The following is a 72,089-nucleotide window of genomic DNA, read 5'->3' on the forward strand; positions in this document are numbered from 1 at the left end:
TAAGCTTCTCATGCCAATGGCAGGATGGCTCATGACGTTCCGTGAGCCATTATGGATTTCAATTTTGTGAGTGGGGTTGGCACTTGTGTATCAGAGACCCGTGTGTCAGTTTGTTGATCGTGTGGCATTGGCGGGTGTTTGAGCAGTATAGTGTTGTCATTGGGGGCTCAATGACTGACAAGTTGATTCAGGCAATTATAATATGTTGACTTGTTGGAAAGTCATGGTTGTATATTATCCGTTCATTTTTGGGATTATTTTTAGCGGAATCGTGTTTGTTTTATTGTGAGGTTTCGCGTGAGTTCTTTCCCTAGTATTACCTATGTCATAGTGGTGTGTATGCTAGACTAGCTGAGTCTTAGTAGCTGATGGCTATTATGAGTATTCTTAGAGATGTCGATAACTCCCGTCCTCAAGATTGTTGATAGTCCCAAGGTCACTAATGATCCATAGCTGTTTTGACCGACATAGGGATAGTGGTATACTGGTTAACATACCAGAAGACCGGTGATGTAGATGGTTATAAGTCTCGTATGTGTCTCAGATGGTTATTGTGTACTTGAACTGTTTTGGAAGCTTAGGGGTCACACAAGTTTGGTCTTGACCGTGGTGTCGCTTGTGAGAGTAGTTGTCTATTTGTAACATTTGAATCTTGTAAAATTCCCTTTTTACCCTTGCTAAACAAAGTTCTTGCATTTTTGTCCTCTAGCTAGTCCGCGGGGTGTACTCTCTGAGTACGCTTGGCGTACTAGCTAGACTCTGATCACAAGTATCGACCACGTATGCTGGGCGTACGCTAGCTTGGGACAAACCTTAATTTTTAGGGTTCATGCCTATTTAAGCTTCTATAACCCACCTCTTGGACATTTTAGACCAGCCTCCATATCTTCAAAACCCTAATTTCGTCCCTTAACCTTTGTTTGGTGCTTTTGAGCTCTTGTAAAGAGCTTTGGTGTGTTTTGTGCATCTTGAAGTGGTAGAAGAAGGTTGAAGACTCATTCTTTAGAGAGGAGCTTAGAGATCCAGATTAGCTACTTCATTTCATGAATTTTGAGGTATAAAGTCCATAACTTGTCAACTCCTTGTATAGATATTCTTTTGGGCTTATTTATGGCCATCTTGGTTGGTCCTTGTGAGCTAAGGTTGTTTCAGAAGCTTAACATACTAGATCTAGACATTTTAGGGGTCCCTTAAGGATAAAAATGAAAACTTTATGGTGTATATGGACTCATGCATGTGTTAAGACACTTGGTTAAGCTATTTTGAGCTTTAGAGCCCATTAAGCTATGCATACACGTAGTGTTGCCAACTTTAAGTGATAAATGATGTTTTGGGACAAGATATGAGAGTACGGAGTAGGGGCTGAATGGATTAAGTTCTTTTTGATATGGGGTGGCCAATTGGGGAGTATGCTGGGCGTACTAGCCCCTTAAGCATGTACGCTAAGCGTACGAGTTAAGTACGTCCAACATACTCAACAGGTGGGCTTCAGTTTTGGGCTTCTTAGTTTTGGGCCATGTATGGACCTTATGAGTTTAGGGCTTTGTTAGGCTATCAGATTTCTAGTGTGGAATCTTTTGGATGAAGGCCCACAAAGGGGTTTGGGCCTAATGTGGAGGATTGGCCATAATTGGGCCTTGGATGACTATTTTTGGAATTGGGCCTTTTTGAGTAATTGGTTTGGGCTTTGGCCTTGGCCAAGTTAGAAAAAGGGTAAAATGGTCTTTTACCCTAGTTTGGACTCTTAGTAGGAGTCGAGATCCAATTATTAAGTGGATATTATTTTATAATGATAGCGCGGGGCTTTTTGGACCAACAACTAGGGATTTATCTATATGATTCAGCAGTCTGAGGTGAGTCTTCCTCACCGTGTTTAGCAGGTAGAAGGTACCAATTTTGACCCATGGTTTACTATGCTAGGGTGCTAGATGTCTGCGTGACTCTTGCATGTGTATGTGTTCGTGTGATTTGTGGGTGGGACCCGATGGATAATATGTATGTTATCACTTGTTATACTTGTATGCTAGTATGCTGGGCGAGGCCCATTATGCGAATTAGCGCGAGGCTTGTTATACTCAGTGGGTGGGGCCCGTTATGCGAGTTAGGGCGAGGCCCTTTATAGTCAGTGGGCGCGACCCGTTATGCGAGTTAGGGCGGGGCCATTACACTCATCGAGTGGGGCCAATTATATGTATGATATGTTTGGTATGTGGTATTTGGGGGAAACTCACTAAGCTTCATGCTTACGGTTTACAGTTTATGTTTCAGGTACTTCTGGTTCAAAGTGAAAGAACTCGGGGTGATTGTAGTGCACACACGATATTGTTTCGCATTTTCACAATAAATCTGATAATTTATGATGTTTGGATGCATTGATCCTTTTAAGATTTATGATGATGTTGTGGAATATTGTTTTTATTAATTGAAAATTGAAAATTTTGGGTCTTATTTTTGGGACGTTACAAGTTGGTATCAGAGCCTTATTTGGAGGGATTCAGACATACTCTCGGGTGTGTCTAAACTCAAACTAATGATTTGGTAAAAAAATTCAAAAATAATTGTTTAAAAAAAGGGGTTTTCTAATACAAGAAAGGGTGTGGTGCATGCAATCGACCGAGCTCAAGTAAGTTTTCCAAAAATACCCATACATGTTATCTGATATGATTTGATTTGTGAATCCATGAACCACATGTTAGTTAGGGCTAAGGATATGCTCAGTATTTGCATGATAGAATGCTTGGAGAAATGCTTTTATATGCCTATTGTATGAGCTTGTATACTTGCATGCTATTACTGATCAGTTAGAGATAGGATGACATGATTAGGTTATGCTTGGTTTTGATTACTTGATGCTCGAATGTTGCTTTCTTTGTGTTTTTTAGGAGTTCTCGCTAGTTTTAGCTAACTAGTAAGTGAATATGTTAAGTTACATATTACTGAGACTATATAATTTTATAAGATTAGGTTTTAAATCTATTACACAACTCTTGTTTGAGTCCAACCATTATAGTGTGAGACCTCAAATTCGAAGAATTATCCGGTTTAGGTGATATGTAATTGTATTCGTAAGCTAGTTAGAGGAAGTTAGCGGGAGTTCCTTCTGCAGCTTATGGCGGAGAGTGGTGAGGAGTCGCCCTAGGAAAACCTAAGAAGAGTGTTGGGAGCCTTATCTTGATGATGGTTAATTATGTGGATATAAAGTGACTTGGCAGCTTCAAGGCAATTATTGAGGAAAGTACAAATAGATGTGGAAGGTACTATGGGCCAATACTATTGGAAGCAGAGGATCCGTACTCGAGTCATGGAGAGCTGCAATGAAACCAGGAAGCCTTTAGAGTTTGTGATCCCTCAATAGATTTTTGATGTTTATTATGATGATTTATATGGTCTATTTTCAGTATGGTGACTCTTTGAGGAAGAGCGATTGGTAGTTCTGATGTTGGTGAGGGTTTGGGCTCCGGATTTGGAGTCGGACAGTTGGATGATCATACGAGGTAGTTCATTTTGTCTGAGATTACACATTGCATTCTGATGTTGGTGAGGGTTTGGTGATGATGTTGTGGATTCGATGACATTGGATGATTTTATGACTAGATTCAGGGTTGAGTTTGCACCAGTGATCGAGATGCAATAGTTGGCGCGAGAGTTTCAGGATCTCCACCGGACTACTGAGACGGTGGCTGAGATCACTGCGATGTTTTGTGAGAGGGTGTTGTTGGTTCTGCAGTATGTGGCGGATGAGGAGATGAAGAAATCAAGGTACCATGAGATGCTGAGGATTGATATTTGGCAGTTTATGAGCCAATCCAGTTGCAAGATGCTAGGGGATATGATAGCAAGGGCTATTGTCACACCCCAAAACGGAAACGGCGGAAACGTTCGGGGTCGGAGGACATCATGTGTAGTATCACAACAATTGAATAATAGTAATCAAAGCAACAAAAACCATTGTATTAACAGTATAATGGTTACACTGTATTTGAATCGCACACGATTGACTCCAAAAGTAAATAAAAAGTAAAGACTTGAAGCTACTATGCTCAATCTTCTTGAACCCGGTGCGTGTACATGTCTACTAATGTCCTGAAAATACAAGTAGGTTTTGAAAGAGTATCAGCATAAAGCTGGTGAGTTCATCAGCATTTTGTTTTGGAAAACTGTTTCGTGTTCTTTCGAAAAGTGCATTATGTTTCTCCGGAAAACCTTAAATTTTCTAATGTAATAAATGTTAAGTAAAAATGATTCTTACTAGTTCTTCCTACGAGTACTTAGTGTATACAAATCATATACAATCCAGATCGAACAAACAATCGATTGTGAGTTTCTGCCCCAAGCCCAAAACCAAACAAGGAACAAGGAATGAGGCGGAGGCCACACATTCCACTGGTTGTCGGATCCACATGTACATAATCTTGAAGTATTCACTAGATACTTACAAAGTTAACTGTATTGGTCCTTCGATATCTGTTGAAAGTGTTCCTCAAGAAAATCCAATATTCTCTTATGTAAAGTATGATTAACCCATTCCTTCTATGACTTCTTAGCCCATACTAGTTACGTATAAACCAATATCGGATAGACAGTTAATTGTGTGGATCCGCCCTAAACCCACAACCAAACAAGGAACAGGGAATGAGGCGGAACCCACACATTCCACAGTCAATCAAATATTCTTCATACGTAACCCTGATGCATAAACTAAGGAGTCATGGAATTAATAATAAATATTCGTTAGTTGAATAATGAACCATTCGTTTGTAGAGTACTAATGTTTATCCTGGAAAATCCTATATTTTCCCTAAGTTTATATTATTGAATTATATGTTCCAAATCGTAGAGTACAAGTAGCTACCATACTCATGTTGTTTAAGTATTGTTCTGTTTGAAAACCCTTGTATGAAAACCTTTGTACGAAAACCCTGGCTACTACTAGTAATGTATAGTAGTCTTATTAATAAAATAAAACTAGTTTAAAACGTAGTGTCTTGTATCCTGAAAGTGTTGTTAATACCCTCCTGCGATCACTCAGTACATACGAGTTATAGAAATCTAGATCAAACAAACAGTCGATTGGGTGATTTTGCCCTAAGCCCACAACCAAACAAGGAATAGGAAATGAGGCAGAGATCACACATCCAACTGCAATTTGAATGTTAATTTCATATTACCCTAATGTACATACTAAGTCATCACATAGTTACTAACCCTGTTGAATGTTTCTTAAGTACATTATTACGTGGACGAGTCGTTTCACCTGCGAATTCTTATAACCATACTGATGGACGAATACCAAAACGACGTACTTCGGACGTCGAAAACTGAACATACGTTTGTTACCCCCGGTTGAATGTAACTAATAGTCAGAGTGTGAGATTGTCAGTCCCGTATAGATCTATAGACAAACTCATGCTCTCCCTCCAGGAGACTCTGGTTACAAGGCGGCTCACACTATAGTTCTCTTAACGAATCCACGAATAATACTAAGAAAACCCTTTTTGTTATTAACATGAAATCTTATAAAATTATATCTTTTATTTTATAATTCATAAGTTTGTTTCCTTTATTCTGAAAAATGTATTTGCAATGTTTATATCTTAGCATGTTTATAAAGTTGACCGCAAATCTAGTAGTAACTATGCTCATCATGTTTAGTAAGTTCTATTTTTAATGTATGTTAGGAATAAAACCTAGATGGCGAATGCGGAATATCAAGAACAATCAAGAATTAATCACCAACATATGCAAGTAATCTGATAAAGATTTTTCTTGTATTGATTATGAGATGAACGTCCAGAGAAAACCCTAATCTGGTAAAAAGTTTTCACCAAAAGTAAAACTAATGATTATTTATAGGGAACAATAAATATCTACCATAAATAAAAAAATCTATGCCTAATATAAAATCAATGCCTTAGAAGAGCTCGATTAAGAACTTCTACTGTAAAGGCATCGTAGGGAATCGTAAAATGATTAACCCTAAAATGGCTTCCCTATATAACCAAACATGACATATCAGTTTCAATATCTCAAATACTCAACAATCTCCCCCTAGATGTTGAAACTGATGAAGATCACGATTTCCGATCTTCTTGGCATTCATAAATGTAACCTTTGCTCAATAACTTTCCTTTCTATGCCATGCTTTATCATTTTTCTAAGAAGATGATTAAAGAGATCAAAGGCTTGAATTAGCTTCTATTCAGGTTTCTGCTTGAAGTCTCCAAACTCTGAAAGTAATAGATTCTGGATCGAATGATCTAGATCCTCATTAGTGGAATACAGCTCTTTCAATTTGTCCTAAACCTCTTTCGCTGTCATGCATGAGCTAACCAACTGAAAGGTGTCAGACTGAAGGGCAAATCTAATCATTCTAAGTGCTTTTATATTGCATACAAACTTATCATTTTCACCTTGAGGAACATCTTTAACATCAACCATAAGTTGGTTGTACTCCTTTTGAGTTTTTATGACTCGGTTTGTGCCAGAGTGAGCGAACGGACCTATAGTGATCGCTTCCCAGATCAAATAGCCATTGTCTTTAGAATTGGTCACATAGTCTACAAAGTGATGCGTCCATACTTCCTAATCCTGAGTATATAGAATAGGAATTCTAGTTGTGGATCCAATGTTGTTGGAGATATTGATAGTGTCACACCCCCAAACCTGAACGACGGAAACGTTCGGGGGCGGATGACTTCATGTGGTAACGGAACAAATGAATACATAGTAAAGAAAGCAATACAACCATCATATATATAATTGAAAGTTTACATTTGTCAAAAGTTACATGTTCAAAACCAATTATAATATGATGTCAAAATATGAAATTAAACTGGCGCCGCAGCGTCCCTTCTTCAAAAGCATACTGTTACCTGTAATTACTGAATCCCTGGGACATACAAGTAATTTTGAAAGAGTAGATCATCATTTAAGCTGGTGAGTTTCATAAGTATTAAATGACAATGTTTGTATGAAATGAAATGTTTTGTCCTTGTTTGTTTGTTTCTAGAAAATCCTATATTTTCTACTAGTATAAAAGTAGCCTTCTCTCAAGACCAATGTTTGTTTCTAAAAATGTATGTAAGTATAAATTTTCCAATACTTCTGAAAAACCCCGTAAATCAATATGTTTTCAATACTCCATGTGAGCTTTATAACCATGCTATTGACTAGAAATGCCTATACACAATGTTCTTCAGGCGTTGGAATGTTCTGACGTTTGTCACCCCAAATGGTGGACTATAGCTAACAGTCAGGGCGCGGGTTGTCAAGCCCGTATAGATCTATACACAAACACCATGCTCCCCTCCAAGGGATTCTGGTATATAATACAGGACTTGAAATGCGTACTCGAACGTACGTGAAGTTAATGTCTCACAAAATTTAGTATAAAACTGATTTACGTATGAAAATGTTCATTTGTTCATGTATGTGAAAGTAAACTTCTTGAAATAGTGTTTCTAGTATGTAAGAGTTCGAAATGTTCTCGTAAAACTATACCTATTATAGTTTTCTAAAAGTGTGTCTCGTTTGTATAGAAATCCCTAGTAAGAATGCTCACTTGCTATGAAAAAGTTATAATTTATATAGTACCAATATGAACATATATACATATAAAACCACATTTTTCATCTCCAAAAATATGATGTTATCGTGATATATTTTGCATATGAAAGTTTCCCTATAATATTTATAAATCACATATGATTCCGTTGATAAAATGTATAGTGAAACATTATATATATATATATATATATATATATATATATATATATATATATATATATATATATATATATATAACACGATAATAATCGTGTGTTTTACTTGTATTCCCCCTTAAAAAGCATATAAAAGTATTTATAAAACATTTAAAAGTGTGGATTATAAGGGAATGAACTCACTTGAAAGTTTGCAGAAAGCGAGATGGAAACCGGGCAGAATTTCTTCCCAGGAAACGGATTTTTTCTCGGGATTCTCAGGAATCTCGGGAGTAAAAACGACCTTCGGGACTTGAGCAAAATGACCGGGGCTACGGGTTAGCACGGGCACGGAAAACGAGGCAAGAACGTAAGAGAAATGAGAGAATTGGAGCCCTTTCTTCGGAACCCTCGCATCCCTTTTATAGGGGCTGGGAACCGCCTCGGTACGCGGGGCGTACGAGGGTACGCAGGGCGTACGCGTACGTCACGCATGACCGAATCCTCGACTGCCTCGGACTTCGGATGGGATAGGGGCTAGCTTCGCATAGGCCGAGACGTGGACGATCTGAGGCCTCGGCCTTGAGTACGTTGGGCGTACGAGCTTACGCAGGGCGTAACTCGGCCCTATCTGCTGACTCGCCTTCGGATAATACCAAGGCTTTAATAATTAAATTTATATTTTATTTAATTAATAAACTTCTAAAATTCACATCTTCTTCATACGAATTCCGTTTTCGATGTTTTTTTTATATCCACGCGTAGGTGAGACTACGCTCTACAACTTTCGTTTAGATTCCGTCGGCAAATTTCGAAATTATTTTTATTATTTATTTTTTTAAAATGTCGTGTTTAAGAGAATTTCGTTAGAAATTCATAACTTCTTTATCTGACGTCAGTTTTTGCCAGACTTTTTACCACTGAAATACCATTGTTGAGACCTTCGATTCTCGTTTAGGTCATTCCGGCCAAAAGTCGCTCGATCCCCGATTCGAGTTTTTAGTTGTCTGCTGCTAAGCCGAACTTGGAAAAATCATAACTTCAATATACGAAGCCGTATTTGGGCGTTCTTTTTACGTACGATCACGGTTTAATGACATTAAACATAGTAGGTAATTAAATAGAAACTTTTTGGACATTTTATTATCAAAGTTAATTTCATTAACTCAAAAGTGGTTACAATACTTGACTTTTTAGGTCATTACAAAGAGTTGAAATATCGGGTTGTCACATCATCCCACCGTTAGAGGGAATTTCGTCCCAAAATTTAAAGTAGTAAAGATACTAGTGGATCAGAGAAAAAGATGAGGGTACTTTCGTTTCATCTGATCTTCGCGTTCCCATGTGAATTCAGGTCCCCGCATGGCGTTCCAGCGAACCTTCACGATGGGTATGCGACTCTGTTTCATTTGTTTGACCTCTCGGTCCATGATTTCTACCGGTTCTTCCACAAAGTTGAGGCTCTCGTTGATCTCGATCTCGTCGAGTGGAATAACAAGAGTCTCATCGGACAGACACTTTTTCAAGTTCGAGACATGGAAGGTTGGATGTATGTTACAAAGTTCACGCGGTAGGTTAAGTTTGTAAGCCACAGGTCCGATTCTGGCAAGAATCTCGAAAGGCCCAACATATCTTGGATTTAGTTTCCCACGCTTTCCAAAGCGTATTAAACCCTTCCACAGTGAGACCTTCAATAAAACGTGGTCTCCTACCTGGAATTCCAAAGGTTTCCTCCTTTGGTCAGCGTAGCTTTTCTGTCGGTCTCTAGAGGCTTTCAATCGTTCACGAATCTGAACGATCTTCTCTGTCGTTTCACGTATGATTTCCGGACCGGTGAGAGTGCTTTCAGGAACTCGTCCCTTAGCTAACTGGGTGTCACCAACTTCAGTCCAGCACAGAGGGGAGCTGCACTTTCGACCATAGAGGGCTTCAAACGGAGCAGCCTTTATGCTTGTATGATAACTATTGTTGTATGAAAATTCGACAAGGGGTAAATGGATATCCCATGCCTTTCCAAAGTCAATCACACATGCTCTCAGCATATCTTCTAAAGTTTGTATCGTTCTCTCACTTTGTCCGTCTGTTTGTGGGTGGTAGGCTGTACTCATGTCTAGCCTAGTCCCTAGGGAACTTTGTAGTGACTGTCAGAATCTTGAAGTGAATCTACTATCTCTATTGGAGATAATGGATATCAAAACACCATGCTATCGCACTACTTCCCTTATGTAAGTTCTTGTAAGCTTTTCCATTTTGTCAGTCTCCTTGATGGGTAGGAAATGCGCGGATTTGGTCAATCTGTCGACGATGACCCATATGTTATCGAGTCCACCCGTCGTCTTGGGTAACTTGCACTACTAGAAAAATAGCCTTTTACGACGCGCAATTAATGACACACACTGATAGAGAACGCGCATTTGTGCGTGCCCTAAAAAATAATGTCAGTTTTCCAAAATTTGAAGGATAGAGGCCACATATTTTTGCGTGCCCTAAAGTTAGTGTTAGAAACAAAAAAAAAATACGGAGGGCACCTATCAAAAAATGTGCGTCGTGTAACTATGTCACTTTATATTTTTTTTAGGAACACGCGTTTTTAGGGGGAAAAATGAAATGCAAAAAATTAAACCCCGCCTATTCATCCCAAAAATTCCCGGCCTCTTCGAATTAGGGCCTTCGTCTTCATCCACAGCTTCCTCAATTCCTTGATCCATCACCTCCACCAAAAACCTAATTCTCGGTTCCAACAAGTTCTTACACTCTTAATTCGACCCTAATGAGCTGAGGATTTAGGGTTCTTACCTCCCAGTTATCAATTTGAGCCGATGATTTAGGGTTCCTAAATCCGACCCTAATTTTTTCTATCTCACTCTCGTATTTCCATCTCATCCCTCTCGCCTGGTTCAAAACACGTAAGGGGTGACGAACACACTATTTCTTTGCATATATTGGTCTTAACCATGATCTGGTTTCCATGTAAGCTTTACGTTTAGAGCCCAAACCATCCTCACGCGATGTCATCGGCTTCTCTTACTTACGCATCAGCACTCAGTGGTTCTTTGTCTAGAAGCACCACTCCCAAACCTCAAATCGTGGCTATGCTCCACCATCACCACATGCTGCTCGGTTCTGGATTTGTTAGGGCTTGTTTCATCCATTCATTGCCTCCCTACCAAAAGCGATCTTATAACTCTTCCCAATCAACCCCCTTCAATCATCTTTGCTATCAAGATAATATGCCTCCACCGTTTTCTTAAAGGTTATTTCATTTTCGAGATTTGATTATGTGAGCGCTAATTTGAATTCAGATGCATTTTGTTTTCTTGTTCATATATGTTCCACTTGAATAGTTACTATTTAATTGGAAGATCTTAAGTGTGTTATGTTCCACTTGAATAGTTCCAACCTTGAGGTATATCTAGAAATCCCTTTATAATAATAATTTTAAGAACCCTCTTTCTAATCGGAAGATCTTAAGGGAAGAGAGAGATCAAGAGAAAGAGAAAGAACATGAAAGACCACATCGAAGTGGAAGCAGATCAGAAAGACATGGGAGTGAAAGGGACAGGGAAAAGAGCCGTGATAGAGATTTTAAAGAAAAAGATAAAGAAGAAGAAAAAGAAAAAGAAAAAGAAAAAGAAAAAGAAAGGGAAATTAGAGAACCTGATCGTCATCCTGAAAGCAGTTATTTTTCTATATTCTTGTGGTCTCTTTACTTTCCGCTTGTATTGATAGCATGTGCTTTATGCTTTGTGGTATCTCTACTTTCACTATTTACCTGTTTACCCTTGCTTCTCTGCTAACCTTCTTAAGACATAATAATTAGTTCAATATTAGCAATAGTCCTCCCTATTTTAATTACAGCTTCTTTTGTTGTTTGGGAAGGGAATCTTTATTTCCTTGTATGTGCATTCGTGGGTTGCTTAATGGTGTGTTTCTGCTAGTGGAAACATAGATTATGAAGGTGTTATTTTATGCTTAAAAAAATTTATCTGTCTCCAATTGGGTGTCAAATCATGATATACTTCATACCAGTTGTTCTTTCATTGTTGATGTATGGAGATTAGGATAACCTTTGTTGCTTTAGTTTTATATTATGCATATTAATGTGTGATGCAAGTCTCATGCTGCCCTTTGGAGACTGCTCCACCAAATGCGTTCATAAAAAACGCTACTTGTTCACAAATCAATTAGGGATATGATAGCTAATCGATCCTAGTATTCCAAAATTGAGTCATGGATAATTAGGAGTCAAACCTCATGATGCCATGATACACCGATCTGATGCCAAATCCATACATGTAGAAGAAATTGTATCAATTTAGGGCAAAAACTAGTATGATTGAATATTCAAGGAACTGAATGATTACAAATTACTATCCCAAGTGATTTCAAGGTATATTTTGGTGTTCTTCAATTTCTTAACTGAAAGCTACCAATTTGGAGTGATCTTTGATAGTTTTCCCTTACCTGCTAAAACTTTTATAGGTTCATGAGTGCCAAAGAAGCTAAAGTTTTCAGATATTATGTTCTTTTTTGGAAACCAAAGTTTTGAAGTTTTGTTAAACAATGCAACTAATATTTTTTTATTTTATTTTTGTATTTGTAATTGATCAGGTTCGTAATAAAGAAGTAAGTTCCACACAAGGAATTCAAGTTAATTTCATCTTCTTGTTGTTAATTTGTATATACTCTGTTCTCTTTTCTCTATTCACAGCTTGCCAAATTCGGTGGGAAATATTTTGAAGGGATGAGTGAGATTCACAAAGTCTCAAAAGCCACAATTGGGATATTAGCTGATGTTGAATCCAATCTTCATAGTCATTCATATCCTGAAGGTTTGATCCATTGTTATTGTTTTCTTCTGTTCTGTGAAAAGATGTTCATGTGAACTATTTTCCTAAATTCAAAAAGTTTTTTGTTTCGCATATATATATATATATATATATATATATATATATATATATATATATATATATATATAGATATATATATATATATATATATATATATATATATATATATATATATATATATACTTACACTTGCCTGGTTTATTAATTCATTGTAGACATATAGTACCCTCGCTTATCCAGTAATTCTGATGCCACCAACCATTTATGGGGACTACATCATCATTCCTGTCAACAAGGGGATAAATTAATTTAAACTTTTGAAACGAGTAAAATCTGTTAAAAAAATCGAAATACGAACGAGGGTATTTTAGCCTTTTAACAAGTGAAATTGAATTCTTTCCTACTCCACTTATGGTTCGTATCTAAAACAAATATGACGGAATTGAATTCCATCCATTCGTCAACCACACATCCCATGTAATGGAATCTTGAATTCCGATTACATTGGATCTCACAAACCAAACACGCCCTTAATCGGACTAAAAGTCTAAAACCCGGAATTGGGGCAGGGGTATTTTGGTCTTTTAGTATTCTGAATCATTGTTTATATATATATATATATATATATATATATATATATATATATATATATATATATATATATATAGGATTGTTCAGAGTTTGGGCCTTCATTATTCTTGACAGAATACAATACATGTTTTACTTTATACAAATGAGCAATTTTGAACATATTATAGAAATATTGCAATAGTAATGTTTTCCTTGTGTTTTGGCACACTATAGATTGTTTCCAACAAATGAAAAAAAAAACGTCAAAAGAAAAGTCAAGTGCCCAACCTGTGGACTATAACAAAACGCATTATAATTCCCTTCTCCTCCTCTAACTTCTTTCTTTTATCACCTATAAATTCCAAAAATTATTAAGTGCACAAAGAATAAATGAAACAAAGGGTCCCACACACAATTTTACACTAGACATGGACAAATCCATGGTGGTTACTTTTTGTGACAATGAAAAAAAAATATTTACGTGTTTTTTTGAATGTATTTACACAGACAAGAGATTCGTAGTAACTCTTCTTCCAATGTATTTTTGAATGTAAGAAAAATTAAAATTTTTGTTTCACTGACATCAGGTTGAAACCAAAGATTTTAAATTTGTGTTCTGCATTAAGAGAGCTACCTCCGTATTTCATTTCTAGAGTAGGTTTGTTATTATTATTATTATTTTTCCTTTTCATGTATTCCTATCACATGACAAAAAAATCATTTCAGTCTTCTTTTAAAAATGACAAAAAAAAAATACAACTTTTTGCAGCAAGTATCTCGGGTGACAAAATGGATGTCACAGAAGAACTGGATGGTTCCTCATCAGAGAATAATGGAGTTGCTTCAAACTTAAATCACATGAAGCGTTGGTTGCTATCACATGCACAGTATTTGAGCTTTTTTACAATTCTTGTGCTTGCTTCCATTAGTTTTCATGCTTTCATCCTCTTCCATATTCATTACATTGGTTGAAGTAATTAGCTGAGGCAACTTGTAGGTGTCAAATCCTCTGTTTGACCTTGCTGGAATTATGTGTGGGCAATTTGGGATTTCATTTTGGAAGTTTTTTCTTGCAACACTAATCAGAAAGGCAACTGTAAAAACTCACATCCAGGTCATCTTCTCTTTTTTCTTCAAAAGTAACTTTTAAGATTATTTCTTATCACATATAACATGTGATGGACTAATCACTTACTAACTCCTTATTTGGTAATTAGGCATGAGCAAACGGACCGAACCGGCCCGACCCGGGAACCGACTTTAGCCAATGGAAGGGTTGATGTATTTAGAAAAGTCAAAGATGAGAGATACATCAACAAAAGCTTGAAAACTTGGGCTATGATTGCTTGAGGCCATGACAGCTCTTGCAGCAGGTGGATCTATATGTGCTAATTTCTGTTTCTATTATTTTCCAAAAGTTTTAAAATTTCTAAATTTTAAGTTTATATTATTGAAGATGTGTAAGATAAATGGTATGTGTCTCCTTGTTTCAGGCCATTTGGTTACATGTTGGTTCCATTCAACAGACTTTTGCACTTGATATACTTGAGTAAGGATTCTTCGTTCATTATTTGGTATCAAAATAAAACGGGTTATCTGTAATTTGCCTTAATGTTGGCTATAGTAAATTAGACATGCAAAATAAGGTTCTTTTAACTATTACACTGTTCGATTCATCTTTATTGAAGATCCAACATTCCAACTGACCAAATATATTTGTGTTTTTCTCTTTACAAGAACCTCAAAAATAAGGACCAAAATTGAAACACAACTTTTTATTACAAGGATAAAATGTCATTTTCTAATCCTACTTTTTTCCTTTATCTAAATGTAATAATATATCCTTGCTATTCCAGAAAGGTAATTTTGTCTATTCCAATTTTATCCTTGCTAAACTGCCATGTGTACATGTGCACATTCTGATTACTTCATTTTCTCTGATATTGGTTCAGACTTGGTGTTGTTTGTATTAACTTTTACATTTGATGCTTACATTATAATAAAAGAGTGGCATGTTGTTGTTCGTGTTGACTAGATTCCTTCTCATGTTGACTTACCTGCTTTAGGCCATGGGAAATATGTTGAACTTGTTAATCCATTTTAATGGAAGGTAACTTTCTTCATTTATTGACTTGTTTGCTGCCAATTTGTATGCATAGTCATAGTTTGACTTAATTAGTTGCTTATTTTGTTTATTAGTTGCTTGTTTTCTAGCTTATTATAGTCACTGATTGGTTTCTTGTTATGCTTAAATCTTAACAGCTATCATGGCAACCTTCAACAGTAGTTTTGGACTGACACCTTCTTGCAGAAGATATCATGTATGTGTTCTTGTGCTGCTATTGTGGGTTCAGGAACATCCTTGCTTACTGGTCCAACTGTATGTGTCTCACTTGAATCTTCTGTTAGAACTATTGATCTTAGGTATATCAAGTTTTTCATATTTCTTGTATCTAATTAGTTTGTAAATTTCCATTACAACTTTTATTGATTTGTTTTATCTTTCCATGGAACGATTATTTGTATGACATTAAATTTTATACAATGGATTGTATTTATGTATATGATATTTTATTTTCTATTATGATGCATTAAATGCAAATTTAATTTGAAAATTAGTAAAGCTATAAAAAATATATTTTTTTAAACATTTAAAATTATGATACGCAAAAATGTGTGTCATCTTCATTTATGACATGACCTTTCTTAATACGCATTGCGTGTCATTAACATGCACGTCGTAAGGTTACGACACGCGAATGCGTGTTGTCTTCCTTTATGACAAGGCCTTCCTTGATACGCATTGCATGTTGTAAAGGCGCGTCGTAACTGCGCGTTGTAAATGCGCGTCGTCTCTCTTTATGAAAGGGCCTTCCTTGACGCGCATTTGCGCGTCGTCTGAGCCATTTACGACGCACAATGAGCGTCGTAAAAGGCTGTTTTTCTAGTAGTGTTGGTTATGAAGTCTATAGTAATCCGTTCCCATTTCCATTCTGGTATCTCCGGTTGTTGTAGTAACCCTGACGGTTTCTGATACTCGACCATAACCTTTGCGCAAGTAAGGCATTTACTTACGAAGGTAGCAATTTCTGCTTTCATGTTAGGCCACCAGTACAGTTTCTTAAGATCCAGATACATTTTATCTGAACCTGGGTGAACAGAATACCTCGTCTTGTGTGCTTCAGTCATGACTACGTCTCTGAAACCACCATGTTTCGGTGTCCAAATTCGGTCCATGAGATAATAAGCTCCACCACCCTTGATTTCTAGATTCTTTTCCATTCCTCTCAGGGATTCACCCGCCACATTTTCAGGTTGCAAAGCTTCCATTTGTGCCTCCTTGATTTGTGTGGATAAGTGGGAATGGATAGTCATAGTCAGAGATTTGACCCTCCGACCGGTGTATTCTTTTCGACTGAGGGCATCAGCTACCACGTTGGCTTTGCCAGGATGATAACGAATTTCACATTTGTAGTCATTTAGTAACTCAACCCATCGTCGTTGTCGCATGTTGAATTCCTTCTGATCAAAAATGTGTTGAAGACTCTTGTGATCGGTGAACATAGTACTCTTTGTTCCGTATAAGTAGTGTCTCCAGATCTTCAGAGCAAATACCACTGCTCCCAACTCCAGATCGTGTGTCGTATAGTTCACTTCGTGTGTCTTAATGTCACAACCCCAAACCTGAACGGCGGAAACGTTCGGGGGCGGATGACTTCATGTGGTAACGTAACAAATGAATACATAGTAAAGAAAGCAATACAACCATCATATATATAATTGAAAGTTTACATTTGTCAAAAGTTACATGTTCAAAACCAATTACAATATGATGTCAAAATATGAGATTAAACTGGCGCTGCAACATCTCTTCTTCAAAAGCATATTAGTACCTGAAATTACTGAATCCCTGGGACATACAAGTAATTTTGAAAGAGTAGATCAGCATTTAAGCTGGTGAATTTCATAAGTATTTAAGTGACAATGTTTGAAATGAAATGAAATGTTTTATCTTTGTTTGTTTGTGTTTAGAAAATCCTATATTTTCTACTAGTATAAAAGTAGTCTTCACTCAAGACCAATGTTTGTTTGAAATGTATGTAAATGTAAAATAACCAATGAGTTTGAAAACCTTGTAAATCAATGCATTTTTAATACCCCTTGTGAGTTTTATAACCATATTATTGACTCTAAATGCCTATACACAACGTTCTTCAGGCGTTGGAATGTTATGACGTTTGTCACCCCAAATGGTGGACTGCAGCTAACAGTCAGGGCGCGGGTTGTCAAGCCCGTATAGATCTATACACAAACACCATGCTCCCCCTCCAAGGGATTCTGGTATATAATACAGGACTTGAAATGTGTACTCGAACGTACATGAAGTTAGTGTCTCACAAATCCGTGGTATAAAAACAGATCTACTTGTTAAAATGTTACGTTTGTTCTTGTATACGAAAGTAAACTTCTTGAAATATGTGTTTCTAGTACATAAGAGTTAGAAATTTGTTCGTAAAACTATACCTATTATAGTTTCCAAAAAGTGTGTCTTGTTTGTTTAGAATTATTGAGAAAAGGAATCACTTGTTTATGAAAGTATAGATTTTTGGTGTAGAGTCTAGGATAGACAAGAAAATCTAAGAACAGCTTAGTTTATACATGCATTACAACAACATTATATTTTAAAAGGTAAAATGCTATTGTGACATATGTTATATATATATATATATATATATATATATATATATATATATATATATATATATATATATATATATAAAGTTCCTTTAAATGTTTATAAATCGCATGTGATTGGAATATATAACAGTATATAAAAGAGTTCCTTTATGTAACACACGATAATACTCGTGTGTTTTACTTGTAATCCCCCCATTGAAAGCATATAAAAGTATTTAGAATAATTAAAAAGGTTGATTAAGGGGTATGAAACTCACTTGAAAGTTTTGGAGATAGCGAGATGGAAAACCGGGCAGAGTTTCGTCTCGGGAAACGGATTTTCCTCGGGATTCTCGGGAATCTCGGGAGTAAAATCGACCTTCGGGACTTGAGCCAAAAAGACCAGAGCTTCGGGTTTGAACGGACACGGAAAACGAGGCAAAGTTGAGAGAGAGAAGAGAAATGAGCCCTTTCTTTGGAAACCCTCGCATCCTATTTATAGTAAGGCTGGTCTGCCTCGGTACGCGGGGCGTACGCTCGTACGCAGCGCGTACGCGTACGTCATGCATGACCGAAGCCTCGACTGCCTCGGTTCGGATGGGACGGGTTGCTGGGTACGCGGGTCGGATGGGACGTTGGGTCGGATGGGACGTCGGGTCGGACGGGTCGGGGCTTCGGACGGGTCGGTTTCCTTCGGATAGCGCGACGTGGACGATCAGAGGCCAATCCTCTCGGTTACGCGGGGCGTACAGGGGTACGCAGCGCGTACCTCGGATGAGGACGCTGACTCCCCTTCGGATAATATCCGAATTTTGATTAAAATAAATAATTAATTTATTTAATAAACTTCAAAAATTCATATCTTCTTCATACGAACTCCGTTTTCGATGGTCTTTATATCCTCGCGTAGGTGAGACTACGTTCTACAACTTTCGTTTAGACTCCGTCGGCAAATTCCGAAATTATTTTTTTTTATTATTTATTAAAAACCCATCGTGTTTAAGGAATTCCTTTGAAAATTCATAACTTCTTTATCGGATGTCGGTTTTTGCCAGACTTTTTACCGCTGGAATACCATTGTCGAGACCTTCGATTCTCGTTTAGGTCATTCCGGCCAAAAGTCGCTTGATTTTCGATTCGAGTTTTTAGCTGTCTGTTGCTAAGCCGAACTTGGAAAAATCATAACTTCGCTATATGAAGTCGGATTTGGGCGTTCTTTTCACGTACGATCATGGTTCAAAGACATTTAATCATAGAAGGAAATTTAGTAGAACTTATTTGTACATTTTATTATGAAAGTAAATTTTATTACTTAGAAGTGGTTACAATACTTGACCCACTTTGGTCGTTACAAATAGTTGAAATATCGGGTTGTCATATCATCCCCCCGTTAGAGAGAATTTCGTCCCGAAATTTAAAGTAGTAAAGATACTAGTGAACATGAAAGAGATGAGGGTATTTTTGTTTCATCTGATCTTCGCGTTCCCATGTGAATTCGGGTCCCCGCTTGGCGTTCCAGCGAACCTTCACGATGGGTATGCGACTTTGTTTTGTTTGTTTGACCTCTCGGTCCATGATTTCTACTGGTTCTTCCACAAAGTTGAGGCTCTCGTTGATCTCGATCTCGTCGAGTGGAATAACAAGAGTCTCGTCGGACAAACACTTTTTCAAGTTTGAGACGTGGAAGGTTGGATGGATGTTACTAAGTTCGCGCGGTAGGTTAAGCTTGTAAGCCACAGGGCCGATTCTGGCAAGAATCTCGAAAGGCCCTATGTATCTTGGATTTAGTTTCCCACGCTTTCCAAATCGTATTAAACCCTTCCACGGTGAGACCTTTAATAAGACGTGGTCTCCTACCTGGAATTCCAAAGGTTTCCTCCTTTGGTCAGCGTAGCTTTTCTGTCGGTCTCTTGAGGCTTTCAATCGTTCACGAATCTGAACGATCTTCTCTGTTGTTTCACGTATGATCTCCGGACCGGTGAGAGTGCTTTCAGGAACTCTTCCTCTAGCTAACTGGGTATCGCCAACTTCAATCCAGCACAGAGGGGATCTGCACTTTCGACCATAGAGGGCTTCAAACGGAGCAGCCTTTATGCTTGTATGATAACTATTGTTGTATGAAAATTCGACAAGGGGTAAATGAATATCCCATGCCTTTCCAAAGTCAATCACGCAGGCTCTCAGCATGTCTTCTAAAGTTTGTATTGTTCTCTCACTTTGTCCGTCTGTCTATGGGTGGTAGGCTGTACTCATGTCCAGCCTAGTTCCCAGGGAACTTTGTAGTGACTACCAGAACCTTGAAGTGAATCTACTATCTCGATCGGAGATATTGGATATCGGAATACCATGCTGTCACACTACTTCCCTTAAGTAAGTTCTTGTAAGCTTCTCCATTTTGTCAGTCTCCTTGATGGGTAGGAAATGTGCGGATTTGGTCAATCTGTCGACAATGACCCATATGGTATCGAGTCCACTTGTCGTCTTGGGTAACTTGGTTATGAAGTCCATAGTAATCCGCTCCCATTTCCATTCCGGTATCTCTGGTTGTTGTAGTAGTCCTGACGGTTTCTGATACTCGACCTTAACCTTAGCGCAAGTAAGACATTTACTCACGAAGGTAGCAATTTCTGCTTTCATGTTAGGCCACCAGTACAGTTTCTTAAGATCCAGATACATTTTATCTGAACCCGGGTGAACGGAATATCTTGAGTTGTGAGCCTCGGTCATGACTACGTTTCTGAAACCACCATGTTTTGGGGTCCAGATTCGGTCCATGAGATAGTAGGCTCTGCCACCCTTGACTTCTAAATTCTTCTCCATTCCTCGCAGGGATTCACCCGCCACATTTTCAGGTTGCAAAGCTTCCATTTGTGCTTCCTTAATTTGTGTGGATAAGTGGGAATGGATAGTCATGGTCAGAGATTTGACCCTCCGACCAGTGTATTCCTTTCGACTGAGGGCGTCGGCTACTACGTTGGCCTTGCCAGGATGATAACGAATTTCGCATTCGTAGTCATTCAGTAACTCGACCCATCGTCGTTGTCGCATGTTGAGTTCCTTTTGATCAAAAATGTGTTGAAGGCTCTTGTGATCGGTGAAAATAGTACTCTTTGTTCCGTATAAGTAGTGCCTCCAGATCTTCAGAGCAAATACCACTGCTCCTAATTCGAGATCGTGCGTCGTATAGTTCACTTCGTGTGTCTTAAGCTGTCGGGAGGCATAAGCGATAACCTTCCCTCTCTGCATAAGAACACAACCAAGTCCTTGATTTGAAGCATCGCAATACACTACGAAGTCTTCTATCCCTTCGGGGAGGGATAGTATCGGTGTGGTGCACAAGGCCTGCTTTAGTGTCTGGAATGCCTTCTCTTGTTTCGCTTCCCAGTCAAAGGCCACACCTTTATGGGTTAATGAAGTAAGAGGTTTCGCAATGCTCGAAAAGTTCTTTATGAATCTGTGATAGTAGCCAGCTAGACCTAGAAATTGACGAATTTCTGTAGGTGTCTTTGGTGCCGACCAGTTCTCAATAGCCTTAATTTTGGAGGGGTCCACGTGTATACCTTTCTCGCTAACAACGTGGCCTAAAAATTCGACTCTTCGAATCCAAAATTCGCATTTAGAGAACTTCGCATAGAGTTTCTCCGTTCGCAGTGTTTCTAGGACTTTTCGTAGGTGTTGACTATGCTCTTCCTCACTTCGAGAGTAGATAAGTATATCATCGATAAAGACGATGACGAACTGATCCAAGTAAGGGCGGCATACCCTATTCATTAGGTCCATAAATACTGCTGGTGCATTGGTTAATCCGAACGGCATCACCACGAATTCATATTGTCCATAACGAGTTCGGAAGGCCGTCTTTGGAATGTCCCCCTCTAGAACTCGTAATTGGTGATATCCGGATCGCAGCTCTATTTTGGAGAAGTAGTTCGCCCCTTGAAGTTGATCGAATAGGTCGTCGATACGGGGTAGAGGATAGCAGTTCTTGACAGTAAGTTTGTTAAGCTCTCTGTAGTCGATGCACATACGGAACGATCCGTCTTTCTTCTTTACAAACAAGACCGGTACTCCCCAAGGTGAGAAACTTGGTCTTATGAATCCTTTGTGAAGGAGTTCATTAAGTTGACTGGAAAGTTCCTGCATCTCTGCTGGTGCAAGACGATAAGGCGACTTCGCTACTGGGGTAGCTCCTGGAATTAAGTCGATTCTGAACTCGACTTGGCATTGCGGTGGTAATCCTGGTAGTTCTTCTGGAAAGATATCGGGAAAGTCGCGTACTACCGAGATGCTCTTGATGTCCTTCAGTTCTTGACTTGTATCGACGATGTGCGCTAGGAATGCTCGACAATCCTTCCGCAAGCACTTTCGAGCTTGGATGCACGAAATGATGCGAAGGTTTGCACTAGATTTGTCGCCGTAGATAACTAATGTTTCGTTGTTAGGGAGGTTAAGACGGACTGCTTTCTCAAAGCACATGATGTCGGCGCGAAGAAGACTCAACCAATCCATGCCGACTATGACGTCGAAACTTTTAATTTGAACCGGCATGAGATTGATTGGGAAAGAATGGCCGTCTAATGTTAACGTACAGCCCATGTATATGCAATTTGTGTTTTCGGTTTTTCCATTGGCCATCTCTACAGTGAATGAATTTTCTGACTTGCTAGGTTTAGGTTTAAGTAAATGAATAAAGTTTTGACTCACGAAGCTTCTCTCCGCTCCACTATCGAATAATATGCATGCGTATGAATTATCGAGAAGGAACGTACCAGCAACTATAGTTGGGTCAGCTACAGCTTCGTCGTGGCCTATTGCCAAAACTCGTCCTACACCTCCGGTGCCTGCTGCCTTAGGACAGTTTCTCTTGTAGTGGCCCACCTCGCCACAACCGTAGCAAGCCTGCCCTACACCCGCACCGGGAACTTGAGTGATCGGCTTTGCGGGTTCCTTGCAGAAACGGGCTGTGTGTCCTTTCCTGCTGCAGTTGGCGCACTGCATATCTCGACAAGGTCCATGGTGGTGGTAATTGCATTTGGTGCATTTTGGGAGGTTGCCTATATAAGGTTTTGTTGGGTAGGTATTTGTAGGGGCTGTAGCAGGTACAATGGCAGCATTTACTGACACCAGTTGTTTCTTTGCGGATTCTTGGGAAGACCCACCCTTCCCTTTAATCCACGCTCTCTTCCTGCCATTGTTGTTGTTGTTGTTGCTGTTGTTGTTGTAGTTGTTGTTGTTGTTGTTTCCTTTCTGTGGTGCTGGTGCAGAAGTGGTTGAGTTCTGATGACCTCCGTAGTCGATTAGAGATTGTGCCAGTTCCTTAGCACTTTCAAAGGTTTCAGGTTTAGAAGCTAACACGCTTGATCGCAATTGGGGCGTCAGTCCCCAGATGTACCTTTCTATCTTCTTGCTCTCGGGGGCAATCATATCTGGACAAAGGATTGCCAGTTCGCAGAATCTGTTGGTATAAGTAGCGATGTCGGTACCCACCATTCTGAGAGTCCATAGCTCGTGTTCAAGCTTTTGAATTTCTCCCCGTGGGCAGTATTCTCTCATCATCATGGCCTTCAAGCTCTCCCAGCTTATGGAGTTTGCCACGATTAGGGTAAGTACTTTAACATGGCCATTCCACCAAGTTAAAGCTTTATCGAGAAGGGTGAAAGTTGCAAATTTGACCTTGCTGTGCTCGGGGCAGGAGCAGATTTCAAAGACTGCCTCCGTCCTTTCAATCCACTGCCTCAGGGCCATCACCCCACCAGTACCATAAAACATCCGGGGCTTGGCATTAATGAAGTCCTTATAGGTGCATTCTCGAGGTGGTCCATGACTCTCGCCATGGTTGGATGGGTGTGTGCCAGATCCCGAGCCATTAGTACTCGAGTTATTGATCTGCGACATGGCAGCTGCTACCGCTGCGGTGACTGCTGCTTGAAACATAACAGCATCAAATTGGGGTGGTGGAGGTGGTGGTGGTATAGGTGCTTCCTCACCGTTGTTTCGCCTTGGATTCCTACGCGGAGGCATCCTTCAACTATATATTGAAAAGACAAGGATAAGAATTTCATGTATGTGTCTCATGAACTAAATCGCTATAGTTCAACAACAGATGATAGTATGAGTCTTAAAATAGAAGAATGAAAGTTATTTGTAAGACTGAAGGTATGAAACAAGTATTTGGGTTCACAAAGACCATTCAAGGTTCGAAATACTCAACATAGTAGTAATAGTGCCACTTATATTAAGATAAAAGTTGTTACAATGATCATGAAAATTTGACCCCTATAAGGGTCTCCGATTACAAAGTTCGAGAAATTTAAAGACTTTTAGCCGAGGTCCTAAGCTATAACAAAATTTGAGTCCTAGACAAGCACTACTTGCGTCGAAGGTTGCGCTTGGAGCTTGACTCCGTATCTGATTGCTTTGACTCCATTAGACGCCTATCGAAAGCGGCTTGTTGTTCCCTTAGTTCGGCGAGGGCTGCAATCATTTGCGCTTGAAACGCTTCGGTTTGGAATTGAGCGTTGTCTTGCATCTTGTCCAGCCTACGGATGTCAGAAGTGTGAACCTGCACTTCCACATTGATATCCCGGAGTCGACTAGCTTGTACTCCAGACTGATAGGACTGATTGGCTAACTTACCCACCATTACCGGGAGTGCTCGATCAGCCGAACCTCCGCCGCGGACATCATAGAAGTCCCGACACATGCCGTAGGGAGGGCGTAGGTTTTGCTGTTGGCTCCAATGGTGGAGGTGACTTCCCCAGACGGGAGTCGGTCCTTGAAAGTTCCTTAAGAAGACGGGAGGTTGAATGGGTGGTGGATCGATAACTTCCGGCTCTGAGTCGGTACCGGAGTCATCACCCACTTCTATGGGTTCCTCGTCCTCTTCGGGATCATCTTCGATCCATCCTCCATTGCCTTGGTTGGGAAAGTAGGGGTCGCCAGGGTAGTGAAATCCAGCCATTTGACTGTACGAGAAAATAGGGTTATAAGAATTGAGTAAAGTCGGAACATGTAAAACATGTAAGTTAAACTAGTTTAGATAGCAAATACTCCTATAGTATTTAAGTTATTGTGTTTGATTCTTGTAATGGTTTGGTAAGGTTTGACTTGTTGCTTACTACGATCATTCCTCGATATACGTTGGTCCAATCTTGGGCAAATATAGTTGATCACGCTATATTTGTCCAAAATCTGATTACATATATCGAGTCTCAATCGTAGTGTCAACTTGTCTAAATACTTGTATAGTTGTATAACATGAAAATAGTTTGTGGTATGCATGTAATTGTACTTAAATGAACTATCAATTTAAGTTGAACGAAATGCTGTTTAAGTGTAAAAAGAAATTTTTTTTTGTCAGAGAGTATTAGTCCCTTAAGCATTCATAGTTTGTATATCTTATGTGGTTCGATATACTTAGTTCACTATAAACATTGCTCTGATACCAATCTGTCACACCCCCAAACCTGAATGGCGGAAACGTTCGGGGGCGGATGACTTCATGTGGTAACGTAACAAATGAATACATAGTAAAGAAAGCAATACAACCATCATATATATAATTGAAAGTTTACATTTGTCAAAAGTTACATGTTCAAAACCAATTACAATATGATGTCAAAATATGAGATTAAACTGGCGCTGCAACATCTCTTCTTCAAAAGCATATTAGTACCTGAAATTACTGAATCCCTGGGACATACAAGTAATTTTGAAAGAGTAGATCAGCATTTAAGCTGGTGAATTTCATAAGTATTTAAGTGACAATGTTTGAAATGAAATGAAATGTTTTATCTTTGTTTGTTTGTGTTTAGAAAATCCTATATTTTCTACTAGTATAAAAGTAGTCTTCACTCAAGACCAATGTTTGTTTGAAATGTATGTAAATGTAAAATAACCAATGAGTTTGAAAACCTTGTAAATCAATGCATTTTTAATACCCATTGTGAGTTTTATAACCATACTATTGACTCTGAATGCCTATACACAACGTTCTTCAGGCGTTGGAATGTTATGACGTTTGTCACCCCAAACGGTGGACTGCAGCTAACAGTCAGGGCGCGGGTTGTCAAGCCCGTATAGATCTATACACAAACACCATGCTCCCCCTCCAAGGGATTCTGGTATATAATACAGGACTTGAAATGTGTACTCGAACGTACATGAAGTTAGTGTCTCACAAATCCGTGGTATAAAAACAGATCTACTTGTTAAAATGTTACGTTTGTTCTTGTATACGAAAGTAAACTTCTTGAAATATGTGTTTCTAGTACATAAGAGTTAGAAATCTGTTCGTAAAACTATACCTATTATAGTTTCCAAAAAGTGTGTCTTGTTTGTTTAGAATTATTGAGAAAAGGAATCACTTGTTTATGAAAGTATAGATTTTTGGTGTAGAGCCTAGGATAGACAAGAAAATCTAAGAACAGCTTAGTTTATACATGCATTACAACAACATTATATTTTAAAAGGTAAAATGCTATAGTGACATATGTTATATATATATATATATATATATATATATATATATATATATATATATATATATATATATATATATATATAAAAGTTCCTTTAAATGTTTATAAATCGCATGTGATTGGAATATATAACAGTATATAAAAGAGTTCCTTTATGTAACACACGATAATACTCGTGTGTTTTACTTGTAATCCCCCCCCCTTGAAAGCATATAAAAGTATTTAGAATAATTAAAAAGGTTGATTAAGGGTTATGAAACTCACTTGAAAGTTTTGGAGATAGCGAGATGGAAAACCGGGCAGAGTTTCGTCTCGGGAAACGGATTTTCCACGGGATTCTCGGAAATCTCGGGAGTAAAATCGACCTTCGGGACTTGAGCCAAAAAGACCAGAGCTTCGGGTTTGAACGGACACGGAAAACGAGGCAAAGTTGAGAGAGAGAGAAGAGAAATGAGCCCTTTCTTTGGAAACCCTCGCATCCTATTTATAGTAAGGCTGGTCTGCCTCGGTACACGGGGCGTACGCTCGTACGCAGCGCGTACGCGTACGTCATGCATGACCGAAGCCTCGACTGCCTCGGTTCGGATGGGACGGGTTGCTGGGTACGCGGGTCGGATGGGACGTCGGGTCGGATGGGACGTCGGGTCGGACGGGTCGGGGCTTCGGACGGGTCGGTTTCCTTCGGATAGCGCGACGTGGACGATCAGAGGCCAATCCTCTCGGTTACGCGGGGCGTACAGGGGTACGCAGCGCGTACCTCGGATGAGGACGCTGACTCCCCTTCGGATAATATCCGAATTTTGATTAAAATAAATAATTAATTTATTTAATAAACTTCAAAAATTCATATCTTCTTCATACGAACTCCGTTTTCGATGGTCTTTATATCCTCGCGTAGGTGAGACTACGTTCTACAACTTTCGTTTAGACTCCGTCGGCAAATTCCGAAATTATTTTTTTTATTATTTATTAAAAACCCATCGTGTTTAAGGAATTCCTTTGAAAATTCATAACTTCTTTATCGGATGTCGGTTTTTGCCAGACTTTTTACCGCTGGAATACCATTGTCGAGACCTTCGATTCTCGTTTAGGTCATTCCGGCCAAAAGTCGCTCGATTTTCGATTCGAGTTTTTAGCTGTCTGTTGCTAAGCCGAACTTGGAAAAATCATAACTTCGCTATATGAAGTCGAATTTGGGCGTTCTTTTCACGTACGATCATGGTTCAAAGACATTTAATCATAGAAGGAAATTTAGTAGAACTTATTTGTACATTTTATTATGAAAGTAAATTTTATTACTCAGAAGTGGTTACAATACTTGACCCACTTTGGTCGTTACAAATAGTTGAAATATCGGGTTGTCACACTTAAGCTGTCGGGAGGCATAAGCAATAACCTTCCCTATCTGCATAAGAATACAACCAAGTCCTTGGTTTGATGCATCGCAATACACTATGAAATCTTCTATCCCTTCGGGGAGGGATAGTATCGGTGCGGTGCACAAAGCCTGTTTCAGTGTTTGGAACGCCTTCTCTAGCATTCCCAGTCAAAGGCCACACCTTTCTGGGTTAATGTAGTAAGAGGCTTCGCAATGCTAGAGAAGTTCTTTATGAATCTGCGATAGTAGCCAGCGAGACCTAGAAATTAACGAATTTCTGTAGGTGTCTTTGGTACCGACCAGTTTTCGATGACCTTAATTTTGGAGGGGTCCACGTGTATCCCCTTTTCTCTAACAGCGTGGCCCAAAAATTCGACTCTTCGAATCCAAAATTCGCATTTAGATAACTTCGCATAGAGCTTCTCCGATCGCAAGGTTTCTAAGACTTTTTGTAGGTGCTAACTATGCTCTTCCTTACTTCGGGAGTAGATAAGTATATCATCGATGTAGACGATGACGAATTGATCCAAGTAAGGACGGCACACCCTATTCATTAGGTCCATGAATACTGCTGGAGCGTTGGTTAATCCGAACGGCATTACTACAAACTCATAGTGTCCGTAACGGGTTCGGAAAGATGTCTTGGGAATATCCTCCTCTAGTACTCGTAATTGGTGATATCCGGATCGTAGGTCTATCTTTGAGAAGTAGTTTGCTCCTTGAAGTTGATCAAATAGGTCGTCAATGTGGGGTAGAGGATAACGATTTTTGACAGTAAGTTTGTTCAGTTATCTGTAGTCAATGCACATACGGAACGATTCGTCTTTCTTCTTTACGAACAAGACCGGTGCTCCACAAGGTGAGAAACTTGGTCTAATGAATCCTTTTTGATGGAGTTCGTTAAGCTGATTGGAAAGTTCTTGCATCTCTGCTGGTGCCAGACGATAAGGCGATTTCACTACTGGGGTAGCCCCTGGAACTAAGTCGATTCTGAACTCAACTTGGCGTTGTGGTGGTAATCCTGGTAGTTCTTCTGGAAAGATATCGGGAAAGTCCCGTACTTCTGGAATGTTCTTGATGTCTTTCTGTTCCTGACTTGTATCGACGATGTGAGCAAGGAATGCTTGACACTCCTTCCGTAAACACTTTCGAGCTTGGATGCACGAAATGATGCGAAGGTTTGTACTTGATTTGTCGCCGTAAATCACTAATGTCTCGCCGTTAGGGAGATTAAGACGAACTGATTTCTCAAAGCACATGACGTCGGCGCGAAGAAGACTTAACCAATCCATGCCAACTATGACGTCGAAACTTTTAATTTGGACTGGCATGAGGTTGATTGGGAAAGAATGATCGTCTAAAGTTAATGTACAGCCCATGTATATGTAGTTAGTGTTTTCCGTTAAACCGTTTGCCATTTCTATAGTGAATGATTTTTCTAACTTGCTAGGTGTACGTTTAAGTAAGTGAATAAAGTTTTGACTCACGAAGCTTCTCTCCGCTCCACTATCGAATAGTATGCATGCATATGAATTATCGAGAAGGAACATACCAGCAACTACCGTCGGATCAGCTACAGCTTCATCGTGGCCTATAGCCAAAACTCGTCCCACACCGCCGGTGCCTGTTGCCTTTGGGCAGTTCCTCTTGTAGTGGCCCGTCTCGCCACAGTCGTAGCAAGTTTGGCCTACACCCGCGTTGGGAACTTGAGTGATCGGCTTTGCGGGATCCTTGCAAAAACAGACAGTGTGCCCCTTTCTGTTGCAGTTGGCGCACTACATTTCCCGACAAGGTCCATGATGGTGGTAAGTGCATTTGGTGCACTTTGGAAGGTTACCTAATAGATCTTAAACAGGTAATTAATTATAAAAACAGCAAGAACACGAAAATAAGAACAAGGCAAGAGTGAATCAATCGTGTCGAATGATTAAAACAAAATCCTCAGAAGAGCTCGATTAAGAACATCAACTGTAGAGGATTAGTAGGTTACAAGAACGATCAAAGAAATCTGTAATACTATCGTTACGCTCTAGAATTATCGTTTCAATCGTTAACCTAATATGCATGCAAGCATATACTTATATAATAAACAAAAAGGGCTCTCGGTTGGACAGGCCCAAACCGGAATACAAACTAAATAAATAAACAGCCGAGCCCAAATGACGCAATCTTTAACAAAACTTTAGCCCAACAATCTCCCCCTTTGCGTCAATTGGAGCGAGATCTTCACTTGTTACTTGGGCCAGCAGCGGAGCCAGGTACCTTCTTCTTCACAGTGTTGAACAGACGAGAGATTAGAGCCAGAATCGTCTGCCTAAACCTGATGTACCACTGAATCATGTCATTGAAGTACTTAACATCATCCGTTGCATTCTCTTTACACCTTCGAATGATCGATAATACATGCTCTAGACAAGCAGTAGTGTAGAGATGTTTGTCAACTAAAGCGAAGAGACATTTCTGTCCTTCTGCTCTAATGAACATAACCGAGTTGCGTCTCGGGTCGATCTTGCCCATCTTCATTTGATTGAGATCACTGGCCGATCCCACAGGAGCTATCTTCGGTTTCTTCTTGAAGACTGTGGCAACCTCCTGATCCATAAGGGCAACCTCCATGATGTAACAGACTAACATCCTTTTGATATGGTCTATAATGGGACCATATTCGACTTCATTAGTCAAAAGGATATTATGCAAGAAAATCCAATCATGAGGATTTAAGTTCGGTAGATCCGCCAGGGATATAAGGTGTTCAGTTTTCGCAGACCCTCGAATCACCTTGAACCGAACGTTTATGAATCTTCCTTCGGTGTAAGGCTTCAGTACCCGAACGTTCACTATCTTCTGGGCGCTCCAAGTCATATACTGAGGACGAGCAACCTTCAGATAGAAATCGATGAGCTCCCTATCAAGTTTAGCATCTGGATGAGGGACTTCAAAGATATTTGAGAAGGCGTGGAAGATAAACGCCTTTCGAGTCAGCGGCATGTCGAACTGCGAGTCGACAGAGTTGTAGTAGTCGAACGAAATTACCGGCTCAAGCCATAATATGCTGGGAGTGTCTATGGCCTCTTTAATCAAGCGCTCCCGAGTCCAGGCAGGGAAGAGAGTCTTCCTGCTCTCGAGGAGATCGTGGGCTTCCTTCTGCTTGCGTTCGGCTTCTTCAGCCTCTCGCGCCACACGATTAACATCATCATCCACATTGCGACTGTTCCTTCGTTTCAACATGTCCGCAATGGTTTCATCATCTTCATCTTCATCTTCTTCCTCAGCTATATTTTTCCCTTTGTCCTTCACACCCGATCCCGAAGCTTGACCAGTCGGAGGCGGTTCGGTTGTGTGAGTAGCTTTGGAGGAAGGAGGTGGTTTCGATCCGGACTTTACTTCTCCCCCTTGTTTCGGATCGGACACGAAACTAGGTAAACCTTTGATTTTGCTGAGAAGGTCCAAGGCAGGAGATAGCTTTTCAGCAAGGGTTCTCCTCACCGAAAAGTTTAGAATCGGATCGTGTGCTTCGAGGATGTTTGATAATACAGCGTGTACATCCGAAACACATGTCTTGATGACTTCCCTTTCGGATCGAAGAGCTTCAAGTTGTTGTTGTGAGTTTGAAAGCTGCATGCTCTTGATCTTGAGGGCAGTTGTTTTGCTCGCCAGAACGTCCATCAAGGAATTTTCAGCTGCGAGATCCTCCTGAAGCGTAGCGAGGCGCTCGTCGATGGAGGCATGAAGGGCCGAGTTGTCATCGCTTAGGGATTGGCGAAGTGTAGCGAACGAGGTCAACTCCGTAGAAACAAACTTTGCCAATTGCTGAACAATCGGTTCCAAAGTTGTCTTTGTGGCGTCGGCGCTTTCCTGTAAGGACTTCAACAGGATAGAAGCGTCGGAGAATAGTTTATCGACTTTTTCGGTCGCAGCCTCACAAGCTTTGGTGGAGGCTTCGATGGCAGCAGTGGCTGAGGCTACCGAATCATGCTGAGCCCTGGAGAAGGCATCAACAATCTTCTGAAGTGCAGCTTCAGATAAGGAGGACTGTTGGTTGGAAGAGGAGGCGAGAAGTAAGTCAACCTTCTCGTTGAGCTCCTTAAGATGCTTCTTTGTCACTGGAGCATCATCCTCTTCATCACTCTGAACTTGAAACGAACTAAAATAGACCGAATCAAAGGTCATGTGATCACCGCCAAGGAAAGGGTTTTCTCCATCAGAGGCATTTTCTAGAGATGGTGGAGGTGGTGAAGCTGGGGGTGTTGTGGTATGGGTATGTTCAGGTTGAGTATGGGGTGGGGTAGTTTCGGGTGGTGGTTGAGTATGGGTTTCGGTTTGAGGTGGTTCGGTTACGGGTGGGGTTTCGGTTACTGTTGTGAAAATGGGTGGTGGTATAGGGAAAGAGGTTGGTGGAATAGTGGTAGTGGGGATTATGGTTGGAATGGAAGTAGGAATGGTTTGAGGAGGTGAAGGAACTGGTGAATTATGAAGTTCCATTTCTGGAGTAGGTGATCGAGGTGGTGTGTTGCCTCTTTGAGGGTTTTTGCCTCCTTGAGAGCCATCCGAACCCGAATGCTCATCTTCTGAGTCACTTGAAGAAGAGGGAATAACAAGCTTGCGCTTCGGTTGTGTCTTCCTCCTCTTCGGCTATGGTGACTGTGCAGCCTTTGTCTGTTTCCTCTTCTTAGGAGAAGGACCCTTAGGAGCTTTGGTCGCTTGCTTCCCTTTGTCCGCCTTTTTGCCCCTGGGCACCGGTTTGTCTGCATCGTGGATGGACCTGAGCATATCCGGTGTAAGTTCCCTAGGACCAATTGCCCTGAATTCCTTGATCGTCCGTATCAGCCTGCTGTCAGAGGGTACGTCACCATACATTGTCTCCGGAATGGAGCCAATGAACGAAAATTTAGATGCATCCGAGACGATGATCTTCTTGGTATGAAACGTACCGATTGAAGACATCGATGCATCAGCAGCAGTGGGAATGTCGAACTTGTCCATTGCCCACTTTGTGATCAAAATCCAGAACCGGGCAAGCGACACCTCAGAGTGTCGTGATGATGAAGAAAGGCTTTGGATGAGCTGTTGCCAGAGGACCAACCCAAAGTACAAGTTAATCCCGTTATAGACTGCGTACATGATCGACAAGAAAAGTCGACTGGCACCGTCGGATCCTGAGCTCCGTTCCGACAAGCCCTTGAAGAGGACTATAAACAAGCCGTTCCACTGTGGCGGCAAGCAAGACTTTTTGAACTTTGCGACGGAGGTGAGGACCTCCGTGTACCCCATGTTGTAAAACATGTTATACAGACGCCCAACCGGAATCGTCTCCGGATTTATTCTCGATGGGTCAACAGCCAACCCTAGCATTGTGCAGAATCGTTGCCTAGAAATCGAGGTCTTGTGATCAGCAACTTCAAAGAATACCCGCTCAACTGCTTTGTCGTAATACGCAGTCGCATACACCTGTGAGAGAGCCACCATTGGCACAGACTCAATCCTTGAGAGAGCTGGAGCTATTTGGGAGTACTTCAAGCACTCAATGATCGGCGACATGTAGGAGTCGTACGCCAGAGGGTTGAGGTCAATCACCAGACATTGTTGCGGACGAATGGGAAGGATTTGTGAAGTAGCATGGACGGAAGAGGATTCTGCCATTGTTGAAGGTATGAAGAAGATGATGAACAGGAAAGCTTTTTGGGAGTATTTGTTCTCTTGAAATTTCGGAGGCAGTAAAGAGGTAAATGGTGGTGAAGACGGCCTTTTATAGTGGGTGAAAGGAGAGAGAAAAATCGTTTCAAATCTTCTATGGAAATACGAAAAGGTTTCCTGAGTGACAGATGGATGACAGTTGAGGCGTGCGATGATCACGTAGGAGAGAGAATGTCAGATTCCTAGGATCACGCCGCCCAACAAGCGCCGTTTCAGGGAGAAAACCGTTTCAATTCCTCACGCGCCTTTAATTGCCAGAGAGATGACACTTGGATTTCGCACACCCGTCCACTTTGTCAGTAAAAGTATGGCCGTTTCAAATTCACACGCGCCCCTTTTGAATATTTACCACCGGTTGAAATTCAATCCTTTTATTTCCCGCCTGAGTCAGCAACCCTTCGTCTTATCTTGTAAAGCGCATCTTTTTGAACAAACTACCCACGTGGAGGATTGTTGACCACGTCTTAATTATTAACATCCAATACAACAAATTAGCCTGAAATTAATTAGTAACGGATTTTTGGAAAATCAAAGATTTTCGTGCAAAGAGTGTAAAAAGAAAAGAAATAAAGCAACTCTTTTTAGGATTAACTGTGATGTCAATAATGACACGAAACTGATGATCCCGGGCACGAATCTCTTCCTTCAAGGTCAAGAGGGACCTTAAAGTGTTAGTGTGGAATCCCGTTGAATTACGATCAAACACTTTTTAAGAAATGTTGAAAGGCTTCTTTTAATTAGGCTACATTGGGGTGGCTTTCTCTTTGATGCAACAATTCTAATCTTGAAATAAGAAAGAAAGGGATCAAAGTACTTGTGAGACCAGTGTAGTCTGTTGAACAAGTAGGTAGGAATTTATTTTAAAATGGCGTGGAAAAATATAAAATCTCAAAAAAATAAAATAAAAATTGGATCCCAAGGGTAGAAAAGTTATGGTGTTTAACAATTTCATAGGATTCACACAAAATAAAATTTGAGATTAATTGATCACCGTCAATGCAGATTTGGTGTTGAATTTTGGGTTTCACTCAGCTCGTAGTGACACGAAACTAAGATCATAAACACAGATGTTGTGTAACCATAAACCTCAGTGGTAATTTCTGAGAGTCTCAAGGGTTACGATGATGAAACGAATATAATGGAGAAGTGTAATAGAGATGGTGCAAGAAGAGAAAGTACCTCTGCTGCGAAAATAAGGACCAACCAGAAAAACTCTTAACTCATGTGAGAAGAGAGTGAGGTAGCTCATGATTAGAATAAATGAGGTAGCCTTATTGGGAAGACAATGTTTGTTTATACCAGGTCATGAAGACTATTATTCAAAATATTATGAGGCTTGGGACACATACAGCAACATGCTTCTAGGGACACTTAAGTAATTCATCAATTATACCCCCATAAACGAACGAACACTCAAGAAAAAATAAAAGAGAAAAATATTTTTGGAGTTTTTGAGATTTATTTAAAGAAAATAAAAAAATAAAAGAAAATAAAAAAAATAAGTAAGAAAAAAAATAAGATTTAAAAAAAAACTTTGGAAAAAAAATGAAAAAGCGAACCCGAGCGTTCAGTTGGTTTCGGTTGAAGAAAATTTTGAAAAACCGAACCCGAGCGTTCGGTTGGTTTCGGTTCAACAAAATTTTGAAAAACCGAACCCGAACCTTCGGTTGGTTTCGGTTAAAGAAAATTTTGAAAAACCGAACCCGAACCTTCGGTAGGTTTCGGTTTTGGAAAATTTTGAGAAACCAAGAGATTTAGACATGCAATTGGAAAATACTTTCAATATAAAGAAAAAAAAATTTGTACAAGAAATATACAACAAAGAAAAACTACCTTTGTAGTGATGAGCGAATCAGATGGTTTAACCGAACCCGAACGTTCGGTTGGTTTCGCTTCTTACGTTTGAGGTTGAGAGGTAGTGTGAGGTATTGACTCTGATTCCATCATATATTGAATGATGCTTCAGGAAGAGCTTTGGTAAAGACGTCAGCCAGTTGATCAGTGGTTCTTACGAAATGAACTTCGACGTTTCCATCTTCCACGTGATCTTTGATAAAATGATACCTCAGTGCTATGTGTTTAGTTTTAGAGTGTTGCACTGGGTTATGACAGATCCTAATTGCACTTTCAGAGTCACAATATAGTGGGATCTTCTTCATATTGAGTCCATAGTCTCGAAGTTGACTCTGGATCCATATCACTTGGGATGTGCAGGATGCAGCGGCAATGTATTCCGCTTCGGCAGTAGACAATGACACACATGTTTGTTTCTTGGATTGCCAGCTGACCAACTTCCCGTCAAGGAATTGACAGCCACCAGTTGTGCTTTTTCTGTCGAGTCCACATCCTCCAAGGTCAGCGTCAGAATAGGCTTGAACGAAGAAGCCTGAGTTGGAAGGATACCATAGACCTAAGGAGGCAGTTCACTTCAGATAGCGTAAGATGTTCTTCACTGCAAGCATGTGAGGTTCGCGTGGGTTCGCCTGAAATCGAGCACAATAACACACAGAAAACATGATGTTAGGCCTGCTAGCAGTAAGATACATTAGTGAGCCTATCATTTGACGATAGAGCGTGATATCGACAGCTGGTTTGTCTAGGGATGGAGTTAGCTTGGTGCCGAATGCCATTGGGACTTTTACTTTTGAGTCTCCCATCATACCGAACTTTGCTAGGAGAGTCTTCGTGTAAGCTTCCTGATTGATAAAGATGCCTTCGGGTCCCTGTCTAATATTTAAACCAAGGAAAAAGTTAATAGGACCCATTGAGCTCATTTCAAATTTAGTCTCCATCAACTTTCTGAATTCAGCTGTTAAGCTGGGATTCGTAGAGCCAAAGATGATGTCATCGACATAAATTTGAACAATCATAAGGTGGTTACCTTCCTTTTTGCGAAAGAAGGTTGGGTCAACCGAACCTTGTTTGAATTTAGACATCTTTAAAAATTTTGTTAGCGTTTCATACCAGGCTCTCGGAGCTTGTTTAAGGCCATACACAGCTTTATCCAGAATGTAGCAATGATTTGGATATTTTTCGTTCACGAACCCAGGAGGTTGCTCCACATACACCGTTTCTTCGAGTTCTCCATTAAGAAATGCACACTTGACGTCCATTTGGAAAACTTCAAAGTTTTTGTGGGCAGCATAAGCAAGAAATATTCTTACAGATTCAAGCCTAGCTACAGGAGCGAAGGTCTCTTCATAATCAATTCCTTCCTCCTGACAGTATCCCTTTACTACCAGACGAGCTTTGTTCCTTATAACATTCCCTTCCTTGTCCATTTTGTTCCTAAAGACCCATTTGAGACCAACAACTGAAGCATCTGTAGGAGTTGGAATGAGGCGCCAGACTTTGTTCCCAGTCAGAGTGATCGAGGGCAGTGTTAACTGTCTTCGGTTCAACTTTTGATACGAATGAGTTAAACATACAAAACTCAACCTTTGAAAATAAGGATGTCTGTTTTGCCTTCAGTTGTGATCGGGTCAGAACCTTTTCATAGACATCACCAACCACTTGAGAAATAGGATGATCTCTGGTCCATTTGGTAAGAGGAGGGTAATTTGGATCAAATGTTGGGTCTAGTTCAACATTGATCATTTCTTCTGGCTCAGATTGGCTATTGTAGCCAAGCGTCATATCATCATGCTCCCCCTCGATTGATGAACTTTGAGAAACTTGAGGTTCAGAGGTTTCTTGTGATGCTGGAGTTGCAGGCGTTGATGCACCTTCGGTTGGAGAGGCACTTTCGGTTGGAGAAGCACTTTCGGTTGCAGTTGTAGAGCTTGGATCCCCCTCGACATTTGAGCTTGGCTCCCCCTCGACTGAAGCATCGTTGAATGGAGGGTCATCAGTAGTCGATCCTCCTTCATTCATTCTCCTGGCAGCTTCTTCGACAATTTGCCTCATGTGGTCGACCTTGTTGTCTGCTGCACCTGCTTCTGAGAGAGAAGCTTTCTCTGGTTCGTCAAAGAGCTCCAGAAATTTATCGTATAAATTAGCAATCGAGACTGTGACTTGCCCAGTTTGAGGAAAGATTTCCCCATCGGTGTCTTCTTTAGCTTGTAGCTTTTTGACATAGCCATCGTCAAAGGTCACGTAATATGTCTCTTCGATTTTTCTTGAACGCTTGTTTAGGACCCTGTATGCCTTGGATGTGAGAGAGTATCCCAGAAAGATTCCCTCGTCGGCTTTGACGTCGAACTTGTTGCGGTGTTCTTTAGAATTAAAGATGAAACACCGTGAGCCGAACACGTGGAAAAATTTCACATTAGGCTTTCTGTTGTTGAGAATCTCGTATGGTGTGAGCGTGAATCGTTTGTTGAGATAAGACCTGTTTTGTGTAAAACAAGCAGCATAAATAGCGTCAGCCCAAAAATAAAGAGGTAAGGAAGCGAAACTTAGCATAGTTCGGGCAGCTTCACACAAAGATCGGTTTCGTCTTTCAACAATTTCGTTCTGTTGTGGTGTGTAGGGAGCTGAGAAGTTGTGACTTATTCCCTTTTCTGCAACAAATTCTTCAAACTCCCTGTTCTTGAATTCAAGACCATTGTCGCTTCTAATATTGCGAACGACCTTCTTGAGCTGTACTTCAATCTGCTTGATGAACACTTTCAGCTTATGAGTCGCTTTAGATTTGAGCTTTAGAAAGAACACCCATGTAAATCGTGAAAAGTCATCAACAATAACAAGAATATACTTGCTACCACTGATGCTTTCGATAGATGAAGGACCACACAAATCGATATGAAGTAATTCGAGTGGTTCAACAACTTTTGTGTTAATTACAGATGGGTGACTTTGACGACTCTGCTTCCCCATTTCGCATGCAGCACACAAATGATCTCTATCGAACTTGAGCAATGGAAGACCCCTAACATGACCTCCAGTGACAAGTCTGTTGATATCTTTAAAGTTGAGATGAGAGAGCCTTCGGTGCCACAACCAGCTTTCGTCAGATTGAGCTTTTGATAACAGGCATACAGCTGGGTTTCCTTTGATGGGTTTAAGGTTTAGAGGAAACATTTCACCCTTTCGCTCCGACTTGAGAATTACATTCTTTGTCTTTTTCTCAATAATTTCAGAACCTTCATCATCGAATGAGACTTTGAGACCTGTACCTCCAACAAGCTGAGATACACTGATGAGGTTGTGTTGGAGTCCTTCCACATAAGCCACCTTCCTTATAGTAAAGTCACCATTTGTTATCATCCCGTATCCCTTTATGGTGCCGAAAGAATTATTTCCAAACTTGACATTGCCACCATTTGCAAGAGATCTGTATTCCCTGAGCTCCTCTTTCCTCCCTGTCATGTGACGTGAGCAGCCACTATCGATGTACCATTCTTCGTCGTACTGCTCGTCACTTATAACCTGCAAAAATTAAGCAGATTTAGGAACCCAAAGCTTCTTGGGTCCTCGTGAGCTTTTCATGGGAACAGGAACAGTAAGAGAGATATCAACAAGATATGTTCGTTTTATAAGTGTTGTTTCATCTTTCTTTTTAATGGTAAAGACTTTTATTTTATTAGGATTGAGTGTGTTCGGTTTAGACTCTGGTGTGGATTCATTAACCTTCGGTTTGTCCTTTTGTTCAGACGACGAATGAGATTTTTGAGAATGAACAGACTGAGCTTTAGAGCATGTTTGAGATGATTTGGAAGAATTAGAAGAATTAGATGAACTAGAAGAAGTGAGTTTAGATTGAGAGGACTTCTTGGCTAGAGACTCTAAGTGACCCTTTTGCTTTTGGTCATTGGAGGGACTAACCTTAGAGTATTGATCTCTTTTAACTTCAGAACCGAACGTTTGCTTTCGATTGGAATCGTTCTTTGAACCGAACCTTTGCTTTCGGTTGAATTCATTCTCAGAACCGAACCTTTGCTTTCGGTTGGTATTTTCTTGTGAACCGAACCTTGGCTTTCGGTTGTTGTGACTCTCAGGTTTTCCGACAGGATTGTTTTCATACTTCAGATTCTTGTCTTGATGTGAGAAGTATGCATTCTGGGATTGCCAGAATTGTCTCCTTTCAGAGAGATTCTTCCTGTATCTTTGGTTCCTTTCTCGTTTCTTATTCCTCATCTGCTTAGGTTGATGATGAACATTAGCTTTCATTTTCGGTTTCTCCTTGGCTGGTTCATTTTGAACTTTAGGATTTTCATTTTGCACTGAGGAAGTAGAGGGAACGTCTTCTGTTGCCGAACTTTCATTCTCCTGAGGAATGTCTTTCGTACCACTGGTGCTTGGCTCATCGAAATTATCTGGCTTATTCAAGGGTTCAGGTATGTATCTACCTTTACTCATCCAAAAGGTTCTTTCTGACAGGCCTACTATTTCATCAGCATTATCAATTGGAGCCGTCAGAAGAACTCATCACATCCATCAGCATTGTCTTCATTCACAATAGCCGTGAGTTCAGCCGTCTGATGTTCGGTTACTTCAGTGACCTTGTACACTTGATTTGGAGTGGTCTGGACCTTTTGATATACAACCGCTTTCTCTACTAAGATTGGGGACTTTTGTTGGGACAATCGAGCGAACTCCACTGAATTTTCAGAAATTAGATTCTTGTGGTTTTCAGGTTCGCTTTTTACAAATTCTGAGCAGTCAACCGTGTCCTCTATAGAAATTTTACTCATGTCGTCGTCCTCGTTAAGCTCAGATGCATTTTCAACATCAATTTTGTTTTCTGAACTTACGTTGGCGTTTAAATAGTCAAATTTTTGTATGGTTTCGGTTCTCAGTTTAAGTCTATCATTTTCATCCAAAAGGTTTTTAAGCATATTCTTGTGGTCCTTGGATTTAATGAAAGATTCAATTTTGTCCAGTCCATACATGTAGGTCGGATTGACATCATCAGATGATATCACACTTTCACAGTTATAAGCTTCGGCATCAATTTCATCCTCCTTAAACTCCAGGAAGGGCAAAATCATGCGATGGTTCTTTTGGCCTATTTCACAGTCTAAGTGAAGTTGAGTAATATTAGAATAAAGACGTTTTGCAATTAAACAAAAAACATTCCGCTGTTTTAACAACTTTAAATTGTCTCTTTGTAAATAAATGTTTTCGTCTTTAATTTTAACTAATTCAGACTCCTTCAACTCGATCCACATGCGCCGCTCCTCACTCTTCGACGACACCCTGCTTAATTGATCAGTTAGGTTAGAATTGGTGACTCGAGTTTGAGTTAAGCTACTATCTAGATGAGAAATTCTTGTATTAACATTTTTTAGTTCTTTCTCATATGAGGATTGTGGTACTTTAAATGAAACAAAAACCGATTGTACCTTCTTTATCAGTTCATCAAGCTCATTGAACTGCTTGCTGAGTGGCTTGGCCGTAAAGCACATGTCCTCCTGCACCTTCGGTTCATTGCTTCCACTATCGGTGTTGTATCCCCTCATCTGAGATACATCAGACACCATGAAGCATCTTCCGCCACTGCTCTCCTCCTTTGCCACATAAGCCTTTCCATGAGTAGGCTTCCTCACTTCATCGTCTTCTGAGTCAGTAGACCAAACTTCCACTCTACCGAACTCGTCATCAGCAACCGAACCCTGCACAATAAGAGCATTCATAGAAGGGTTAGCGGTAGACTTCTTCTTTCTCATCTCATCGAGCCTTTTCTGCAGCACAGCTTCCTCATCCTTTTCATCATCCTTTTCAGCCATCTTCTTAAGGACACAATCTTTAGCATAGTGGTTTTTCCCACCACAGTAGTAACAGCTTACTCCAGAATCACCATCAGCCTTCGGTTCCTTCTTGGGCTCTTCAACCTTCGGTTCATTGTTAATTTTTTCTGAACTATAACTCCCCTGCCAGTTTCGGTTTTTATTGCTGGGGAATCTCTTCTTTATGAACCTCTTGGGGTTAGACACCATCATAGCATAATCCTCAGACGTGAGCTCATACTCCTCCAAGTTAAGGTCTTCATCCTCCATCACAGCTTTACTTTTTGACAGGAGGGCCAACGAATCGAGACTTGAAACAACGTTCTTCTCTTGCAGCACAATCTTCTCCTGGGACTTGAGAATACCCACCAGTTTCGCCAAAGAGTATGATTTAAACTGCTCATGGGCTTTGACTGTAGACACCACTGCTCTCCATTCAGACCTTAGACCATTTAAGAATGTAACCTTCTGCTCGATAAGCTTCCTTTCGATGTCATGTTTGATCATCTTGCTGAGAAGATGATTGAAGCGATCGAACGTCTGGGTCACTGTTTCTTCGGCTCCTTGCCTGAATTCTCCAAACTCAGATAAGAGCAAGGTTTGGATAGAATGTTCCAGATCCTCGTCTGTAGAGTACAGTTCACGAAGTCTATCCCAATCTTCCTTTGCCGTCGTGAAGGAGCTGACCAACCTGAAAGTGTCGGATTGAAGGGCAAATCTAATCAATCTTAACGCCTTGATATTGCACTGGAATTTATCCTTTTCATCTTGTGAAATATCTTTGACATCCTTCAGCAGATCATTGTACTCCTTTTGAGTTTTAACAATTCTTGACGTTGCAGAATGAGAAAAAGGTCCATTAATGATTGCTTCCCATATGAGGTATCCATTATCCTCAGATCCTATGACGTAGTCTTCAAAGTGATGCGCCCAGACTTCATAATCATGGGTATATAGAATTGGAATCTTCGTCGTCGAACCGATGCTGTTGGAAATATTGATAGGATTTGATTGCGATTCGTCCATTATGATCGAAAAACCTGTTAAAAGATCAGACTTGTAATAACTCAGATTAGGGCAAAACAATAAATATCAAGATACGTCAATAATGAGATGACGGCTCAATAAATATTATTAATTGCGGAAAAACCCTAATTGTAACCTTTTCACAGAAAAGATGTGTATCGATTACACAGCCTCCTGCTCTGATACCAATTGATGAGATTAAAACTTTAATCTATGAAGATCGATTAGATCTTAAACAGGTAATTAATTATAAAAACAGCAAGAACACGAAAATAAGAACAAGGCAAGAGTGAATCAATCGTGTCGAATGATTAAAACAAAATCCTCAGAAGAGCTCGATTAAGAACATCAACTGTAGAGGATTAGTAGGTTACAAGAACGATCAAAGAAATCTGTAATACTATCGTTACGCTCTAGACTTATCGTTTCAATCGTTAACCTAATATGCATGCGAGCATATACTTATATAATAAACAAAAAGGGCTCTCGGTTGGACAGGCCCAAACCGGAATACAAACTAAATAAATAAACAGCCGAGCCCAAATGACGCAATCTTTAACAAAACTTCAGCCCAACACCTTGTTGGGTAGGTATTCGTAGGAACGGTAGTAGGTACAGTGGCCACGTTTACTGAAACCAGTTGTTTCTTTATGGATTCTTGGGAAGACCCACCCTTCCCTTTATTCCATACTCTCTTCCTGTTGTTGTTGTTGTTGTTGTTTCCCTTATGTGGTTCTGGTGCAGAAACGGTTGAGTTCTGATGACCTCCGTAGTCAACAAGAGATTGTGCCAGTTCTTTAGCACTTTCAAAGGTGTCAGGTTTGGAAGCTAACACGCTTGACCGTATTTGGGGCGTCAGTCCCCAGATGTACCTCTCTATTTTCTTGCTCTCGGGAGCAATCATATATGGGCAAAGGATTGCCAGATCGCAGAATCGGTTGGTGTAAGTTTCTATGTCAGTACCAACCATTCCAAGAGTCCAGAGTTCGTTTTCAAGCTTTTGAATCTCTCCTCGTGGACAATATTCTCTCATCAGCATGATTTTTAAGCTTTCCCAGCTTATGGAATTTGCCACTATCAGAGTAAGTACCTTAACATGGCCATTCCACCATGTTAGAGCTCTGTCAGTAAGTGTGAAGGTGGCAAACTTAACTTTGCTATGTTCGGGACAGGAGCAGATTTCGAAGACTGACTCTGTCCTTTCAATCCACTGCCTCAATATCATCACACCACCGGTTCCATTAAACATCCGGGGTTTGGCATTCGTAAAGTCTTTATATGTGCACTCCTGGGGTTGCCCATGACTCTCGCCATGGTTGGAAGGAGGCGTGCCAATCCCCGAACCTGTAGTAATAGGGGTATTGATTTGCGACATGGCAGCCGCCACAGCTACTGTGACTGCTGCTTGGAACATGGCAGCATCAAATTGAGGAGGTGGAGGTGGTGGCGGTATAGGTGTTTCCCCACTGTTGTTTCGTCTCGGGTTCCTACGTGGAGGCATCCTTCAACTATAGGTTGAAAAGATAAAGATAAGAATTCCATGGCATAGAAAATGTATGTGTCTCATGAACTAAATTACTATAGTTCAACAACAGATGATAGTATGACTCTTAACATAGAAGAATGAAAGTTATTTGTAAGACTGAAAATATGAAGCAAACATTTGGTTTCTCGATGAATTTTCAAGGATTTAACGAAATACTCAACGTAGTAATAATAGTGCCACTTATATTAATATAATAGTTGATACAACGATTATGAAAATTTGACCCCTATAAGGGTCTCCGGTTACAAAGTTTAAGAAATTTAAAGACTTTTAGCCGAGGTCCTAACTTATAACAAAATTTGAGATTTTGACAAGCACTACTTGCGACGTAGGTTGCGCTTGGAGCTTGACTCCGCATCCAATTTCTTTGACTCCATTAGACGCCTATCCAAGGCGGCTTGCCGTTCCCTCAATTCGGCGAGGGCTGCAATCATTTGCGCTTGGAATGCCTCGGTTTGGAGTTGAGCATTGTCTTGCATTCTGTCCAGCCTACGGATGTCGGAAGTGTGAACCTATGCTTCCACGTTGACATCCCGAATCCGGCTAGCTTGAACTCCGGATTGATAGGACTGATTGGCTAGTTTGCCCACCATTACTGGGAGTGCCCGATCAACCGAACCTCCACCACGGACATCGTAGAAGTCCCGTCACATGCCGTAGGAAGGGCGTAGGTTTTGTTGTTGGCTCCAATGGTGGAGGTGACTTCCCCAGACGGGAGTCGATCCTTGAAAGTTCCTTACGAAGACGGGAGGTTGTACGGGTGGTGGGTTGATCACTTCCGGCTCTGAGTCGGTACCTGAGTCATCATCCACGTCTATGGGTTCCTCATCCTCCTCAGGATCATCTTCAACCCATCCTCGATTGCCTTGGTTGGGAAAGTAGGGGTCGCCGGGGTGGTGAAATCCAACCATTTGACTGTACGAGAAATAAGGTTATAAGAATTGAATAAAGTTGAAACATGCAAGATTAAACATGTAAGTTAAACTAGTTTATGTAGCAAATAATCCTATAGTATTTAAATTCTTGTGTTTGATCCTCGTGATGTTTTTGGTAAGTTTTGACTTGTTGCTTACTACGAGCATTCCTTGATATACATTGGTCCGATCTCGGGCAAATATAGTTGATCACGCTATATTTGTCCCAAATCTGATTACATATATCGAGTTTTAATCATAGTGTCAACTTGTCTAAATACTTGTTGTATAGTTAAATATCATGAAAATAATTTGTTGTATGCATGTATTTGTACTTAAATGAACTACAATCTAAGTTAAACATAACGCTGCTTAAGCATAAAACAAAAGAAAATTGTTTTGTCAGAGAGTATTAGTCCCTTAAGCATTTATAGTTTGTATATCTTATGTGGTTCGATATACTTAGTTCACTATAAACATTGCTCTGATACCAATCTGCCACACCCCCAAACGTGAACGGCGGAAACGTTCGGGGGCGGATGACTTCATGTGGTAACGTAACAAATGAATACATAGTAAAGAAAGCAATACAACCATCATATATATAATTGAAAGTTTACATTTGTCAAAAGTTACATGTTCAAAACCAATTATAATATGATGTCAAAATATGAAATTAAACAGGCGCCGCAGCGTCCCTTCTTCAAAAGCATACTGTTACCTGTAATTACTGAATCCCTGGGACATACAAGTAATTTTAAAATAGTAGATCAACATTTAAGCTGGTGAGTTTCATAAGTATTAAATGACAATGTTTGTATGAAATGAAATGTTTTGTCCTTGTTTGTTTGTTTCTAGAAAATCCTATATTTTCTACTAGTATAAAGGTAGCCTTCTCTCAAGACCAATGTTTGTTTCTAAAAATGTATGTAAGTATAAATTTTCCAATACTTCTGAAAAACCCCGTAAATCAATATGTTTTCAATACTCCATGTGAGTTTTATAACCATGCTATTGACTAGAAATGCCTATATACAACGTTCTTCAGGCGTTGGAATGTTCTGATGTTTGTCACCCCAAATGGTGGACTATAGCTAACAGTCAGGGCGCGGGTTGTCAAGCCCGTATAGATCTATACACAAACACCATGCTCCCCCTCCAAGGGATTCTGGTATATAATACAGGACTTGAAATGCGTACTCGAACGTACGTGAAGTTAATGTCTCACAAAATTTAGTATAAAACTGATTTACGTATGAAAATGTTCATTTGTTCATGTATGTGAAAGTAAACTTCTTGAAATAGTGTTTCTAGTATGTAAGAGTTCGAAATGTTCTCGTAAAACTATACCTATTATAGTTTTCTAAAAGTGTGTCTCGTTTGTATAGAAATCCCTAGTAAGAATGCTCACTTGCTATGAAAAACTTATAATTTATATAGTACCAATATGAACATATATACATATATAACCACATTTTTCATTTCCAAAAATATGATGTTATCGTGATATATTTTGCATACGAAAGTTTCCTTATAATAGTTATAAATCACATATGATTCCATTGATAAAATGTATAGTGAAACTTTATATATATATAACAAATGATAATAATCGTGTGTTTTACTTGTATTCCCCCCTTAAAAGCATATAAAAGTATTTATAAAACATTTAAAAGTGTGGATTATAAGGGAATGAACTCACTTGAAAGTTTGCAGAAAGCGAGATGGAAACCGGGCAGAATTTCTTCCCGGGAAACGGATTTTTTCTCGGGATTCTCGGGAATCTCGAGAGTAAAAATGACCTTCGGGACTTGAGCAAAATGACCGGGGCTTCGGGTTAGCACGGGCACGGAAAACGAGGCAAGAACGTAAGAGAAAGGAGAGAATTGGAGCCCTTTCTTCGGAACCCTCGCATCCCTTTTATAGGGGCTGGGAACCGCCTCGGTACGCGGGGCGTACGAGGGTACGTAGTGCGTACGCGTACGTCACGCATGACCGAATCCTCGACTGCCTCGGACTGCGGATAGGACAGGGGCTAGCTTCGCATAGGCCGAGAAGTGGACGATCCGAGGCCTAGGCCTTGAGTACGCGGGGCGTACGAGCTTACGCAGGGCGTAACTCGGCCCTATTTGCTGACTCGCCTTCGGATAATACCAAGGCTTTAATAATTAAATTTATATTTTATTTAATTAATAAAATTCTAAAATTCATATCTTCTTCATACGAATTCCGTTTTCTATGTTCTTTATATCCACGCGTAGGTGAGACTACGCTCTACAACTTTCGTTTAGATTCCGTCGGCAAATTTCGAAATTATTTTTATTATTTATTTTTTTAAAATGTCATGTTTAAGAGAATTTCGTTGGAAATTCATAACTTCTTTATCTGACGTCAGTTTTTGCCAGACTTTTTACCACTGAAATACCATTGTCGAGACCTTCGATTCTCGTTTAGGTCATTCCGGCCAAAAGTCGCTCGATCTCCGATTCGAGTTTTTAGTTGTCTGCTGCTAAGCCGAACTTGGAAAAATCATAACTTCAATATACGAAGCCGGATTTGGGCGTTCTTTTTACGTACGATCACAGTTTAATGACATTAAACATAGTAGGTAATTAAATAGAAACTTTTTGGACATTTTATTATCAAAGTTAATTTCATTAACTCAAAAGTGGTTACAATACTTGACTTTTTAGGTCAATACAAAGAGTTGAAATATCGGGTTGTCACAGATAGGGTTTGTGTTGGAATCTTCGTGTGACATGATGATTTTGCGAAAAACCTTTTCAAGATCAAACTTGTAAACAAAGTTAGGGTAAAATCGAAATCCAAGAACTACGTCAACAACAAAATGACAACTTCTAATAGAGATCAATATTAGCGGAAAACCCTGAAACCTTCTTCGACAGAAGAGATACATATAGATTACACAGTCTCCTGTCCTGAAAAAGTTTTGGGTTGTTACATCATCCCCCCGTGAGAGGGAATTTCGTCCCGAAATTCGGATTCTAAGTGGATGGTTAAGGATAAGGAAGAGTGATGGTTACTTTGGTTCCATTCATTCATTGCGTTCTTTTAATGAATTTAGATCCTCGCTGGTTGTTTCAGTGCGTTGTTCTGATCTGTTATGGGCGTGTAGGTTTAGCTTCCTCAACTATATTCATCCACTGGTAGGATGCCCATTTGTAGATCCGAGTAGTTTTTGTCCTGAAGTTCATGGTAGGACTCATACTTGGTCCATCTACCATTGTCTCAGGTACACAAGTCGTATATAATTAAGATTGGTAAGACGGTTGGATGGGTGACTCTGCCCCAGGTCCACGACCAGACAAGGAACAAGAGATAGGGTGGAAACACACATCCTAAGTCCGTAGAACCTTAATTATATACCACCCTCGCATGCACATTTAACATCGATAGGCTAACCGTATTTGTCCCTAGTCTCTATGCTTGAAATTGACTTGCTGCGCGAGTGCTGTTTCAAAAAGGGTCTGCTGAGGGTGCTTATGGAAGGTTATGGGTAGATACCGTACTCCTCGCATGAGTATTTTCGGGGGGTTTGAAGCAAGATGAAATTTCGAGGTTTGCATCTAGTTTGCCGTTATGAGTGATGAGAGTTTTGTTATTCGGTCGGTTTAAGGCAAAGGGTCTCCTCGGTGACATGTGGGTTTGGTATAACGAAGACTCAATCAGACTAAGCGAGATGACATCGTAGGATTGTGTGTTAAGTTAGTTCGGAAGGAGTGTTTTGTTATAGCGTCAATGTATCTGTGTGTGAATGTTTCTAGTGTTTTCTGTGCCGACCTTGTTATCACTACTGCGAATGTTTTGTACTAAATTAAGTGTACTAACCGAGAAATTGTTCCAGTGAATGATACTTGATATTATGGTTTCTATCCAGTCCCTCTATAATCGTTGGGTGTCTACAAGTCATATATAATTAAGATGGATAAGACGGTCGACTGAGTGACTCTGCCCTAAATCCACAACCAGACAAGGAACAGGAAATAAGGCGGAATCACGCACTCAACGTCTATTGGTCCTTAATTATATATGGACCTACTGTTTACACCAAGTCGGTATATCCTACCGGAAAAGAGTATTTAGTTCTACATAACTTATGTGCTTTGTTTAGACGAGGAAGAAAATATTATAGTTAGAAATTAGTTGTGAGACGGTTTCCTTGAAAATGTAGGTTTGGGAAATGATTCGAGTTGGAAGACGTACCACTGTTCTCAGGGGTTTCTGGGGTAGACTCTCCTATAGTGATCATTAGCCTTCTTCCTTCGTCACCAGGGTTCCTGGCCACTAAACAATCTCTCCTGTAGTGTCCTGTTTCACCACATCCGTGGCAGGTTTGACTTACTTCCTCAAATGGGAACTGAGAGATTGGTCGCGACGGTGCCCTACAGAAGCGGATGGTGTGTCCTATTTTGAGGAAGTTCTTGCAATACAACTTCTGACACCTTTCGATATGATGGAAGTTGCACTTATTGCATTTAGGAAGGGTTCTAGCATAGCGATTGTCGGGTGCTGGGGTGGTTGGTGCTGTAGCAGCATGGGTTGCACCTGTCTTTTGTCCCTTTGCGGGTTCTTGTGTTGATTGTCTCTTTTTTTTGCTCTCGGGCCTTTGATTATCATCACTTCCTTTCGTTGACTCCTGAACCGGGTCCATTATGCCTTGGTGGATCCCATAGTCCACCAATGTTCGGGTCAGGCGTTTGGCACTATCAAACGTAAGAGGTTTTGCTGCTATTACGTTTCCTTGGATTGGAGAATGTAGTCCCCAAATATATCTCTCTACCTTCTTACTTTCCGGGGTAACCATCCTAGGGCATAGTGCAGCTAAATTGCCGAATCTATCGGTGTAGGCATCTATGTCTGAGCCTGCCATGGTGAGATTCCACAACTCATGCTCTAGTTTCTATATTTCGCCCCTTGGGCAGTACTCTTCCAACATCATCTCCTTTAGATTTTCCCACCCCATTGTGTTTTTTATTGGAAGAGTCAATGACTTGAGATGGTTATTCCACCATGTAAGGGCTCTGTCAGAGAAGGTGCATGCAACAAACTTCACTTTGCTTCCTTCTGAGCATACGCATAACTCAAAAATCAACTATGTCTTCTCGAACCACCACATCAGGGCGATGACTCCCCCACTTCCATTGAAGGATTTGGGTCCACAGATCATGAAGTCTTTATATGAGCACTCCCTTGTGCGTACGTGGTTAGTGTTGCTGGTACCACTACCCGATCCACTGGTACCACTTGCGTTAATTTAAGTCATGACAGCTGCCACTGTGGCTGTTACTGCCGCCTAGAATAATCGGGTCATACTGAGGAGGTGGTGGCGGTGGTGCGTTGTTCTTGTTTTTGTTCGACTTCTTTGGTGGCATCCTTCTACCTTAAGGTTAAAAGACGAAATGAGGGTAAGTCCTTAGTGGTTACAAATCGAGTGTATTCTGAATCGAAGTGATCTAAGTTCTGAGTGTTTCATGTTCTAATGTTTGAAGCAATTCATAACAGAGGTCTATGCTACATAGACTTGTGAATTTGATAGTTACTACCCTCTTAATGAAGTTATGGAATCCGGTTTACCGTTACTTAGCTAATACGATAAAGCCCATAAGCCTAACACATAGTGTGAGTAGTGTAATCACTAACTCACTAGATCATATTAGTCAGTTAATTATTAGTTTGACGTATATGGTGGCTTACCACCTTGCGCGCCTCGGGAGGGGTTTTTGTTCTAGTTATGATGGTACTAAATTCGGCTATGAGGGTTTGTTGTTTCTGGGCTTTCTTATGGTTCTCCTATTCACTGTAGATCATGCTTCGGGTTTTACCACAGATCTCCATCACTTCCTGATGGAAGATTTGCATCCTCATATGATTCCTTCTAGGAACCCTCTTTATGAATCCTCTCTAGTTCCTCCTTGATTCCTCTGTTGGTGATTGTAGTGGAGTGGCTATTTCTATCTAGGTTGTTCGTGCGAGAATGGTGATGTCTAAAGAATCCTATGAGATTAAGTAAAACTTTTCTTCTTATAGTTATTGATGATCCAGACTGGGTCCTCCTATAGTCAAGCAGTGCATGCAAGCTGTATATAACCAAGATCAAATAGACATTCGAATAGGTGATCCTACTCCAAAACCACAACCAAACAAGGAACATGTAGTAGAGCGAAGATCACCAATTCTAAGTCTATAAGATCCCAATTATTTATAACCCTGGAAGCATGCACTTCGCAACTATAGACCTGCCAGTAAAGTTCTTTTAGTTCTCATTTAAGTTGGTTATAGTGCCTAAAATACTCCTATAGTATTTTATCTTTATGTTTTGTTATAAGGATACTTTTGTATATGGAGTTAGGTAAGTTTTAGACTCGCTGCAACACCACCATCACTCCCAAACACATGTTGGTCATATCTTAAATAAATATAGTTGATCAGGTTATATTTATTTCAGATATGATTAGATAACTGCTTAGGTTTGACTGTAGTGTCCAACATCTAAATACTTTTGTTTGTTTTGTTCTTACTTGTTCTTATTGTGATACTTGTTCTTAGTATGTATGCTTATTAGTATACTTATCATAAAATACTTATATTTTAAAAGTATACTTTTAGTCAGAGCACTCCGGCCCCATTGTATTTATAGTTATATAACTTTTCTGGTTGATATACTAAGTTCACTATAAACAATGCTCTGATACCAATCTGTCACACCCCCACACCGAAACGGGGGAAACGTTCGGGGGTGGAGGACGTCATGTGTAGTATCACAACAATTGAATAATAGTAATCAAAGCAACAACAACCATTATATTAATAGTATAATGTTTACATTGTATTTGAATCGTACACGATTAACGCCAAAAGTAAATAACAAGTAAAGACTTGAAACTACTACGCTCCATCTTCTTGAACCCGGTGCGTGTACCTGTCTACTAATGTCCTGAGAATACAAGTAGGTTTTGAAAGAGTGTCAACATAAAAGATGGTGAGTTCATAAGCGTTTTGTTTTGGAAAACTGTTTCGTGTTCTTTCGAAAAGTGCTTTATGTTTCTCCGGAAAAACTTACATTTTCTAATGTAATAAATGTTAAGTAAAAATGATTCTTACTAGTTCTTCCTGCGAGTATTTAGTGTATACAAATCATATACAATCCAGATCGAACAAACAATCGATTGTGTGGTTCTGCCCCAAGCCCGCAACCAAACAAGGAATAGGGAATGAGGCGGAGGCCACACATTCCACTGGTTGTCGGACCCTCATGTACATAATCCTGAAGTATTCACTAGATACCTACAAAGTTAACTGTATTGGTCCTTTGATATCTGTTGAAAGTGTTCCTCAAGAAAATCCAATATTTTCTTATGTAAAGTATGATTAACCCATTCCTTCTATGACTTCTTAGCTCATAGTAGTTACGTATAAACCGATATCGGATAGACAGTTAATTGTGTGGATCCGCCCTAAACCCACAACCAAACAAGGAACAGGGAATGAGGCGGAACCCACACATTCCACAGTCTATCAGATATTCTTCATACGTAACCTTGATGCATAAACTAAGGAGTCATGGAATTAATAATGAATATTCGTTAGTTGAATAATGAACCATTCGTTTGTAGAGTACTGATGTTTATCCTGGAAAATCCTATATTTTCCATAAGTGTACGTTATTGAATTATCTGTTCCAAATTGTAGAGTACAAGTATCTATCATACTTATGTCGTTTAAGTATTGTTCTGTTTGAAAACCTTTGTATGAAAACCTTTGTACGAAAACCATGGCTACCACCAGTAATGTATAGTATTCTTATTACATAAATAAGACTAGTTGAAAACGTAATGTCCTGTGTCCTAAAAGTGTTGTTAATACCCTCCTGTGATCACTCAGTACATACGAGTTATAGAAATCTAGATCGAACAAACAGTCGATTGGGTGATTTTTCCCTAAGCCCACAACCAAACAAGGAATAGGAAATGAGGCGGAGATCACACATCCCACTGCAAGTCGGATGTTAATTTCATATTACCCTAATGTACATACTAAGTCATCACATAGTTACTAACCCTGTTGACTGTTTGTTAAGTACATTATTTCGTGGACGAGTCGTTGTTTCACTTGCGGATTCTTATAACCATACTGATTGACAAATACCAAAACGACGTATTTCGGACATCGAAAATTGAACAAACGTTTGTCACCCCCGTATAGATCTATACACAAACTCACGCTCTCCCTCTTGGAGACTCTGGTTACAAGGCGTCTCACACTGTAGTTCTCTCAACGAATCCACGAATAATACTAAGAAAACCCTTTTTTGTTATTAACATGAAATCTTATAAAATTATATCTTTTATTTTATAATTCATAAGTTTGTTTCCTTTGTTCTGAAAACTGAATTTACGACGTTTATATCTTAACATGTTTATAAAGCTTACCATAAATCTAGTAGTAAGTATGTTCATCATGTTTAGTAAGTTCTATGTTTAATGTATACTAATGATATGAAAATATAATAAACCAAATTATATTTTTAAACACAAGATTACTTGTGCTTTTACTTGTATTCCCCCCTGAAAACATTAAAAATTCGGAATATATAGGGGTATGAACTCACCATTAGTTGTGTGCACGGGTCGAATCAATGAACTGGAAACGAAGACCCTCGAGTTGTTGTATGTGGCACTTAACGGTATCCTAATAACAATTAAATATATATATATATATATATATATATATATATATATATATATATATATATATATATATATATATATATATATATATATATATATATATATATATATATATGTATCTAAATTAGCGATTTCATTAAATAAAGTGTTGGAAAAACACTTGTTTTCGGTTAAGGAATGTTACCAGGACTTGATTGAATCGAGGAAAGCGGGTTTTTAGCCTGATGTACCACTTAAGGAGTGTGTACAGCCGTGAAAGGGAGTGTATGGACGTGAACTGTGTACGCCCATAGACTGCCCTGAAGGGCGCACGACCTTTAAAGGTGTACGACCGTGGATGAGTGTACGGTCAACAAGCTTGAAGGTGTATGACAATACACTCAAGAACAAGAGTGCTGGAATCGGTGAATACGTGTCCTAGATGTTCCAAAATGAATCCCTAATGGTGTTTTTCGATGTTTTACGGAAGAATAAAGGTGTTTTTGGGGTGTTCGGTCAGGGGTTCTAGAGAGAGAATGAGAAAGTTTTCGGTCAAGAGTGTTCAAATGAGGGTGTGGGTCCCGTATTTATAGGTTGGGGGTATGGTCAGTGATGGGGTCCACCTAGCACCAATCGTAAGCTGGTGTGCGGCCGTACACGGGTGTGCGGCCGTACACGGGTGTGCGGTCGTACACGGGTGTGCGGTCGTTCACTGGTGTGCGGCCCTACACTCACTTAGGCAAAAAACTGTTAGATTTTCGAGACATTTCGGGTTTTTCGCGCGATTTTGGTTCCGAATCGTATATAATTTTAATTATATAATTCGTAATAATTTTTCCAAACCAAGGAATTTGACGGAAATCCAATAAAATTCAAATTTTATTAACGGAAATTGGTTAAAGATAATGAAAAAAGTTTCGGGTTGTCACAACTATATAGAGGGAGATTGATCTGAAGATGGAGAAGAAGAGGAAGCCAAATTATGTGCAAAGTGCAAAGGGTTCAGGTAAGAGGCCAAAGGTTGTTGATACGAGATCGAAGGGCCAGCAGGGTCGGAGCCGTTGTGGCAAGTGCGACAGAACGCACGATGGGGCGTGCAGGGTGGGTGGTTATGGCTGCTTCAATTGCGGCCGGATAGGTCATATCAGCAAAGATTATACTACTGCTACCATCACCACCCCGATATCTAATCTGATTTGCTTTCATTGCAATCATAGGGGCCACAAGAAGGACCATTTCCCGAGTTTAACTTCTGCAGGACAGGTGTCAGCACCCGCTCCTACAACTCTAAGGATTACTGACCGTCGCCGGCGCAAGGTGGATGCACCTATGGCGAAGATCAGGGCTTTTCAGATGACAGTTGAGGAGGCTCGTGCAGCTCCTGACGTGGTGACGGGTATGTATCTTCTCCTTATCTGTTTATTTATATTGAATTTTTTGCTTATATTTATTTGTTTTATTTAAGGATCGTTCCTCGTGAACGGTATTTCTGAATTGGTATTGTTTGATTCGGGGGCTACCCAATACTTTGTGTCGCTTGTGCTTAGCAAGAGGTTTGTTGGAGCTATGGGGGATCTGGATTGTCCTTTAGATGTTGAGATTGGAGATGATCGATATGTTCGGGTAGCGAGGGTTCATCAGGGTTGTATTCTCCAGTTATTTAGCGAGTAGTATCTGGTCGATTTGGTCCCCATTCCATTACGTGGGAACAAGGTTATTATGGACATAGATTGGATGAGCCCTAATGGGGCAGTGATCGATTGTGAGAAGTAGTTAGTTCGGATTCGAACCCCAAGTGGGGGAGAGTTAGTGGCTCAGCGAGAGAGAGCTTAGGGTGGGCTGATTTTGTGTTCAACAGCTAGGGCCACACGCTATATTCATCATGATTGTTCTAGATGTGTTTTTGGAGGATTTTCCTGGGGTGCCTCCGAAGAAGCAGGTTGAGTTCAGGATTGATATGGTTCTGGTGCCTCAGAAGAGTGTTTATTCCCTGAAGAAAAATGAGTGAAATTATTAGTTTATATAACCCCCATACATCAGAAACGGACTTGGGCAGAATAAAATTTTTGTCACACAGCGGTCTACTCGTCGAGTGCATCTTATGGACTCGCCGAGTCCATGTGAAAATTCACGATTCTTCTGCCATTTACGCTTCAACTCGGCGAGTCTACATACTTACTCGACGAGTCGCTCATTCTTCTTACTTTTGAGCTGAAGATTTGATGACATATGATATGGGCATTGGTTCTATTCTTTGAAGATCATTTTCCGAGCATTTCCAAGAGTTTTCCCTTATATTTGGAGCTTTTATAAAGACTGTACCACACGAGATGTTTAACACCCAAGCCATGGATGAGCTGTTCCCATGCCAGAGTCATCTGAAGATGGAGCTCAAAAGAAGAAAGATCACCCTCACAACTACTATCCCAGGGGAGTTTGTTCCAATTCCCTCTTTATTTTTATGTTTTCTTATTCATGCATAATATGCAACGGGGACATTGCATAAATTAAGTGTGGGGTAGGGGGTTGGTTATACTAGTTAAAATTTTAGTTAATTTTTGATAATTTTTGAAATTTTTGCATTAAAATTGCTAGGGCTAAATTAGGAAATTTTGGTAAAGCAATTAGGGATCATGCTAGTATTATATTTGATGATTGCATGAAAACCCAAATGTTTAGTTGAGCCTATATACGTTCTAGTGCATTTGTGGCTTCCTTATTCCAGTGAAATCATGAGACAAAAACACGACCTCGCTTAGTTCGAGGGATGTAATATGTTTAGCATCGTGTACCAGAAATGTATCCAGGAAAATTATTATCGCTAACCAATAAGGGTTGAAGTTGAGCGCCCCTGCTTAAGCATGTAGGGTTTTGAGTGAAAAAAGTGAGTTACATGTTAAAAAAAAGTGAGAGAATTACAAGAAAAGTTTGAAGAATTTTTGGAGCATCAAAGTTAAGTATGAAGTTCAAAGATCAAAGTTCTGAAAAAAAAGTTGAAGATACCAAAAATCAAACAACAAGGTGGTGAATTCAAAGAAATTAAAGATCAAATGTCAAAGAAGTGAAGAATTCTAAAAGAGCTGCATAGTGGTATCATAAATTGTAATTGTCTAGATTATGTATGCTTGGGTTGCTCAACCAAAAATACCTTGAGGTTAAGAGGTTTTCTGAGGATGGATTCGGAGGGATGCATAAAATGAGCATTGTTCGGAAAAAGTGGGCGAATGTTTATGAGGATTGTGAGTATTTGGAGTATGGGGGGTTATTAGGAAAATTTTAGACACAAATGCATGCGTTGCGGTCTTGGCATAATGGCTGGGTTGGATTGGAGTTATTAATGTGATTTTAATATGTTTAAAATTCAGTTTTGCTTGGGGGCAAGCAAAAGTCAAGTGTGGGGTATTTTGATATGTGCATAATTAGTTAATTATTTAACGTATATTCTTAGTTATTTTTGATTGATTATGAGAATAATGTGGACAAAAGGTGCTTAAAATGTTGTGAATTGTGTTTTCAGTCCAAAAGATATGTTTAGAGGCAAAAAGGAGAAAAGGAAAGCAAGTGAAGATAAAAGAGTGAAAGAAGGAGTCCTACTCGGCGAGTGGATCGACCCTACTCGGCGAGTACATGACGATGTGCCAGAAGATAAATACGACTGCTAATTCAAGACGGATAAGTATTGACCTACTCGGCGAGTTGATTCTGTTACTCGCCGAGTACCCTCTGTTTGAGGATATCTATAAAAGACGAATCCTTATTCCATGAGAAGGCATTCCTGGCGATTTATGAAGGATCAGCTGCGACTAAAAGGTTCATAAGGCGCTAAGGAACCCTAGGCTTCAAGAGTTGGAAGAATTCAAGCAATTAGGTTGATTCTACCACTTAGACTTAGGAATTAAACATGTTTGCTTTCATAAACTTTGTTTTTATGCTTGTTTCTACTGCAACTATGAGCTAAACTCGTTTTTGTTTCTGTTTGGGGAATACCAAAGAACTCCTATGGTTTAATTATTGATTTTTGCTTAATTGTCTATTGGTGATTTATTAAATTAAGTTTGTTAAAGAACCTTATGTATTAATCACTACTGTTTTCTGTTAATTGGAAGGCAATTAGGTTGCATGAACATCACTTAATTGTTAACCTCATATGTCTATGTGAATGCTAAAATATATGCTTAGAAGTAATGATTATGAAACTAAGATTAATAAGAAAATAGGAAGATTAATGTGTGAGCTTGTTTGAGAAACCATCAACAAGAGGTTAATTGAATTAATAACTTAATTGACCATTACAAATCTTATTTAATCCAAATAATTAATCTAGGGAATTAATTAGTTTAAACACTTGATCAATGCTTAAATTAGTTAATTGTCTAAGGGTTAGGAGTAATGAACATGAACCTAACTATTATCATTGGTAACCAATAGCAATTAATCCACCTTAACTTAAATAACCATAGGAGTGAATTGGTTGAACCTAAATAGAAACATCTTTATCAAATTTGGTGAATAGTTGTTGCTTTAGTTAATTAGTTAATTTAGTTTGTTTAAGTTTCTAGTCTTGCAAAACTAGAGAAAAACCCTTTACTTTTTGTTATTTGTTTTATTTAGATAATATTAGCATTTATTTTAATTGTTTACCGTTCCCTGTGTTCGATACCCTACTTGCTTGAACTATATTACTAATCGATAGGTACACTGCCTTTCGTGTGTTTATTTTGTGTCTGAGTTAGTAGGATTAAAACTAGTTGGTTTTACACACATCAAGTTTTTGGCGCCGTTGCCGGGGAACGGTTCGAATTGTTAATTTTATTCGCTAATTGTTATCGGTTTTATTTTATTGATTATTTTTTTATTTAGTTTAATTTTTATCTTTATTTTTATTTATTATGTATTTTCCAAATCTCGATGCTTTTGATGCTTTTCTTGAGGAAGTAGTGCAGGAAGATGAGGACTATGACTCAGATGATGATTTGAAGAAATTTGGAAGAAGGTTAGATAACTTCTTGTCTAACGAACAAGAACAATCCGAGTCACAAGAGCTAGATTTACAAGATGATGAATTTAATCCAGAAAAAGATTTGGAGGAGCTGGAAAGATTGCTAGCAGAGAGGTCAGAAGAAGAACAAGAACAAGCTGAATTGCAGGAACCAAGCTGTGGTTTGACCATTACCACGACATGGTCCCCTGTTCTTCCGGTTTGTGTTTCGAAGCATGGGGTGACGATTCCAACTTTGGAGAAAGTTCTGAAGCGCGATCCATTTCTGATTAGTACCCAACCGGTCCCAACCCTTGTCATAATTCTTAGGTTTTATATATTCAAGCTTGTTTGGCATATTTTAGAAGAAAAGAGCCAAATTTTACAAATTGGTCCAAAGAAAATATTTAATGCAATGGATGGATGGGCATTGATTTTATTAGAAGTTTATTAAGTTGGGAGTCCAGCTAAAGACTCTCACAAAAAGAAGCGCTTGCGGGAGGCAACCCGTCATTAGAGTTTGCTTTTCTTTTTCTTTATAAACTTCTAGTGTTTAAGGATAATTTAGGATTTTTTTATTTTAATGTTTTTTTTATTACTTGGTTTTTGTTTTTGATCTTTTCAGTTTGAGTGTAAGGATGCATGTGAGGGTCTAGAGTCAAGGCTAAATGAAACGAGAAATCGAGTCTAGGCGAGAGAGGAAACGAAGTTTTGAGTCAAGATATGAGTCCAACTGATAGAAGGGTTAAAGAGTGTTTATTCCCTGAAGAAAAATGATGGAAATTATTAGTTTATATAACCCGCATACATCAGAAACGGACTTGGGCAGAATAAAATTTTTGTCACACAGCGGTCTACTCGTCGAGTGCATCTTATGGACTCGCCGAGTCCATGTGAAAATTCACGATTCTTCTGCCATTTACGCTTCAACTCGGCGAGTCTACATACTTACTCGACGAGTCGCTCATTCTTCTTACTTTTGAGCTGAAGATTTGATGACATATGATATGGGCATTGGTTCTATTCTTTGAAGATCATTTTCCGAGCATTTCCAAGAGTTTTCCCTTATATTTGAAGCTTTTATAAAGACTGTACCACACGAGATGTTTAACACCCAAGGCATGGATGAGTTGTTCCCATGCCAAAGTCATCTGAAGATGGAGCTCAAAAGAAGAAAGATCACCCTCACAACTACTATCCCAGGGGAGTTTGTTCCAATTCCCTCTTTATTTTTATGTTTTCTTATTCATGCATAATATGCAACGGGGACATTGCATAAATTAAGTGTGGGGTAGGGGGTTGGTTATACTAGTTAAAATTTTAGTTAATTTTTGATAATTTTTGAAATTTTTGCATTAAAATTGCTAGGGATAAATTAGGAAATTTTGGTAAAGCAATTAGGGATCATGCTAGTATTATATTTGATGATTGCATGAAAACCCAAATGTTTAGTTGAGCCTATATACGTTCTAGTGCATTTGTGGCTTCCTTATTCCAGTGAAATCATGAGACAAAAACACGACCTCGCTTAGTTCGAGGGATGTAATATGTTTAGCATCGTGTACCAGAAATGTATCCAGGAAAATTATTATCGCTAACCAATAAGGGTTGAAGTTGAGCGCCCCTGCTTAAGCATGTAGGGTTTTGAGTGAAAAAAGTGAGTTACATGTTAAAATAAAGTGAGAGAATTACAAGAAAAGTTTGAAGAATTTTTGGAGCATCAAAGTTAAGTATGAAGTTCAAAGATCAAAGTTCTGAAAAAAAAAAAAGTTGAAGATACCAAAAATCAAACAACAAGGTGGTGAATTCAAAGAAATTAAAGATCAAATGTCAAAGAAGTGAAGAATTCTAAAAGAGCTGCATAGTGGTATCATAAATTGTAATTGTCTAGATTATGTATGCTTGGGTTGCTCAACCAAAAATACCTTGAGGTTAAGAGGTTTTCTGAGGATGGATTCGGAGGGATGCATAAAATGAGCATTGTTCGGAAAAAGTGGGCGAATGTTTATGAGGATTGTGAGTATTTGGAGTATGGGGGGTTATTAGGAAAATTTTAGACACAAATGCATGCGTTGCGGTCTTGGCATAATGGCTGGGTTGGATTGGAGTTATTAATGTGATTTTAATATGTTTAAAATTCAGTTTTGCTTGGGGGCAAGCAAAAGTCAAGTGTGGGGTATTTTGATATGTGCATAATTAGTTAATTATTTAACGTATATTCTTAGTTATTTTTGATTGATTATGAGAATAATGTGGACAAAAGGTGCTTAAAATGTTGTGAATTGTGTTTTCAGTCCAAAAGATATGTTTAGAGGCAAAAAGGAGAAAAGGAAAGCAAGTGAAGATAAAAGAGTGAAAGAAGGAGTCCTACTCGGCGAGTGGATCGACCCTACTCGGCGAGTACATGACGATGTGCCAGAAGATAAATACGACTGCTAATTCAAGACGGATAAGTATTGACCTACTCGGCGAGTTGATTCTGTTACTCGCCGAGTACCCTCTGTTTGAGGATATCTATAAAAGACGAATCCTTATTCCATGAGAAGGCATTCCTGGCGATTTATGAAGGATCAGCTGCGACTAAAAGGTTCAGAAGGCGCTAAGGAACCCTATGCTTCAAGAGTTGGAAGAATTCAAGCAATTAGGTTAATTCTACCACTTAGACTTAGGAATTAAACATGTTTGCTTTCATAAACTTTGTTTTTATGCTTGTTTCTACTGCAACTATGAGCTAAACTCGTTTTTGTTTCTGTTTGGGGAATACCAAAGAACTCCTATGGTTTAATTATTGATTTTTGCTTAATTGTCTATTGGTGATTTATTAAATTAAGTTTGTTAAAGAACCTTATGTATTAATCACTACTGTTTTCTGTTAATTGGAAGGCAATTAGGTTGCATGAACATCACTTAATTGTTAACCTCATATGTCTATGTGAATGCTAAAATATATGCTTAGAAGTAATGATTATGAAACTAAGATTAATAAGAAAATAGGAAGATTAATGTGTGAGCTTGTTTGAGAAACCATCAACAAGAGGTTAATTGAATTAATAACTTAATTGACCATTACAAATCTTATTTAATCCAAATAATTAATCTAGGGAATTAATTAGTTTAAACACTTGATCAATGCTTAAATTAGTTAATTGTCTAAGGGTTAGGAGTAATGAACATGAACCTAACTATTATCATTGGTAACCAATAGCAATTAATCCACCTTAACTTAAATAACCATAGGAGTGAATTGGTTGAACCTAAATAGAAACATCTTTATCAAATTTGGTGAATAGTTGTTGCTTTAGTTAATTAGTTAATTTAGTTTGTTTAAGTTTCTAGTCTTGCAAAACTAGAGAAAAACCCTTTACTTTTTGTTATTTGTTTTATTTAGATAATATTAGCATTTATTTTAATTGTTTACCGTTCCCTGTGTTCGATACCCTACTTGCTTGAACTATATTACTAATCGATAGGTACACTGCCTTTCGTGTGTTTATTTTGTGTCTGAGTTAGTAGGATTAAAACTAGTTGGTTTTACACACATCAAGTTTTTGACTAGAGGAGTGAGCGTATTGTGGGTCAGGTGGCTTCCTTCGATTATGATAGTCGTGGGCTGTTGAATCGTCATTAGAGAGTATGGGTTCCATATTGGGGCGGTGTGCGTCAGGTTATGATGGAGGTGGCACACAAGTCTAGGTTCTCCATTCATCCGGGGGGGGGGGGGGGGGGGACGAATATGTATAGAGATCTTCGTCCTAAGTATTGGTGGCCAAGCATGAAGCGGGATGTGGCTTGGTATGTGGAGCAGTGCTTGAATTGCAGGAAAGTCAAGGTCGAACACCAGCGACCTCACAACAAGTTGCAACCGTTGGAGATTACCATATGGAAATGGGAGGAGATCACCATGGATTTCATCATGAAATTTCCCGGGACTGCGCGCAGAGTGGATTCGATTTGGGTCATCATGGATCGATTAATGAAGAGCATGCATTTTATCCCGATCCAGGAGCGTATCTCTACGAAGAAGTTGGCAGAGGTATACATCAGGGAGGTTGTGGCACGACATGGGGTGCTGATTTCCGTGGTTTCAGACAAGGATGTCAGGTTTACTTCCAGATTTTGGAAGAGGTTCCATGACAAATTGGGTACTCGTCTCTATTTCAACACAACCTTCCATCCGCAGACCGATAGTCAGAACAAGCGAACCATTCAGACTCTAGAGGATATGTTGCAGGCGTATGTTTTGGACTTTGGTGGAGTTGAGATACGTGCCTTCCGTTATCGGAATTTTCATTTAACAACAGTTATCATGCCAACATTGATCAACCTCCTTTTGAGATGATTTACGGAAGAAAATTTAGGACCCCGATATGTTGGGGTGAGGTCGGTCAACGGGTTATGTGGAGTACCAGGGTGGTACTCAATACTACCGAGTTGATCCAGTAGGTTCGGAGTAAACTATGACATCTCAGAGTCGGCAAAAAAGTTATGCCGACAAATGTCGATCAGACTTAGAGTTCCAGGTGGGGGATATGGTTCTCCTGAAGGTGTCACCTTGGAAAGGTGTCATCTAATTCATGAAGAGGGGTAAGCTGGGCCCCATGTATATCAGTCCTTTTAGGGTTTTAGACCGGGTGGACCGGGTTGCATATCACTTGGATATTCAAGATGAGCTCAATCAGATCAATAACATGTTCCATGTCTCTCAGTTGCGGAAGTGTTTAGTGGATGATTCCGCAGTGGTTCCATTGGATGATATTCAGGTGGATAATCGCCTGAACTATATTGAGAGACCGGTGGCAATTCTTGACCGAAAGACGAAAACCTTTAGGAACAAGGTTTTTGAGTTGGTGAAAGTTCAATGGCAACATCTTAAGGGTTCTAAATTGACTTGGGAGCTGGAATATGAGATGAAGGAGCTCTATCCAAAGTTATTTGGAGCAGCAGACTTCGAGGACGAAGTCTGATTCAAGTGGGGAGGAATTGTAACATTTGGATCATGTAAGTTTACCGTTTTACCCTTGGTAAACAAATTTCTTGCATTTTGGTACTCTATGAGTACTCTTGGCATACTAGCTAGACTATGATCGCGGGCATTGATCACGTACATTGGGCGTACGTGGGTGACGTTGGGTGTACATTAGCTTGGGACAAACCCTAATTTTTAGGGTTTGTGCCCTATTTAAGCTTCTCTAACCCACCTCTTGGACATTTTAGACCAACCTCCATATCTTCTAAACCCTAATATCTTCCTTTATCCTTTTTGTGGTGCTTTTGAGCTTTTGTAAAGAACTTTGGTGTGTTATGTGCATCTTGAGGTGGTAGAAGAAGTTTAAAGACTCGTTCTTTGGAGAGGAACTTAGAGATCCAGATTTAGCTTCTTCATTTCATGAATTTTGAGATATAAAGTCCATAACTTGCCAACTCCTTGTATAGATCTTCTTTTGGGCTTATTTATGGCCATTTTGGTCCCTTTTGGTTGGTCATTGTGAGCTAAGGTTGTTTCAGAAGCTTAACCTTCTAGATCTGGACATTTTAGGGGTCCCTTAAGCATAAAAATACAAACTTTATGGTGTATATGGACTCATGCATGTGTTTAGACCCTTGGTTAAGCTCTTTTAAGCTTTAGATCCCCGTTAAACCATGCATACACTTAAAGTTGCCAACTTTATGTGATAAATCATCTTTTAGGACAAAATCTAAGACTGTGGAGTAGGGGCTGAATGGATTAACTGCTTTTTGATATGGGGTGGCCAACTGGGGACGCTGGGCGTACAAGCTGGTATGTTGCGTGTACTAGCCCCAGAGCGTGTATGCTAAGCGTATGAGTTGAGTACGCCCAATGTACTTAGAAAGTGGGATTCAGTTTTGGGCTTCTCGGTTTTGGGCCATGTGTGGAGCTTTAGAGTTTAGGGCTTTGTTGGGTCATCAGATTTCTAGTGTGGACTCTTTTGGATGAAGACCCACAAAGGGGTTTGGGCCCAATTTAGAATATTGGGCCATAATTGGGCCTTGGCTGACTATTTTTGGAATTAGGCCTTTTTGAGTAATTGGTTTGGGCTTTGGCCTTGGGCCAAGTTAGAAAAAGGGTAAAATGGTCTTTTACCCTAGTTTGGACTCTTAGTATGAGTCGGGATCTAATTATTAATTGGATGTTATTTTATGATGATAAGGAGGGGATTTTCGGACACACATCTAGGGATTTATCTATGATATTTAGCAGTTTAAGGTGAGTCTTACTCACCGTGTTTAGCGGGTCAAAGGCACCAATGCCAACCCATGGTTTATTATGTGAGGGTTCTAGATGTCTGCATGACTCTTTCATGTGTATGTGTTCGTAAGATTAGTGGGCCGGGCCTGATGGATAATCTGTATGTTATTACTTGTTATACTTGTATGCTAGTATGCTGGGCAGGGCCCGTTGTGCAAGTTAGGGCGAGGCCCGTTATACTCAGTGGGTGGGGCCCATTATGCGAGTTAGGGCGGGGCCCATTACGCTCATCGGACGGGGCCTAATATATGTATGATATGTGTGGTATGTGGTATTTGGTGGAAACTCACTAAGCTTCGTGCTTACGGTTTACAGTTTATGTTTCACGTACTTCTGGTGCAAAGGGGATATACTCGGGGGATTGTAGTGCACACACGATATTGTTCTGCATTTTCATGGTAACTCTGATAACTTATGATGTTTCAAAACATTTGATCCTTTTGAGATTTATGATGATGTTGTGGGATATTGTTTTTATTAATTGAAAAATAAAATTTTTGGGTCTTATTTTTGGGACGTTACGCTATTCACAACTTTTTGGGAAGTCAACTGGGTATTTGAGAACTTGCTGGCAATTTTCTGAATTTGGGATAGTTTGGAATCCTTGACCGAAATGTTTTGAGTGTTGTCATGCTCATCCTAGCAGTGTTCCTGATTATGGACTTGGGGTATGCATGACGAGTGGATGATCGACATTTGACGTATGTCTCTAGAGCTTAGACTATTGGGCTTTCGATTTTAAGTAGTATATTGATGGGTTTGGCAAGTAGATCCAATTTTGGGAATTCGTGTTTAGGTGGTTTTAGCTATGAGTTGAGTCTTAGAGTTGGGAAGAGAAGTAGTTAATGCAGTTGAGTATTTCAAATGAATGGGTTGTTTTTTTGGAATCAATTGGGTTTCAGATGGCCTCCTAAGTTCGATATGGATACGTTGATTATATGGAGTGGTTAGCATGATCATATGGATTGTATTGGTGCTGTTAAAATTCTAATTAAGTCAGATTTCGAGGACGAAATCTAATTTAGGTGGGTGAGAGTTGTAGCACCCATTTTCAGAATGGATTAATCCAGGGCATTAAGGAGTCAAATGCATGGTTTTGGGAAAAATCATGTGTCACGACGTGACCATAGGGAGGTCACAACTTGACTAGCCAAATTTAGAACGCTTATCTGGAGGTTAGTCATGACGTGACATGCGTATGGTCATGACGTAACAAGGGCTGCAGCCCAAGCCCATGATCTTTTAGGGTTTCCTTCGTACCATCGTCTTCATTTGTAAGCTTATTCTTGGAGTTTTGGTGCTCTTGGAAGGAAGAAGAAGACCCTTGTGGTGTAAAGAACCTCTTGGCAAGTTTGAAGCTTGTGTTTGAGCCATTTTTGACCATTGTAAGTGTTCAAGATCCAAACTTTATATTGTTAGCTTCTAGATCTAGGCTTATCGTCCCTTTTTATTCATATTGTGGAAGTTTAGATGGAAGGATCCATAAAGTTGGCAACTTTATGGGTCCTTGAGGTCCCTTGAGGGTTGTGTATGCTGGATCTGAATTCTACCTGGATGTAATTTTATTACAGTGGATGTTATAAAACTGTAAAATTTTACCTGAAATTTTGGGATATTACATTGGGCTCCACTACCGCTCCAATAATCTGCCTCACCATACCTATCATCGGTTACCTGCCGCCTCCCTTGTCGTCTGCCACTTTGCTGTCCTCCCTCACCATATAGGATGTTATCATCTCAAATAAATAGTCAAAGAATGGTATGCTAACTTTTTCTGAATTCCTATGTTCATGTAAGAAGTATGTGATTATATTTAATGCAAAAGGACATACAAGTTGGATCTTTAAAGTATTGATTTTTATATTCTATCAACCCATTCTTCTTGCTCTTTTCTTATTTTAGTTTTCTTCATTATTTTGGTTGCCTGCATATGATGCTATTACCAATTGGAAGCTAAGTTTTTTTCTTGTTACCAGAGGTTGTTAGGACCAATTTTTGATCAAATTTTGTTTGTTTTTGATCTTTTTGTTGATGAATTATGTTACAAACATGATTTAGAATGATGATTTATTTACAATATCTCTTGTTGGTGTGACCGATACGATGAATATAAACAATGGTGTTGAAAGATGGAATTGGAGACGAAAATGATGAAGAATCATCTTTTGACAACAATGTTCAAGTACCTTCTAACTTTTACTAGTATGTAGGGAATAAATTTGACTAGTGATGACAATTATATTGTGTCAAAATCAATGAGTAAGAATGATTTTTATGCGAGAGTTGGGAAAAGATTCTTTCAAGGATAAAGAGGAACTTGTTAGGGTAATTAAAATCCACAATGTTACAACATATAGACAATTTGAGGTCGTTGACTGAACCCAACTATTTGGACTCTAAGATGTAAGTTATACTTATAATATGGTTACAAATGAAAACTTCATGCAAGTAAACGTAAATATAGTGTATATTTTGAAATCACAAGACTAAGAAATGGTGTGGACATTAAAATAGGAAGAATTGCCAACCTTCGGGAAATTTGTAGGAAAATGGGTAATAATAGAAAACGATGTCCGTCTAAGCCAAGGTAAATAAAAAACAATATATTTTATGGTTTATTGTTGTGGCTATTCTCTTATTTCCTTTTTTTTTTTTTTTTTTTTTTTACGGGTAAGGATTTGCAACTAATGCAAGTTCAAGCTAATTGTGGTGTTTTTTTCGTAACCATGTTGAAGTTTTTATTTTTTTATTTTTTTTATTTAAAACATTATAGAAATAATGTCAGAGTTTTTTGTAACTTAAAAGAACATTATATATGTAATGGTGGTTATAATTTAAGATTGCTAAACTTTGATATTCAAAATGGTTTTTATAATTTGTATAAATAACGCCAAAACATCTATATTAAACGTATATCGAAAAATCATTAAAAAAGTAAAAAAGATGTTTAAAAAATAATTAAAAAACAATAAAAAAACTTATATTTAAAATTATAAAAAAACACTGAAAAATAAAAGAAAAAACACTAATAAATATTTTTAAAACTATACTAAATTGATAAATACTTTTTCAATAATCTTATTTTGGTCGGAAAAAAATCAAAAAAATAATCAAGATTAGTCACTTTTTCAATAATCTTATTTTGGTCCGAAAAAAATCAAAAAAATAATCAAAGTTATTAACTAATCCAAAGTTTAACCGGTGGTAATTTTGTGATTACAAGAAGATTTTCATCAATATTACATTCACACCTTAGGCTATCAGAGTGGACGTCTAAAAGACGCGTGATGCTGAGTTGGCACGACCAAACACACGTAAACACCGCCCCAATGGCCGGTGTTCGTGGTGACGCGTGGACGGAAAGACGGAAGAAGACGGAGCTTTCTATTGGTTTGCTTTTTTTCGACCGTTTGCCCCTTATTTTGTTGGATTTTTTTAATCCATCGAAGTAGGAAAAAAAACCGGGTTAGTACCCGTTTTCCATTGAAATCGGGTGAAGAAGACGAAGTAAAGCGGGTGGATATTATAAATGTTTTAATTGAATTTACAAATTTGGTCCCTAAAATTCTGTAACTTAATCCTGTTACACCCTTTCACTTTTATCTGAATTATATTAAACCCTTAACTATATATTTATTTAATTTTAAAAGTTAATAATATAGTTATTTGATTTTTTAGTTAGTAAAATGATTACTTATAATAATGTTTTTTCTATGTAATCTAATGTTTTAAAATAAAAAAAATAAAAAATGATGTGAAGTGGTAATCTTTTTTAATGTCTAGTGGGTTGTTTTTATTTAATATAATGTTACAAAAAAATATGTTTTTTATTTATTATGTTTTTTATTTAATATAAATGTTACAAAGTATAAAAAAAATAAATAAATAAATGAATATTGTTAGTGATGACCATTTCCAAGGTGTAGTGGATTGGTGGTGAAGCTGATGTGACGCAAAGGTGGCACCACTTTTCCGGTGAGTTTGTAGTGACCACTCCACATAGCCTTATGTATGATTCCTCCGACCATTCCACACATGTCATGGTTTCAGAGGTGTGCTTTATTTCTAACTTTTTCTATTAAATCTTATTTTTCAATAATTTTTTATTGGAAAACTTCAAAAAAGTTTTAATTTTTTTGGCTACTGTATGAAACAGTCTCAAATTAATTTTTTTTTTGATAAAAAAAAGTCATAAAAACTAGTAAAATATTGCATTCTGACTCCTTTTTCCTTGTTTAACAGTAAAAAATTAAGTTTGGACTATTTCGTAAACTAACCCAAAATATTATGATTATTTTGTAAAAATCAAAATATTTGGACTGTTTTGTAAACCGATCCAAAACATATATGAAAAGCGTTTTTATTTATTTTTACACCTTTAGAAACATTTTCAAAGTTTTTTTTTTTTTTTTTTTTTTCATTTAAACATATTTATACATATTATTAAATAGATGTATCAAAATGTTTAGATTTAAAAAGAACTTTAAAAATGTTTTTTTATACATGTAAAATAAGTTTATATATATATATATATATATATATATATATATATATATATATATATATATATATATATATATATATATATATAAACGTTTTTATAAATGTACATATAAGTTTTTGATGATACAAAGATTGTGTGGGCTTATATGAAGATGGTGATGAAGATTGATGCAAAGTCATTCTTGACGTTAAGTGTTTTGAAGATTGATCTCCGTCTGTCCACAAAGCTTAAGTATGGTCTGATCTGTTCGTTGTATATTTCTAGTCTATACACAGGTGGATTAGGAGTTGTTTAAAAGTATGTCTTGTACCAGCATATGTTCTATCTAGGAGTGACAATTCTCGACCCAACCTGTAACCCGACGAACCCGACACAAAATAAGTGAGTTTGTATTGAGATTTTTGTCCTGTTAACCCGTTTATTTCATGGGTTGAGTTAGGTATTTGGGTTCACAGGTCAACCCACCAAGCTAACTAACTAACTAACTATATATATATATATATATATATATATATATATATATATATATATATATATATATATCATAAAAATTTAATTTTTATTTATGAATCAGTAGAATATACGACCCACTTGCACTTTGCATGAATGTTTTCAATTTTATTTAAATGTTTATGAATTTATAATAAATGTTTATGAGTTTATGACCTTGTATGAATATTTTAAATTTCATTTGAATGTTTTCATATAATATATAATACATGGGTTGGTACGTTGGAAGTCATAAAGTCATAAATTGATAAACATTTATCATAAACTCAGAAACTCAGAAAACATTCATGCAAAGTGTAATAGTATCGTATATTCCATTGATTTATATATATATATATATATATATATATATATATATATATATATATATATATATATATATACACACACACACACACAATCGGGTCGGCGCGTCAGAAATCTCAACCAAAACCCGTTTATTTTCGTCGGGTTACAACTGCCACCCCTAGATAGAACATATGCGGGTGCAAGACACATTTTTGAACAAGTACTAACCCATCTGTTTATAAACTCAGAAAACATTCATGCAAAGTGTAATAGTATCGTATATTCCATTGATTTTTATATATATATATATATATATATATATATATATATATATATATATATATATATATATATATATATATATATATATATATAGATACACACACACACATACACACACAATCGGGTCGGCGCGTCAGAAATCTCAACCAAAACCTGTTTATTTTCGTCGGGTTACAACTGCCACCCCTAGATAGAACATATGCGGGTACAAGACACATTTTTGAACAAGTCCTAACCCATCTGTTTATAGACTAGAAAGGTACAACGAACATATGAGGTTATGCTTACGTATGGTGGACAGACAGAGATCAATCTCCAGACCACTTAACGTTATGAGTGTCTTCGCATCAATCTTCATCACCATCTTCACATATGCCCACACAATCTTCGTATCATCAAAAACTTATCTTTACATGTATAAAAATGTTTAAAGATGTATAAAAACTTATCTTTACATGCATAAAAAACGTTTTTAAAGTTCTTTTTTGATTTAAATACTTTTATACATGTATTTAACAATTCATATAAATACATTTAAATGAAAGAAAACTTTGAAAACGTTTCGTAAGGTGTAAAAATATATAAAAACGTTTTTCATATATATTTTAGGACAATTTACTAAATAGTCATAATATTTTGTTTTTTTATAGAAAAATCATAATATTTTGGATCAGTTTATGAATTAATTTCAAATTAATTTATTACTGGCTGAATCGGAAAAAAGTGTTAGAATGCAACATTTTACTGGTTTTTAAGAGTTTTTTTAAAAAAAAAATAATAATTTTGGACTATTTCTATAATGACTTTAAATATTTAGACTTTTCTAAAGTTTCCCACTGGTTTATTTGTTAAAAACTCTAAAAATACCAAAGTTCTTTTTTCTCTTCAAAACAAACTCATTTAAAAAAAAGACTGGATTTGGGTTCTAACCTAAATAGAACATGTTATTATCCAAATTCTATTAAAAACCAAATTAAAAATGTTAATGATTAAAATGATAATTATTAAAATGTTATGATTTAAAATATATGATTCAAAATATTATGTTTTAAAATCTTAAAATTCAAAATGGTATGATTCAAATTATATTGTCCAACTTAAAAAAAAAATTAATAAGTTTATTATATATTTAAATTGATATGATTCAGATATAATTTTATAAAATGGTATCGTTCAAACTATATGATCCATGTTTTTTAAAAAAGTAAAATAAATGGTTGGAATATAATTTGAAAAAGATTATATTTCAAAATGCTGTAATTCAAATCTCTAATAAATTCATATACTTTGAGTTGGAGGCCTTCCCCCGAAATATAATTTGATTATGATCGCTAATTCGCTAAAATATACATAGCTCCGCAAAACACCATATCCAAGTCCAACAAAATCATGATCCAAACATTTTTATGATTAAAAAAAAATTATGCTTTAAAACTTCATAATATTCTAATTTCAACAATTTTATGATTTTTTTGGACTACTTTATTTCTTTACTACTTTTGATTTTCCAAAAATGTGTCCTTTCCAGATTAATTAATTTCATTTTGTAAATACAGAAAATAGATGAGATGATAACAAATGTGAAATGATTGAACGGAAAACATATTATTATTTCGATTGTTGAGTTGTTTTGTTGTAATTTTAGTATGATTTTTTTGGAGCTATAGGTAAACTAATTTTGTAATTAAAATCTTTTAGACCGTTATCAAGTCTCAACTCTCAATAGTCAATATATTTACCTTGCAAGGCTTGCGTTTTTTTAAATTCTTTGGGCTTTTAGCCTACCAAGAAACGGGCTGTATCCATGTAAATTATCAATACTCCCAAAGTAGTAGGGCCTATTAATAAGAAAATATTTTAAGTCAACAATCCTTATAATTTTTTCAGTTTGTATTAAAAATATACAATCGAGAAGAAAGAAATGATAGGAGACACCAAACATTGAAAGAGTAACACAGCAAACACCAAAAGACTTTAGTTACTTACCCCATCAATGGTCTCTCCCCAAAATTTTGACTATGTATCGAGTCTTATTCGTTATAGGTATTAGGGTTGAATAATGTTTTC

The sequence above is a fragment of the Lactuca sativa genome, chromosome 2, assembly GCF_002870075.4.
Source record: "Lactuca sativa cultivar Salinas chromosome 2, Lsat_Salinas_v11, whole genome shotgun sequence".
In the NCBI taxonomy this organism is placed as follows: domain Eukaryota; kingdom Viridiplantae; phylum Streptophyta; class Magnoliopsida; order Asterales; family Asteraceae; genus Lactuca; species Lactuca sativa.